At 43.5% G+C, this 69,243-nt stretch overlaps 7 protein-coding genes across 10 annotated transcripts in view; 6 read left to right on the top strand and 1 right to left on the bottom strand.

The window, feature by feature from the left end:
• The window catches only part of LOC147139112 (uncharacterized), a 1,759-nt gene extending 1,026 nt beyond the window's left edge, over window positions 1–733 (top strand). The window contains exon 1 of the mRNA XM_086047974.1: window positions 1–733. This exon is cut by the window's left edge and continues 1,026 nt beyond it. The gene's annotated coding sequence lies outside the window, so the exon portion shown is untranslated.
• A 681-nt stretch (window positions 734–1,414) lies between these two features.
• LOC147139111 (uncharacterized) lies at window positions 1,415–3,485 on the top strand. The gene is made up of 2 exons (XM_086047973.1): window positions 1,415–1,739; window positions 2,130–3,485. The coding sequence occupies exons 1-2, from the start codon at window positions 1,547–1,549 to the stop codon at window positions 3,014–3,016; spliced, it is 1,080 nt and encodes a 359-aa protein (XP_085904099.1). The 5' UTR covers window positions 1,415–1,546; the 3' UTR covers window positions 3,017–3,485.
• A 737-nt stretch (window positions 3,486–4,222) lies between these two features.
• Window positions 4,223–6,757, top strand: LOC147139110 (uncharacterized). The gene is made up of 2 exons (XM_086046991.1): window positions 4,223–4,531; window positions 5,250–6,757. Exons 1-2 carry the CDS (start codon window positions 4,339–4,341, stop codon window positions 6,329–6,331), a joined length of 1,275 nt encoding a protein of 424 aa, XP_085903117.1. The 5' UTR covers window positions 4,223–4,338; the 3' UTR covers window positions 6,332–6,757.
• Window positions 6,758–7,184: 427 nt separating this feature from the next.
• On the top strand, window positions 7,185–12,155 carry LOC147139109 (uncharacterized). Of its 2 annotated transcripts, XR_015088945.1 has the most exons (3): window positions 7,185–7,435; window positions 8,358–11,864; window positions 12,083–12,155. XR_015088945.1 is itself a non-coding variant. In XM_086046989.1 (2 exons), exons 1-2 carry the CDS (start codon window positions 7,243–7,245, stop codon window positions 10,289–10,291), a joined length of 2,127 nt encoding a protein of 708 aa, XP_085903115.1. In that variant the 5' UTR covers window positions 7,185–7,242; the 3' UTR covers window positions 10,292–12,024. The 2 variants fall into 2 exon arrangements, 1 of the variants encoding a protein (XP_085903115.1); XM_086046989.1 differs by lacking the exon at window positions 12,083–12,155 and having other exon boundaries at window positions 8,358–12,024.
• Window positions 12,156–12,672: 517 nt separating this feature from the next.
• Window positions 12,673–15,431, top strand: LOC147139108 (uncharacterized). The gene is made up of 2 exons (XM_086046990.1): window positions 12,673–13,134; window positions 13,601–15,431. Exons 1-2 carry the CDS (start codon window positions 12,942–12,944, stop codon window positions 14,911–14,913), a joined length of 1,506 nt encoding a protein of 501 aa, XP_085903116.1. The 5' UTR covers window positions 12,673–12,941; the 3' UTR covers window positions 14,914–15,431.
• Window positions 15,432–17,729: 2,298 nt separating this feature from the next.
• palld (palladin, cytoskeletal associated protein) lies at window positions 17,730–61,772 on the top strand. 3 transcript variants are annotated; one of them, XM_086047782.1, is made up of 21 exons: window positions 17,730–18,379; window positions 20,654–21,472; window positions 37,364–37,539; window positions 38,198–38,264; window positions 38,506–38,623; window positions 38,708–38,770; window positions 38,952–39,093; window positions 39,297–39,320; window positions 40,123–40,242; window positions 40,876–41,290; window positions 51,635–52,324; window positions 53,599–53,743; window positions 53,896–53,997; window positions 56,398–56,622; window positions 56,758–56,907; window positions 57,212–57,300; window positions 57,693–57,825; window positions 60,073–60,280; window positions 60,546–60,711; window positions 60,809–60,942; window positions 61,069–61,772. In XM_086047782.1, exons 2-21 carry the CDS (start codon window positions 20,655–20,657, stop codon window positions 61,230–61,232), a joined length of 4,149 nt encoding a protein of 1,382 aa, XP_085903908.1. In that variant the 5' UTR covers window positions 17,730–18,379; window position 20,654; the 3' UTR covers window positions 61,233–61,772. The 3 variants fall into 3 exon arrangements, with proteins under 3 accessions (XP_085903908.1, XP_085903907.1, XP_085903911.1); XM_086047781.1 differs by lacking the exon at window positions 17,730–18,379 and having other exon boundaries at window positions 20,567–21,472; XM_086047785.1 differs by lacking the exons at window positions 17,730–18,379; window positions 20,654–21,472 and adding an exon at window positions 33,297–33,432.
• Window positions 61,773–62,942: 1,170 nt separating this feature from the next.
• On the bottom strand, window positions 62,943–67,012 carry LOC147139106 (centrosomal protein of 135 kDa-like). Its single transcript, XM_086047679.1, has 7 exons — window positions 66,819–67,012; window positions 66,310–66,461; window positions 65,877–65,979; window positions 65,155–65,239; window positions 64,824–65,084; window positions 64,266–64,404; window positions 62,943–63,647 (listed from the first exon to the last, which is right to left on the bottom strand). Exons 1-7 carry the CDS (start codon window positions 66,929–66,931, stop codon window positions 63,373–63,375), a joined length of 1,128 nt encoding a protein of 375 aa, XP_085903805.1. The 5' UTR covers window positions 66,932–67,012; the 3' UTR covers window positions 62,943–63,372.
• Between the last annotated feature and the right edge of the window lie 2,231 nt (window positions 67,013–69,243).

Here is a 69,243-nt window from a genome sequence, read left to right as displayed (position 1 = left end):
ACAATGATTAAAACTTGTGTTTGGGGTTGCATTGCCAGATATTCCCCAAAAGAGTTACCGGTACTTGTTTTCTGATTTACGTAAAAACAGGGCTGGACTGGCTATCGGGCATAGCGGGCATCTGCCCGGTGGGCCAGCCTCTTTAGGAGCCGACGTGGTGCAATTAATTAATTGTTTGATCGTTTTTTGGTTTTTTTTTTGCAGTTATTTATTTTAAAATATTTTTCCCTCCATTTTTACCCAAGAGACCAGGCCCACAAAATCAGAGGGAGCAGCTCATTAAGCCATTCACAAAATAAACTGTAAATTGAACCAATCAACATAATTGGTAGAGAGAGACACATGTAAATGCCATTTGTAACAGAATGTCTTTGAAAAATAAAATCACTTGATTCTTACAGTGTTAATCAAATGCATTGTCTTCACACCATAGCAAGCAATCAACATGGCTGAGAAGTCATTAAATATGCAGGATGGAAACTCGGGGACGGAGGGACGATGCCCAGCTCTGCATGAAACTTCAGCCATCTAGTTGCTGGCATAAATAGATCAACAAAGGCACATTATTTGTAGTAAATAAATATCATCAATATGTCATTTTTGGACTAATTGAGGGAAACGGAATAATTCCATAACAGCACTGTGGTTGTAACAGCTGTAGGATATATCTTTTGTCACTTTTTTTTCTGGTTATTTCTATTTGTCATGAATTGAATAAATTTGCCCGAAAAGACTTCTGTACTGTTTTGACTATTATTTCTCCCTGTCTAACAAGGTGCACTCTTCTTGTTAAATAAAAAAATATGAAGCTATTTAATCAACAAAAGTACCATTCATAAGAAATCAATTAATTAATGATGGAAATAAATTAATAGACAATTTAAATTAAACAACTTCGTGAAAAAAAATGAAATAAATGCAACGAATATTTCAGGATAAGCTTGGTATAATTTTAACTCATTCACTGCCAGACATTTTCAGACCCTCTTTTACCCTAAATTTGAAAAAAAAAGAAAAGGAAAAATATATGAATAGGTTCCTGGCTTTGAATATCTGGATTGTGAAAAGACAAATACATTTTTCTTTGGCAGTGAATGTGTTAAAATAGAAATCTAATTTAATATACAGATGCATACCGTAAATGCTTTCTGGGCCGGACTAAAAAACAGAGCCACCCCTGCACTAAATCATAAGGCACATACATGTTATTGTGTATATTAATAAAAGCGTGAACATTTATAATTTTGGGAGGGTGGCGGTTAAAAGTGAAACACGGTGACCGAAATATTTTTAATTACATTAAACCTACCTATTGATTCCATATAACGATCGCAAAATTTTATTTTATCCCAAGAGATGTACCATCGACCTGCTAAAGATGGCGGCCCAATATGCGCATGCGTACTATGGCTTTTTGGGCGGAACTGTCTACGTGGGCGTTTTGGGTCACTACAACCCACACAAAAGCACATTCCAACCCGAAGAAGGAAGTAAAGGCCACATTTTGCAGCCCGCTGCTAAGCAGAGAATTACTGCGAGTGTCAAAATGTGTAGAGTGAAAATTTTGAGAGCGTTGGTGAAAGAGCGACTTAACGTGGCCGTCGAAGAGATTTTCGGATTGTTCGAAAGAACCATCGCGGAGTACGAGGAGGAACTTTGTCGAACAAAAGAGGAGAACGAGCGGCAACGCGAGCTTCTCGATAATGTTTTCAACCATCAAACCGGACTGCACGCAGCAGGTTTGTTTACAAATACACTTCACATAATCATAGTGTGTTGCTTAGATTGCATTTGACTGAGAAGCTCGTTAGTCCGCCATTGCAGTCAAGCGGCCACCATTTTGACTTGCATGTTTATACTAAGCATTACGACAAAAATACATACATTAAAAATACAGCTGAGGAGTGGTTCATTGTCAACATGTCAGTAAGTCACAAGTCAGATTATAACAGTTATACAAACAAATGTGACTTTCTCACTTTAACTTTTCAAGTTTCATGAAAGAATGATATGTAATCAAGTGGACTGCACTTCTGAAGTACTCAACCTATCTAGACACCATATAACTACATAAAAAAAAAAAATCCCCCCTATCTAACATACTGCATTTCTTTCTTTGTGCGGTGCAGACGTGCAGCAGGTATTGGTGGAGCATCAAGATTATCATGAGGAGCCAGCAGAGCCCCCCCACATTAAAGAGGAAGACGAGGACGGGTGGAAGAGTCAAGCGTTGCAGACGGATGACATCACCACTCTCACACTGTCCGGTGTCCGTGTGAAGATCGAAGACGACGACGACGCTCAGTCCTCGCTGTGTCAAAGTGAGGAGAACAGAGGCGGCAGCTCGAGTCAATGCTTGAAAACAGAAGCCGGCGCCGAACACGGTGAAGATCTCCGCTCGCATGCAAACGAGTTGGCGCCGCTCTCTGATATAGAAGACGGGATGTCACACTCCTCCGACACGGACAACACCAAAGAACCTTCCGACTCCAAAGGTCGCAAGAAACTCTTGATCTGCTCCGATTGCGGTAAAACGTTCGTCAACAGAAGCGTTTTGAGAAATCACATGGTCACACACACGGGAGAGAAACCTTTTGCGTGCTCAGTTTGCAATAAGAGATTCTCCTTAAAGCATCACGTGAACAGACACATGAGAATACACACAGGCGAGCATCCCTATTCCTGCTCGGTTTGCGGGAAAGGATTCCGAGATAAGTTTGGCTTGAGAAGTCACATGAGCAAACACACCGGCCAGAAACCGTACTCGTGTCCAATTTGCGCTAAAGGTTTGTCTTGTAACTCGTCACTGCGGATCCACATGAGATTACACACCGAGGAGAAACCCTTCACGTGTCCCGTTTGCGGGAAAGGGTTCTCCGGCAGTTCGTCCTTCAGCGTACACCTGCGACAACACACAGGGGAGAAGCCTTTTGTCTGCCCCATTTGTAGCAAATGTTTCTCCCGTCAGGAAACGCTCACCGTACACATTAAACGTCACACTGACAGCCAACAGTAACTGTGTATATTTTGTAAATTAATCGGAAGATTGATTGGTATTGTTAATCTGTAATTTCAATTCTGACAAAAATCTGCATTGGCCTAAAAAAAAAAAAACAGATCGATCAGGTCCTAATGGTTTGATTTGTACCTGCTGAGAAGACTCACTGTCATGACCCAGGCTAAACTTGTCTCTTTCCCGACATACAAAGCTTGTCTCTCAGTCGAGATGAATCACTTCAACATACTTCGTTGAGATTAATGACTAGTGACCTGCAAATATGCAGGGATTACTGTACACTGTTTAAGGAGAATCACGTTTGACTTTGTGCCGGAGGATTTCTAATTATGTTTGTTATGAAAATGTTTTGCTATAAATTCAACATCTATCTGAAGCTGGAAATTATGTATCAATGTTTTTATAATATCAATTGTAACAAAAAATGTATCCACTGTTGACATATAATAAAAACACTTGTATGAACGTTTACGTTACTCTTTCTCATTTTATGTCCCTTGACTGAATTATTTTTCCTCATACAAAATAAATTTGAGATCACAATCACTGAAAAATAATTACAATTTCTTCATGTTGAATCCAAAAACATGCCATTTAGAGGAAATTAAAGCCATTTTATGTGCACTTCATAAACGTAAATGTGGGGAAGAAAAGCAAATGTAGCTTTGTGACATCACAATGCCCACAGATGTAGATTTCAGCAACTTTTTTTCTGACTTTTTGTCATTACATTTTGAACAGTTGTAATTTTCATTCAAGATGTCTGTCACAATTGTGACTAGTCGAGCAATAATAGAGAGCTATGCTGAGTCAAACAAAATTACAGATATCTCCAACCTCATTTTGCCTGTGACATATAAAGTAATCTTTTCCATTCAGACATCTAATATATTAATCCAATATCCCCCTAGTGAATTCCAGATCTGCAATGAAACTGTGAATATAGCTAACTTTCCTATCTAAAGATTAGGACAGAACAATTTGATTGTGACTAGTCGTAATATCAGTCTACATGTCTACAAATTAATTTCGCTTATTTAAAAATTGGGCTTAGAAGCAAATTGTGAATAGGAAGGATGTTCTTACGGAAATGTTATTTTTGGCTAGGAATGACAGATATCTGCAACACATCCAATCTTTCTGTAAAATGTAAAGATTTGCCACAGGAAATGTAGTCCTTTTCCTGTGTGTCGCCCAGCACGTCATAGGCCAGCGCCGAGTTCCTGCCCTAGTATGTTAGCGCGAGCCAGCCGTTGGCGGACGTTAGCAACACAAACACAAACACAAAATCACCCAACTTGGTTCTGTGATCGTGTACCAAAATGTGTAAAGTCCGAATCCTGAGAACGTTGGTGGCGCAGCGACTGAACGTTGCCGCCGAGGAGATATTTGAACTGTTCGAGAGGACGATAGCGGAGTACGAGGAGGAACTTTGTCGAACCAAAGAAGAGAACGAGCGGCAACGCCAACTACTTGACGTTGTTCTCAAGCCTCATGTTCGACTACACAAAGCAGGTTTGGCGACCTTACTTTTGTATCCCTCATCTTTTCGGTTACATTTCGAACATTCGTGTTTTATGTGAATGCATTTAGCTGTATCAAAACGACAACTACGTGAAGGATTTGGGCACACTGGGCTCAACGTTGCTTATCACATCTGTCAACAAACTCAATGTTAATAACTTGAAGAAGAGAATCTTAAGAAATAAAACTGATTCATACAGTGTATACTACGTACTGTTGTATTCATGTGTAGAATGTGTGCCTTTAAAGGGCGCGGCCTAGTGGGCGCGGCTTAGCGAGTGACGCCAGAAGCAACGTTATTATTATCATTGTTATTATAAAACTGATAAGAATGCCTACATGACAATAGCACAGGCTTGTCCAAACTCGGTCCTCAAGGGCCGCTCTCCTGCCTGTTTTCCATCTCTCTACAGTGGGGCCTAAGTAGTATTTAAAGAAAAAAAGAGGCAGTTTTATTCTTCAAAAAAAATGTATATTCAATATTATTGCAAGCCATTTTAATATTTAATTGCAAAAAGAGGCAGCCTGAGTACCCCACTTTCAGAATCACTTTACTATATGTATTTCAGCACATCTTTTCAGCTGTATGCAAATTCAGAATGTTTTTTTTTTTTGTACTTGTTTGAAATGAAAGGTTCAATGAATCACTCAAGATTTTCTGGAGCTAATGTTTTGTAACATTTGTGTGTCCTTCCCTTGTGTGGTGCAGACATGCAGCAGGTGATGGAGGAGAGTCACAACGAGGTTGCTGGTGTCGAGCATGAGGGGCCAGCAGAGCCCGCCCATATTAAAGAGGAAGAAAAGGACGTGTGGAGCAGCCGGGATGTGAAGCAGCTTGAAAGGCTGGAGGAAGAAGCTGATGTCACCCAGTTCACAATTTCCGGCGTCCATGTGAAGAGCGAGGAAGACAAAGATCAGTCCACACAGCTTCATGGCAGTCAAAGTGAGGAGAACAGAGAAGCCGCTGAGAACGCACGCTCGCCGCACAACAACTTCACTCCGCTATCAGACGCGCCCGACATGATATCACCGCTGTCCGACACGGATCGCGCCGATGATGCCAAAAAACCTTCGAACTCCAAAAGCACCAAAAAGCACTTCATCTGCCCCGAGTGCGGGAGGACGTTCGCCTACAAGAAGACGCTGAAAACGCACATGATCATACACACGGGAGAGAAAGATTTTGCCTGTTCGTTCTGCGCTAAACAATTCTACCGAAAGTGCGACATGAAGAACCACATGGCCACGCACACGAACGAGAAACCTTTCAGCTGCGCGATTTGCGGCAAAGGCTTCACGCTGAGGAAATACATGATGATACACATGAAAACGCACGGCGGTGCGTTACACGCGAGACCGCGCGTGACAACGGAAGGGGACGGAAAGCGCTCGAGCTGCTCGGAACACGGCACGGCGACTTTGGGCAGACGCGCGACGGTCCACGGCGGAGAGAAGATCTTCACCTGCTCGCGTTGCCTGAAAACGTTCAGCCGGGGTGACGATTTGAAGCTGCACATGAGCAAACACGGCAAGGAGAAGACGTTCGGCTGCCACGTGTGCGAGAAAAGGTTCACCTATCAGAAGAATGTGATAATACACATGAGGACGCACACGGGGGAGAAGACGTTTGGTTGCGACGTCTGCGGTCAGAGGTTCTCTTATAAGTATCAGCTGGACAAACACCCGTGCTTCGGCCGTGTCGACGCATTCCGAAGTGACGGACAAGCAGTTTGGTGCGTTGAGAACAATGTGGCCTCACTGCCGGGCGGAATCCTCGCATCTCCGAAATGACTCTTCATTGTTACCGATGACCTTATATTGCTATTAGGGATGGGCGGGTATCGATCCCAGTACCGGGCCGCTCACAGTAAGTTTATATATTTTATATTCAGCTTCCGGGTGAAATTTCAGGCTGAATGCGACTGAACTGTTGCGCAGTGTGTGTGGTTCTGCAACTAGTTTTCATAAAGTGAAGACTATCGGCCACGAGTCGTCCAGCGAGAGTTGGAATTGTTATATTTAGTCTTTGTCATCACAATGTCACTTTTGGGCAAAGTGGGCGGAGCATGGTGTCAGTGTTTGATGATCATTTTGAGGATTCAAGATGAGAAAGCGGGTGAGAGGGGGAGCCTTTCATCACCGCTTGCAGCTTTAATCTTTTAAGATTAAAAAAAAAAGCTTTAAGCGTCATTCTTGCGTGTGCCATTTATTTTTATTAAAAAGGCCCTGTGCCTATTTGCTTGACCAGTTTCCCATTTATGTGGCTTGCCTTTTGTTTCCGTTTTGCTTGCTTGCTTTGAGGAACTTTTAGTTTCCATGAATTTTCTTTCATATGGTTCTCTGTCTAAAGTTGCCCTTGAGCCTTTTTTCCCCCCTACTTTCTTCCCGAAAATGTTCACAATCGTATTGGGCAACTATGTACGGAAGCATATTGCTGCCACACCCCCAAAAACTTGTATCACATTGCGCATGAAACGTATTACGTTTCACGTGTTTACATGATGATTCATGTTTTGATGAAACTGAAACTGCTCTTTTTTTAACATGAAGAGAAGGAAAATGATTCGTTGCAGCCAAGCAAATCCGGAAGGTGGCATCACCGTGCAGCCGTGGATGATAACTACCGAAGAAGAAAAAGGCGGAAGTTAAGTGCCACATCGCTAAGCAAACGACAGCTAGCGGGATCTTGGACGGTGAGGACAATGTGTAAAGTCAGAATGCTCCGCGAGCTGGTCATACAGCGACTAAACGTGGCTATCGAGGAGATATTTCAACTGTTTGACCGAACCCTGGCGGAGTACGAGGAGGAACTTTGTCGAACCAGAGCGGAGAACGTGCGACAACGCGAACTACTCGACGCTGTTATCAAACCTCAAGTTGGAGCACACTCAACAGGTTCGCTTCAATATTTGCATCTCACAGCTTCTGCATCTCTCACATTCTTGCAAAGTAGGCGTAGTAGCCTGTTCGGATTGCTTAAATGGCGGATTGGAACTATTTAGTGATTAGTTCCAGTCGGCCATTGCTCGCCAGCCACCATTTTGACTGGTGCTACCTGCTTTTATAGCATCCGAAGTTATGTGCTCACTTCCGACAGAGACGTGCGAAATCTCACCTTACTGTTAGTGATGTGCGAAAAAAAAATTAAAAACTACATGAAACCATCATGGTCAGGCAGATCTTTTAAAGATCGAAGTATCATTGACAAATATGAAGAAAGTAAGTCGTGAAAATGCACCAATTTCTCGACAACGTTTTAATGCAAATTCAATCCAATTCATCATTCATTCAATTCAATGCAATTCATCCTATCCTGTTTTCAAATGATTGCTATCATTGGAAAGATTGTTAAACCCCCAAAATAGACATACATCAACAATGTTATTATTTTTAATAATTAATTGAGTAATTCCAGTCACTACGAGAAACAATACGTAAATCTCGGGGTAACACAAATCATCAGAATTTGAAAACTACAATGAGAATTGAATTCGAATTTTCAAAAGACAATGACAGAAGCCTCCTTTCAGTAAAGTTTCATAACATACAAATGTTAAGTGATATGAATGTAGTAAAAGCCAAATAATGGCTGCATGAGGCACATCTTATTTTATTAAACGCAGCAAAGAATCGGACCAAGCGATGGCTTGTGCTAGGTAAACCTTATAATTTGATGCCCCCGTAATTCAAGATACCACTGTATTGAAGGTTGGTTTTTTTTCCCATGATGAGACTATTACAGTAGCCGAGATGGGATGTGACGAGAGTGAGAAAACCCTCGAATCTAATCATTTGCCGTGTCTCTTGTTCGGCGCAGACATCCAGCAGGTGTTGGTGGAAAATCAAGAAGAGGCTTCCGCCGCGCGACGCAACTGGCGCTCCACCATTGAGGAGGAGGAGCCTTCAGAGCCTCTTCGCATTAAGGAGGAAGCGTGGAGCAGTCGAGATGGGGAGCAGCTTCAAAGGCCGGAGGAGGCTGAAGTCACCGCCTTCACGCTGACAGGCGGCGTGCTTGTGAAAAGTGAAGACGATGGCGCCGAAGCTCAGCTTCATCGTGCTCAAAGTGAGCAGAACAGAGAAGCTGAAGCTCCACTGTCAGATATGGACGATGTGGTGTCACACTCGTCCGACACGGACCACAGCGAACGCGCCAAAGACACTTTGGCAAAGAACTCCCAAGGCGATACGACACATCACGCAGACAACAAACAATTCAAGTGCTCGGAATGCGGCAAACGGTTCGCGCACAAAGGAAGCTTAAAAATCCACATGATCACGCACACGGGAGAGAAACATTTTGCTTGCTCCTTTTGCGCCAAAACTTTCTATTTGAAGCATCACATGAACCGACACATGCGAATACACACGGGGGAGCATCCCTACTCCTGCTCGGTTTGCGCCAAAGGCTTCCGAGATAAGTACAAACTCATCAACCACATGAGGACGCACGTGACCGAGAAACCTTTTGCTTGCTCGCTTTGTATGAAACGCTTCTCCAGTCAGGAATGTCTCGCGTTGCACGTGACAACACATGCGGAGGAGGATGTAAAAGCCTCTGGCAGCTCCAGTCAGGTTCAGTCACAAGTAGTGAGCAACTTTGCTCCGCTTTCGGATCCGGACGACGACGATGACGCAATGTCTCAGTCTTCTGATGTGGATCACAGCGACGACGACAAAGAAACAGATAAGAAGCCCGACGGCGACGGTGAAAATTGCAACTTCATCTGCTCCGAATGTGGGAAAACCTTTTACCACAAGGGACATTTGAACAGACACATGATAACGCACACTGGGGAGAAACCTTTCGGCTGTTCGTTCTGCGCCAAGTGCTTCACCCGCAAGTCCGATCTGAAAGTGCACGTGCAGGTCAAGCACACGGGCGACAAGCCTTTCAAATGCACCGTCTGTGCCAAAACCTTCCCCGTCAAGAGATATTTAATCACGCACATGAGGAAGCACAACGCCGACTTCCCGTTCTGCTGCTCGGCGTGCGGGAAGGGTTTCTCCACGAAAGAAGAATCGGAAACGCACGCCGCCACGGATGCCGAATGCGGCGGATCGCAAGCGGACGACACGACGCCGCACTCTTCGGAAACGGACCACAAAAAGAACTCCAAACGCGACGCCGCGCAACACACGGGCTTCATCTGCTCCGAATGCGGCAAGTCCTTCGTCCAGAAGGCCACGTTGAACCGACACATGCGAATCCACACCGGGGAGAAACCTTTCGGCTGCGCCGTTTGCGGCAAACGCTTCTCCCGAAACGGCGACTTGACCATCCACATGAGAACTCACTCGTCGGAAAAACCGTTCAACTGCACGCTGTGCAGCGAGTCCTTCTCCCTGAAGCACTACTTGAACGTGCATATGAAGCGCCACTTTGCCGACAAGCCGTTCAGCTGCACCGTGTGCGCCAAGCGCTTCAACACCAAGGCGCACTTGAAGACGCACATGAAGCGACACACGGGGGAGAAACCCTTCAGCTGCGAGGTGTGCGGCCGCTGCTTCTTCTGCAAGCGGGACGTCAGGACGCACATGAGGACGCACACCGGGGAAAAACCCTTTACATGCCCCGTGTGTAATAAAGGCTTCTCCACCAAGACGTACGTCTCCATGCACATGAGGACGCACACCGGCGAGAGACTCTTCAGCTGCGACGCCTGTCATAAAAGATTCACTTTTAAGACACAAGTCTACAGTCACGTTTGTACCGGATACAAAAACAGCAGCAACGACACTGCAGGACTTTAAATGGCGTGGCAGACTGATTGTCAAGCTCTTTAAAGTCCCTTAGTGTTTTTGTATATATTTCATGCTGGTAGAACAGTGACCTACTGACCAATGACCATCCCAGCTGACTTTGGGTGAAAGTTGGAGTACATCCTGGACTAGTTGCCTGCACAGTCAGTCCTTACAAATTTAGCAGAATTTAAACAAAACTGACAAAACGGCGAATAGTCGACGAAAATGTACCAAAAATGAGCTAAGACAAGTTATCAGGTTTTGGGAAAAAAAAACTGAGAAGCAATGGTAATTGGGCTGTCACTTGTACAGCCCTATTCTACCTTTGGTACTCAAAGCGCTTCAACACTGTACCTCTTTTACCTACTGATGACGCAGCATCAGGAGAACTTGGGTTCGGTATCTTGCTCAGGGACACTTTGACAATGGTCACAATGGCCGGGGATTGAACCCACAACCTTTTGGTTGGGAGACGACCATTGGCTAACTGAATAACTATCGTTATTGTTTTAGGAAGGTGATGATATGACAAAAGCATATAAAAAGTTTTCTCTGTACAAGATTTTAAAGGAGCATACAAAAATCTGGTAAAACGATGACGGAAATCGGACTAAATTATGACAAAAGATCTGACGAAAATCAGACAGATAATGACAAATTGATCATTAAAAAAATAGTGACAAAAATCCTGCAAAAAGTTACACTTTTTTTTTTTTTAAACAGACAAAGATGATCAAAAAGCCAGCAAAAAACAGTCAGAGTTATTAAAAATATGGGCAAAAATATTTACAAATTTGACACAAATTGGACAAAAAAGTAGCCAAATTCGATTTTTTTTTAGAAAAAAAATCTTGTCTTACACACCATGGCAAATATGATTAAAAATGTGATCAAATGAAACTAAAATCACATCATTAAAATGACAAACGTATACAAAAATCAACGCAAATCTAAAAAAATAATGCAAATACAAATACAATATGGCTCTAAAAATGACAAACTGAGAAAGAAAATTACAACAAATATTTTGAACAGTAGACAAAATGGATCAAAAAGTAACTACATGAAATAATGTTGAACAAAAACAAAGTGAAACGAAAAAGTTTTATTTATAATTAGCAGATAACAAATACAAACATCTAACAAATACAGCCCAAACTACAACACAAAAACCAACACACTTGTGACAGAAACATTCCTACAATTACAATTTAAAACAAACAGACAAAAACCTGTGACAAAAAAAATGTCACTGTCCCTGACAGAAAATCACTGTTGGCGTGACTACACGTATGTGCCCAGCGACAAGTCCTGGATGTAGCCTGCCTCTCACCTGCCCGCCACCTGTACGAGGACGAGCTCAATTGGAAAATGGTTGAAATGGTCAATGTGCATTTCCGGCCCTCTGTTGTTGTCTTAAGCGTACATCATAATCACGTCGTCATTTGTTCTTTTCGATCCTGGATAGATTTCCACTGCCAGTATAACTTAAGCCTACCGTAACGGATAATGACCCGCATCAAAGCTCATGATATGCTCTTACGCCGCCTGCCGACATACGTCAAGGTGCCGTAAGAAAAAGGTGAGTAGTTTTACCTGGTTTTACTTTGATTTTACACTAACTTCTATTTATACTTGTACGACTGTCAAGAGTATTAGGATGTTACTGAACACATTGCCTGCGCAGCTAATGTTTTATGATGCTCATAGCCTGGAACAAATTAAAGATTTTTTTTAATGTGGTTGCTGTGGTTAATAATGACGTGCATTTTTTTGTGTGCGTATGGTTTCTCTTTTCAGACTTAATTTCAACATTGTTTTCAACTTTTTCAGGATTATGAATGCCACGCAATGATCTTATTTATGAAATGCCGTAAGAGAAAAAGGAAAAATGGGGGGAAGAAATTATAATCTGACAAAGCATGAGATGAATGGATGGAAATTTGACAATCTGAGAATCTGACACTTACATTAAAAGATGACTAAATATAATCCCCCCAAAAACTGGCAAAAAAAAACCCAGGCCAAAACAGAATCATGGTCCAGAAAACAAACCTAACAAAAATCTGAGTTACGATAAAAAAATGACAGAAAGTGACAAAAATTGGATGCAAATTTACATAAACAAAACACTAAAATCAGGCAAAACTTGTGATTGAAAATGACAGAATGGGACCAGAAAATATTATAAAAAAGAATGTCCAAAAAAACAAAAACCTGACAAAAAGTACCAAAATCTGACAATATGGCCAAAAACTGACAAGACAGGACAAAAACTGTTAAAATTATGTCAAATTACAAAAAAAAAGCAAAGAAAGATTTTCAATAACTTGGCAAAAAAGGTTAAAAAAAAATCGCCCCCCAAAAAAACTTTAAAAAGAAATTGGACAGAGAAAACATGACAAATATTATTACAAACTTCACCTCTACTTTATTCAAAAAACACTAAAAAACGACTTCAGCTCAAACAAAATACTGTAGATAAATATAAACCGAACATCCAACTATATTAAAGTTTAGGCCAAAAAACAAGATTAGAGAGTCCTGCTGATGGCAGCAACGCGGTCTACCGTGCAAATGCACCACCGAAGAAGAAAAGACGGAAGTTAAACAAAACGCTGGGTTGGCTTGGCTAGCAAGCGCCTTTGCAGCCGTGAAAATGTGCAAAGTGAGATTGCTGCGGGAGCTGGTCAAGCAGCGACTAAACGTGGCCGTCGAGGAGATATTCCAACTGTTCGAGAGAACCATCGCGGACTACGAGGAGGAACTTTGTCGAACCAAAGAAGAGAACGAACGACAACGCGAACTACTGGACGCTGTTCTCAAGCCACAAGTTGGATTACACGCATCGGGTTTGTTCTCGAGTTAATCTTCTCACGTGGCTGATAATAACTATATACTGCATCGTCTGTTTTTTTTGTTTTTTTTTGACTAATTAGATGCAGTCTGCGTTTGCGGCCAAAATTTTGGCTTGCGTGTCTGCATTACGGTAATTTCATTGTCGTTTTAATTTACGCTATTATACTGGCAATCAAGAAGCTACTGTAGTAAATTTAAAAGTCTTGTGATACAGTTCATTCCGAAATTATTCCCCCACCCTTCCACATTTACCTACGTTTATAATAATGTCTAAATCCTCCCAAAAATGAATAAGTACATTAAGCATAAGTAGCACACCTTTTTTTGCTCTGTATCCTTCACTGTATCCAATACAACAGTCAAACCCAGAGTATGACCAAGGAAGTAGAATTCCAATTTGTTATTTCCAGAAAAAAAAGAACCTGCAAAATGCTAACACGTGTCCCTTGTGTCCTTCAGACATCCAGCAAGTGTTGGTGGAGAGTGAAGAAGAGGTTCCCGCTGAGCAGCAGGAGGAGCCAACAGAGCCTCTTCATGTTAAAGATGAGGATGAGGATGAGTGGGCCAACTCTGACGTCAAGACCGAAGACGACGACGCTTGTCGTGTACGTGCCGATGAGAACCGAAGCGGCACGAGATGGGAAACCGAAGCGATAGCAAACGCGGACGACGCCATCTCCGCCTCTTCCGACACCGAGCTCAGCGACGACGCCAAAGAACCTTCGGACCCTAAAGGTGATAACAACCCGTTAATCTGCACGGAATGTGGTAAAACCTTTGTCCAGAGGGGGAATTTGAACAGACACATGAGAACGCACAGCGGAGAGAAACCGTTTGCGTGTTCGTTTTGCAGCAAGAGCTTCACCAGGAAGTCCGATTTGAAGGTGCATATGCAGGCCAAACACACGGGCGAGAAGCCCTTCAACTGTGACATTTGCGATAAAAAATTCCCCGTGAAGAAATACTTGATGATTCACATGCGGACACACTCTCTGGATAAACCTTTCGCTTGCTCGGTTTGCGCCAAAGCTTTCGCCACCCAAGCCGAACTGGAAGCGCACGACGACGGGGAGCGCTGCGGCGCATCGCAAGCCGCCACCGCCGCGTCGCACTCCTCCGAGACGGACCTGACTCACAAGCCGCCCAAAGACGACTCAACGCAGCCCGCCGACAATGCGCAATTCATCTGCGCAGAATGCGGTAAAACCTTCAGCCTGAAGGGAACTCTCAAGCGACACATGCGCACGCACACCGGAGAGAAACCCTTCAGCTGCGCCGTGTGCGCCAAAAGCTTCTCCACCAAGTCCGACATGAAGACGCACGTGGAGACGCACTCGGGCCAGAAGCCCTTCGGCTGCACTATATGCGGCGACACCTTCTCGCTCAAGCAGTACTTGAAACTCCACATGAAGCGCCACTTTGCCGACAAGCCCTTCAGCTGCACCGTGTGCGCCAAGCGATTCTTCACCAAGGCGCACCTGAAGACGCACATGAGGACGCACACGGGGGAGAAACCCTTCAGCTGCGAGGTGTGCGGCCGCTGCTTCTTCTGCAAGCGGGACGTCAGGACGCACATGAGGACGCACACCGGGGAGAAACCCTTCACCTGCCCCGTGTGCAATAAAGGCTTCTCCACCAAAGCGTACGTCACCATGCACATGAGGACGCACACCGGCGAGAGACTCTTTAGCTGCGACGTCTGTCATAAAAGATTCACCTTTAAGACGCAAGTTAACAGCCACGCGTGTACCGGCCAGAAAAACAGCAGTTAAGACTCTGCCAGGCAAGGAAAGATAAATCGTTGACGTCTATAGCCGTCAATGGCAGTGAATGAGTTAAAAAGGACAACAATAAAGTTCAAAGAGTTCACTTGTGTCTTAAAAAAAGATCTTTGACATTCTCCTGATGAACTCACCAACTCAACGCTCAAGAATTTGCACCTGTTTGTGCATTTTTTATGTGCTTTCTGTAATCGCCACACGATGCCGCCAAAGCCCTGGCTCATAGGACAGTGGGAATTGGTGTCAAAGAAGTTCTGAAGTTATGAGGACAACTCTCTCCAATGGCGCCACTAGCAAACAAACGGGCTGCAACTAATGTTTATTTTAATAATTTATTACTCTGCTTATTACTCTTTTGATTGTAACATGTCAAAAAATAGGCAAAAATGTTGAGCGCTTTCCAAAGTAAAAATAGATGCACTATAAGACAATACTGCTCATCAAATTAACTTTTTTTTTTTTTTATCAGAGAGGCAAGTAAACCTTTCTAGAGATTTTTTTTGCACTGATTCCGAATGTGGCCTTGTTTTCTTTCCTCTACCACATCAGGTTTTCATAATAGTAATAGTAATATGGGCAAAAAAAATCCGAGCTGGGTCTCATTTGCCTCCGGTGTGAACCTAGCATAGGCTAGGCAGGCAAATGCGACGCAGATCGGATTTTTTTGCCCATATGCCACCTGTTATATGCGATATGTTGGACTAAGATAACTCAGGCATATATTCTTAATGCTCTGCAAAGAGCGACTACTATTTCTGCGGCTTACTGAGGAGTTTTATGTATATCCTCATGTTTGTATTATACTGCTGGCTGGCGACCAGCTCGGGGTGTAGTCTGCCTTTCGCCCATTGTCAGCTGGGATAGGCTCCAGCACCTCCCCGCGACCCTGTACAGGATAAGCGGTTTGGAAGATGACACATGTATTATACTGCCCCCAGGTGGCCATGGCACGCATACCAGCAGGGGCAGCAAAAAATGTGGCCAAACGGTTACGTCTTTTCTATCAGTTGTCCTTACTATATATTTTCGTAAAGTACTATGTTACAGAGTGCTGTTTTTTTTTAATGTATGCTGTATTTAGAAACAAATCCCTGAAATCACTTTACATGGTCGCTAAGTTTAGCATTTTAGGTTCCTCCTGAAATTTCACCGGAAAGCCTTTGTGTGTGTATGTGTCATGTAAAGACAATCCGTGATGCGGGAGATCATGCTGTCGATATGCCGTGTAAGAATAGAAATGACTATTCTTACACCCACACAGATAAACTAGGCTATCGGCTATGCAAGTTGCAGTGAAGTCATGTGGCTATTTTAAAACGATAAATATATGACACTATCGTGGCGTGGTGACGAGTACACACGTTTTACGTGTGCGTGTTTATCGGTGTAAATTCCTCCCGTGGCCTATCGCAAGCCCAACCCACTCACTGTGATCAGTAGATTGACGAAGAACCGGGAATAGTTTAGCAAGAGCACCAAACGTGATAGCGTGGCCCCACAAATAGACGAGAAGTGAGGCTCCCGAGCTGCTGTCCTGTCCTCCGCTGTCGCTGGAGACGCTCCAATAGTCGCCTTTCTGAGGCCCGGGATGCTCCTCATATGGGCACAGTTGCCCCGCAGCCAAGCGGAGAAGCCCCTCGGCTGGCACTGTGGCTCATTGTCTAAATTGGTCTCTAAAATGGTCTGTTTTCTCCAGCCAAGCCTGTCGCTCACTAAATGTTTGATACTATTAGTTCTATTATCGACTAATTTACTCTTCATGTGGAACACAGGGGCAGTGAATCAAATAAAAACAGCAGGGGCCCCAAAATTGAACCCTGTGGAACACCATACAACTGTGGAGCAAAGTAGCACTCAGAGCAACCAAGGCTAACACAAAAATCCTGCCTGCCACGTAGGATCCAAACTATTCTAGAGCGCTACCACTTATGCCCACCTGGTGCTGCAAAACGAGCTAACAGAATACGGCGGCCCACCGTATCAAACGTTGCCGTCAGGTCCAACACAACAAGACATACATTGTCTCCAAAGTCATTAGCCAAGGGCATTTCATTAAAAACTCTTAAGAGGGCTGACTCTGTGCTATGCAGCATATTAAAACCTGACCGTAAAACCTCCGTGACATGTTCATCCCCAAAAAGATTTCAGCTGAGAGCACCACTTTTTCCAGATTGTTATTAAATAGAACCATCTTGAAAATGGGTCTAAAATTTGACAGCACACCTTGATCATTCAACACTAAGCGTTATAAACACTCATGCGACGCGAACTGTAAGTAAATTAAACACATGGCTTAGCTTTAGAAGAGTTGTAGGTGTCGAGTGCGAGATGCTGTTGCACGATGGGCCGTCTTCAAGTTCTAATAAGCCCTCAGATGTAGAGTACAAATTTACGCTTCAAGATGTTAAGCATCATAATCTTGCGCTTCAAACATGAGCGGTACGGGTAAATCTTTATCACTCTCCCAAGCAGTTGCTGAATGGAGCTTTTGTTGATGCTACGTTCCAGTGCAGCCGTCTGGATGGAGCAACGCCTGCTCAAGGAGTCCGTTTTTTTTTTTCCATCACTGGCGGTAATAGCAGGCCTTTGTCGAGAGCAGATTCTGTTTCAAGAAACTGGCCGTGGGTATCATAAATGATACTTTTACAATTGGGGAATTTAATTATATGCTGACAAAAACTGCAAAACGCAGACCGTCAAACTCTAGGCCTCACGTCTGTCTGAATGATGAAAAAAAGTGCGTCGTTACTTCTGCGACACTCTGAGCATCGTGACCACGATTCATTATTACTAATGTTTTTTTTTTTTTTTGCCATTTCAGTAGTTTAAATAGCACAGTGACGCTCTAAAAATCGTTAAAAGGGAAAGTGGCATGTCTATCTGGACTTGACCTTGACCGCACAAGAGTGCTGAGTGCCCGTTTCTAAAGTCCCCCCACCATGCCCATTTACAGATGAAACACAGTGGAGCGTGCTTGTGGCTAGACACTCAGCAGAGTATCAGACAACCCGTAACCACTGCACTAAATTTGGGGCATCACGGATTGTGTCGTCACTTCAATTGTGGACTCACTTGCCCGCTGATGCAAGCTCACCAGTTTTGTTTGTTTGTTTGTGTGATACGTTGCAATCATCTGTCAGGTGCAATACCTTAACGCCGCTCTCCCTCCTTGCCAGTAGCCCGGCTGTGAAACCTGAGTCGGGGGGGAGCCAAATTTAGCCCCCCTACTACACACACGCACACACACACACACACGCATACACACAGTCAGCGAGCAGCCCCAGCCGGGGACCGCAGAGGCACATCGGACCCGAACCCGAGAGGTGGTCCGGCTAAGCTCCCGTACGTACCATTAAGGACAGGGACGATTCTTTCTTTTTGGGCTCATGCTCGAGGTGAAACTGGAAGGACAAAGCACAAGAAAAAAAGCAAGTTTGGACAAGAAGCTCTCTTGAAGGTGAGTGTGTGTTTTATTGGAGTTATTAATATTTAATATTTTGATCAGCTATTTAGGATTAATGGAAACAATGGCTACTCATGATATAGTATTGATGCAGATGTGGATACTATAGTGTTTTTTTAAAACAAGCTGTAGTACTGCAGTTTACTACGATTATTTTAATAAGAGATTAATCTATCGATTTATTTTGTCGATTAATCAATGAACTGGATAAAAAAAATACATCGTTTTTTTGTTGATCATTGTTTTGCAGAGTACAAGCGTATGTGTTATTTTGATTCAACACAAATAATCAGTCTGCTTTCATGGAGGATTACAAACATGATATTTACTGCTGAGAAGTTGAACTTCAGAGCATTTGGAGAAATGTTATTTTTAAAAAGTATGTAAATGATTAATCTCTTAAATTTGTTTTGATCATTTGTTCATCGATTAGTTGTCAATTGTTGTATGTCTTATTTAATCCCTCTAACTGTTCCCCAGGCTAAATGTTGAAGAATACACATTTTTTTCCCTATTATATCACATAATTGTGCCCTGATTAGGGTTGCAAAACTCCTGGAATTTTCAAAGCTGGATGCTTTCCATAGGATTTTATGGGACTAAGTCAGGAATATAAAAAAATGAAAGTTGGCTCTTCAAGCTAGTGTAATGCCCTCGTGTGTGAGCAATTAAGACTTATTTTGAATGGATGTCTGCTTATGACAAAACTAAATATTTAGATTTATCTTTGTATATACTTTCCCAATAAATTGTGACAAATACCCACAGAAAATTTGAAATATTTTCAAAGTGTCTGGCTTAATTTCCTATAGAAATTGACCAGTATTTCCATCCCATTTAAAATACCCTAAATGGGATAGATAGATAGATGGATAAATTAAAGCTAGCTATCTATCTTGCTAGCTAGCTTTAATCTATCTATCTATCTATCTATCTAGCTAGCCAGGCAGATAGCTAGCTAGCTAGATAGCTAGATAGATAGATAGATACTTCACCGGCGACCCAGCAGGCTTCATGTGGTGTCGTGTGAAAGTTTCCACATTCATATTTAATACTGTCCTCCATCTTGGCATGCTGCATTTAAGGGCTATTGCATTCTGGCTTCATAAACATGAAACACTCTTCACTTTTCACGGGATGTTCAAGGACCACCCCGCCCCCTTCCCTCGGCTTGGCCCATCATCCTGCGCGGGCGTCATGGTGCCTGCAGCACGGCCCCGGCGTGTTTAAAAATAACAGCAGCTGCTCCTCGGGACGCCATGAGGCACCCGAGCACATAGCGATACGTACACGGTTGTTTCGTAACACCCGACGTGTTCAAACAGTTGACAGAAAGCTCCAAGAAATATATATAGGCCATGTTTTAAGTAACATCTTTGTGTATAAATAAGATGCTATATGTGTTGGAGCGGTAAAATCCTTTCAGACAGGTCAGGGTCAGCAAGGTCTAAACACAATCAGAAGCGCTGACCTACTGTACATTTACAACCTACATTTTAATATTTGTTCCATGAAATTGGATAAAATGATTCCCACTCTACTTCAGAATTGGGAGCACTGTCTGGCCCATTTAACTTCAACATCAAGTACATTCGCAATGTGACTGCTTCTTTTACCGATTCGATTTCAACTTTGGAGCATCTTTTGTATGCCTACACATTCCTAAATGTTTGAGCCACAAAAAATATCTGCTTAATATCTGCTCCGGCGTCTTGAATAAATCCCACTGGGTTGCCATGGGGCTTTCCACGCTGCGATGAGAGGCACTAGCCAGTAGCTAGCTAACAAACATCTGAGGCTACTTTGAGCCGGCGGACAGGCGGCGGGCTCATCTGCGTCGTCACCTCCTCGCTTGGGAATCTAAATAACGGCACCGAGCTGCTCTGTAAATTGTGGCAACAAGGGAAGATGTATTTTTGGGATGTAGGCATAGCTAGCTAGCTAACTCCATGCGGTAGTGGTAGAATCTTCAGAATGCCAATGTTGGCTATCGTGACTTTGCAGATGACCAAACCAAAACTGGGGTCATTGTTTTTGGCAATAAAGAAAAGAGGGCTGCAGTTAATAAACACTTGGAGTCATTGTTTCTAAAAAACCAAAGACCAAGTCAAGATCTGACTTTCAGTAGTCATATCAAATCAAGGGTTACATGCGCCAAGCAGACCGGGAGATGCTCATCCATGCTTTTATCTCCTTGATTATCGCAACGATCTTCTTACTGGATTGAGTCAGAAGAGCATCAATTCTAACAGGTTTGATGTTTTGCAGGATGCAGGACGGGAGTTGGAACCAGCCACTCCCCCCAATCTCTGTGCTGCTCAAGGACTCTGCGGAAGGTATTGCCGCCGCTGCCCTAGAGGGGGATGCCGCACTCCGCGCTGAGCTGGACACTGGCGACGGGGACTTCGCCGACCTCACCGCCTTCCTGAGCGCCGAGGAGATCAACCGCAGCCTGGACCTGGCCTGGGAGGCTTTCGAGGAAACGGCGGAGAATCAGTGTCGGGAGCCCCAAGAACCCCCCAGTGAAGTTGTCCAGGAAAGCAAAGCCTCCAGCACGGATGACACCGCCCCCAGTCTTAGTCAGACCGATGCGTCCTCACCTCAGAAGGCGGGCCGCCTCAAGCCGGTCCCGCCGGTCTACAAGCAGGATAAACCTCGACTGCTCCACGAGGGCTTGGAGCTAAACGACCGCGCGTCTTCGGCCTCGGAGTTCTGCAGCCGCGCCGCTACCTTCATCGAGGAGCTGTCATCCATCTTTAAAGGTTCCTCTCACTTGGAGCAAGGGGGAGAGGGGGAGTCGTCCTCCCCGGACAGCGGATATCTGTCACCCGGGAACCAGCGGCCGGGACCTCGGGGGGCCCCGGCCGCGCCCGTCGCCTCCTGCCAGACGGAGCAGACGCATCAAGCGGGACCTCCGGAGGGGGCGCCGGCCGCTCCCGAGCGCCAACACGCTGTGGGGGCGCCGGCCGCATCGGGCCCCCCGTCGCCGCCGTGCTTCGTACAGAAGCTGAAGAGTCAGGAGGTGGCGGAGGGCAGCCCCATTCGTCTGGAATGCAGAGTCAGTGGAAACCCACTGCCACTCGTCAGGTAGACCAGTTCATCACCTTTTTTTTTGCTGAGATTTGTGATACAGGGGTTAACTGTGAGTTCACTATTTGGCAAGCGGTTCAATGTAGATTCACCATTTGGCAACTAGCAAATTGTTCGGTTCAAGGTGGGTTCACTATTTGGCAATTAGTAAAGACGTTCAGTTAAATGTGAGTTTAGTTCAATGTGAGTTCATTATTTGGCAAGGGCTAGTTTGATTTTGTGTGTGAGTGTTCGGGCGTGAGCTGTAGCCAACATCAACCTTGTGTTTTTATGTTTTACGGTTCCCTTGGTGTTGAGTGAATGCCTAAAAAGGCAACAAAGAAAAAAGTGCAATGGCACTAAATTAAGTTAAATGTGGGTTTGGCAGGTAACTGACTGCACTATTTGGCAAGCAATTAATTTGGTTTCACTGTTTGGCGTGAAGCAAAGCAATACTCTTAATTGCAGGTTCATTATTTAGCAGAAAGCAAAGCAGTACATGCAATTGTGCATTCACTGTTTTGCAAGCAGTTGAATGCGGATTCATTTTTTGAGAAGAAGCAATGCTTGTTTTTTGTTATTATTAATGTTTACTGTGGGTTCCGTATTTGTCACGCAATAAAATGTGGCTTCACTATTTGGCTCGAGGCAATGTGGTATAGTTAAATGTGTGCTTCACTATTTGTCAAGCAGATGACCGTGGGTCCACTATTTGGCAAGAACCAAAGAAGTACAGTTAAATGCGTGCTTCACTATTTGGCAAGCAGTCCGATGTGAGTTTACTGTTTGGCAAGAGGCAAAGCAGTACAGTTGACTGTGGGTTCCCTATTTGGCAAAAAATAAAGCAATAAAAGTAAATGTGTGTTCACTACTTGCCAAAAAAAAAAAATCCAACTTGTACAGTGGAATGTGGATTCATTATTTGGCAAGCAGTTTAATGTGTATTCACCTTTTTGGCAAGTGGCAACGCAGTACAGTTCAATGTGGGTTCACTATTTAGCAAGAAACAAGTACACTTAAACGTGACTATTAAGGTGCACCTAATGTTATGGTACGTAAGTCACAATTTAGTGACATCAGAATGTGTTTGCAGACGCTCTTCAGACCGGCCAAAGGAGTGTTCAGATATCAGTGACACAGTCCAGACTGAACGCTGCGCTGTCCAATCAGCGATAAGGCCGAGCCAGAAAGTGCTCGTGTCCACGGGCTCGCTCAACTTTCACTTTCTCTATGAACACGGTACAGTACTGTCAGTACCGGATCCAGTTGATGCAGGGACTCGACTAATTTATGTCTGGATGTTATTCCATTTGAGAGGACACACACACACTCACCTACACATACATATCCCCCCCCCAACCAGCACCCCACCACCCTGCCTTAGTTATTCACAGCATGCTAAAAATACACTGCGCTCTTGTTTCCAGACATGTCAGCACTACCACACACACACACACACACACACCCACATTCACACACACACAGACACACACACACACATTAAAATTGCGCAATCCTTTTCCATGTTCCTCACACTTTGAGTGTTCTTGAATGCAACCTGCGGCTGGTGGGCCTTATATGGCATCCCCATAGGAAGTAGCGTGCAAAAAAATCTGATAACAAAACTTGGAAGATTTTGTTTTAGTTTTAACCCATTTTTTCCCCCCATATGATCAGAAGTATCGGACATGAAATATGTGACCTGATTTTGTAGTATTTTGATTTTCTTTAGCCTCATGCTAGAAAACTATACATCTATCCAACTATAGAAAAGAACAGCTCGTGATCCAATGCATACCACATCATGTCCATCAGCTATCTCTCTATCTGGAAAGGAACGCAAAGCATATCACATCATACAGTATGCCCAATATCCATCTATATATGGAAAGGTACATCTCATGATCCAAAGCATACCACATCTTATGCCCAACTGCTATCTATGGAAATGAAAACGTCACGGTAGCTGCTCCCCAAGATGTTTTATCTCTCCCCTAATTCTTCTCAGACAATCATGTGGAATACATTTGTGACTAAAGCTTCATGACTTGGAAAACATGTCTTTTACAGTCGTGGTCCAAAGCATACGACATCATATGTCCTACTATCCATGGAAAGGAAATGCTCCTATCTATCTATCTATCTATCTATCTATCTATCTATCTATCTATCTATCTATCTATCTATCTATCTATCTATCTATCTATCTATCTATCTATCTATCTATCTATCTATCTATCTATCTATCTATCTATCTATCTATCTATCTATCTATCTATCTATCTATCTATCTATCTATCTATCTATCTATCTATCTATCTTTGGAAAGGAAGAACTCATCTGTCAATCCATCTATTGAACTGCACGTCTATATAATGACCGCTAGGGGGCAACAAAGTACTGTGAGCCATCTACTAGCATGTGCAGAGTTTTCTTGGGATAAAAGACATCTTCAGAGTGGTTTTATCTCACTTTTCTTCTTTGAGAGGACACAGAACTAATATATAATCATTATATATTTGCATCGGCTCATTTCCTCATGACCTGAGCGAGATGTTACTTCAATTAGTAGTATTTACCAAATGATAGTAATGATGTTGCCTGTATTGCTGCGTGTTCCGCCCAAATGAACGAGTGGATCGCAGCTTTGAAAGAGACACTTCGGACTCCCGGGTGTGGCCTTCAATCCTGTCGGCCACAGTTTGTCTCCCTATGTTAGAGTCAAATTAAATGCCTTCAATAAAATGTAGGAGAGCTGAATAAGCTCAAGGGCGATCTATTTTCTTGTGAGGGGGAACAACCACCAAACAGCAAAAGCAGCGTTAACGGCGGCTTTTCAAAGGAACAAGAAATAGTCCCCCAACCGCAATCCATACCAAATGACTTTTCAGTCATTAGTCAGTCACAAAATGAAGTCAGGCATTGATGTAATAATGTACAGAAATCAGTCTATGATTGGATACATTTTCCGCCCTCCTCCGAGAATCCTGCGTTGTTACAGCTGAGCTAGGTGAAATGCTTTCCTATTGTGTAATGACATCTACATCATTGGCGTTCATATGAGGAATTGGCGTCCCTTTGTCATTTTCTATTGATTGTGAAATGCAAGATTTGTGTTTTTGAAGTTTCCCCTTTGCCTCCTTAATTCGGTAACGTTTACACAACATGGCCAAAACCGCTCCTCATTCATTCAAATGTATTTTATTTCCAACCGCAGCGAACAAACTCGCGTTCCGCTCGGCAACGCCATTGGTGTGAACTTTTCTGTGAAGGCAGGCCTTCAAAATAAAAACCGCAGCGCTGCGCACGTCTTCAAATCAATTAAGGTGACTGAAGTCACTAATTTCATTGTTGAACCGTACATTCGACTAGTTGACTAGTCTGTTCAGTGTGTGTCGTCTTCTCTCCGGTTGTTTGATGACTCATTTGCCAGCTCTTGAATGCGCTGCCGAGCAGACAGAAAATCCAGTTTGCTCAATTATAGTGCACTCGGGTTGCTATTTTCCTCGCGTCTGATGCTCTTCCGCGCCCTCATTACGCCAAATGAAAATGCAAACACAACACAGGAGAAGAGGCGAGGGGCGAAAGGGGGGGGGGGGGCATTGTCATCTCCGCCTTGTGTCCACTGACTCCCATTGAAGCGAGGATGACCTTTTGAACGCGCGCTTCCGTCAAATGCCACTAGCGTTAGATCCCAAAACGATGCTGCGCTTCAGTGGCTTTAATTAGGTCAGAAAAAAAACATTTATTCACCGGCAGTGTATGGATGACTCGGTTTTTTTTTTTTCTTCTCGTACCCACATTTGCTTTCACGCAGACGAGAGCCATGTGTTGTTACTGTACGAGCAGATGGCCTCAAGCACTGAGAAGTGGAGCAGCCGAATGAAGTCATAGCAGGTGACCGACTGCTGACTCATGACGCATCCCCTTTGTAATGCTGACTCTTTTAACGACCCCCCCCCGCCCCCCCCAGCACCCTGGCTTCACTTGAACTCCTCCTCATGTCTACAAGAGGAAACACAAAGAATTTGTTGCTTTCAAAAAAAGGAAATCAGAGCAAACCCTGATGTCATTTTCCCTTTGGTGTCCAAGTGGGTGAGTGCTTCCATGCTTCACTCCAAATCTAAGACGGTTATGGATTTTTTTTTTTTTTTTTTTTTACGCCGATGCTGATTCAGATATTTGGCAGAAAACAATTCAGATAATTGATTAATTGACCGATTATTCCACAAATATATATAATGAGTAAAATAACTCTTTTTTTGGTCCCTTATCGCATACAACAACAAACAATTACAGGCAGAACGTTCGATCGCTTTTTTTTTTGTTATTGTATCATTATTTAGAACTTTTCTAACTAAGGAATAACACATTCGCAGAACAAGGAACACCGTTTGATTGTTTTACAATAGTTTGTCCTTTAGTATTTGTTTAACTTTACAACAGAGAGGACTTTTCAAGTACAAATGTATAGGCCATACATATATGCAGTACATAAGCAACACAATGACAGAAGTTACATGATTTTACACATGACATCCTTTCACATTTCTTAATAATCCACACTATGAATATAAACCTTAATAAGACGTATATACTTTTAGATTTTGCGTCGTAATGGGCATATGAGAGGATGGAGAAGGATGCAATTCACACAGGCAGATTCTTTTCCTTCCTGCTCATACCTACTGACCAGCGTTTACTGTTGCATGAGAAAGTAAGATTATATCTGCGTTTAATCAGCACACTCTGTCTGACTACTCTTATTTTGAAAAGGCCTAATATGGCTTTATGTTAGGAATTGCAGTCATTTGAATGTACAGTGAGTTTTAATTTCTTCCGAGACCACACTCGCAACTCAGAAGAGTCCCCGTTGAGATGAATGGAAATGCCATTAATCCGTTAATCCAGTCTGCAGAGATTGAGGACTGGGAGTCATGTGACTTGGACTCCAGTCGACTCAAGTTGCTGATTTTATGACTTGGCAAAAATGACAAGATTGAGCTGACTTTGATTTGGCATTTATGATGCTTTTCTCAGAAAAGTTATTTGTGTGTGTGTGTGTGTGTGTGTGTGTGTGTGTGTGTATTGCACACTGTAACCCACTCGGCTATACTACGAGACAAGAACTGAGGCCGCCATATTTGATGTGGCACACAAATCGTTTGGGGAAACAGATTGGCACCAAAAACAACATTATTATGTAGTTCCTATTAATACGACGATTACGGTAGACATTTACTCCCATATATAGGATCACATGTCAGTATTTATCGCCACAGTGTCTGTTTTAAATACACCTGTAGCTGTAAACCGACGCGTTCTCGAGGACCACTTGAGTAGCCTGCAGTAATTGCCTGACTTTTGTCAGTTCGCACAAGTGGAGAATCTGCCGAGATTTGGCGAGTGGACGCGAGCCTGCCGCTTTGACGTATTGTTTGCGTCTCACCGTCGCGGTAACTGATGTGCGTAAAGATATCGGCAGTCCAAAAAAACTTCGGATGCTCACCCGTCGCTATTTCTCGCCGGCATGTTAACAGCAGTCGTGACGGTGGAATCCGTTCCGTCTTATAGACTCGAGTGGCGTCTCACCCAAGGTCGCCTGGAGACAGGGTGTGAAGTTTCACCCAACAAGGTGAGACTTCTCCTAACCCCCCCACCACTTGAGGTTCTTATTGCATACGTTCCCAGAATACCCACTAATCCGTTGCTTGATTCTCGCCTATGTTAGGGTTCGCCTCTGTAAGGGCAACCGGCCTGGACGGCATGAGGCAAACGTTGTTGTTTCTTGTGATTTCTGCCAATCAATTGCGTTGTTTTGGTGTTGTTTGAAGCGATTGATTTCGGAAAGGATTCACATTTCTAGAAGGAATTTAACACCCATCTCTTGAAACACAGCAATATAGTTCAATTCAGTCCACCTGGATGCAACATCAGTGACAGAAATAGCATGACATCATAGCAGCGTGACAACCAAGTTATTCTTAATGTTTACAATTATACATAAAAAAAAAAAAAACAAATCTCACGGCACACAGCCAAACTAAAGTGTCACTCAAAATATTGATGTGTTCCAGACCCAAATAGGTGAAAATCTGCAATGTAACGAGACCACGTAAAAAAAACCATTCCTTTTTTAAAGTTTTACCCCATTCTCACATTTCCAAGAAAATGAGAGCTTTTTATTTTTCACCCCCAGTGGAAGACACATAAAACAAGAGAATTAAACATTTTTTTTATTTTAAAAAAACCTGCATGTTTAATCAAAGCATATTCTAACTAAAGTCCACTATCTTAATGCTAACATGTAATGCGAAACGCCTCAGATGGGCTAACGGAAATTAGCATGGGTCAGGGGTGTCAAACTAATTCTGTGATTTATCTCGCCGGGTTGTTATGATTGTGAAAATAATCATATACAGTAAATATATAATCACTTAATCATAACATGTACAGTCTACTGTGCACAATTATATATAGCAGCCAAATATTTCATTATACAGTGCAAATTTTGTTCGATTTATGTTAAGAATATCGATATATTGTATAAATGAGTTATTTTACGCATATTTACGCCACACTTGCTTGGTAGAATTTTGTGAAGTTTTATTTTGGAGTAAGCCTAACCTATAAGACCAAAACCTTTCTGTATAATACATCCGTTATTGTTTATTTTGACTTCAGATTCATTTATTTATTGCGTTTGTTAAAAAAAATACATGGGATGAGGACCTAGAAATCGCAATCACAATATGAAGGGGGAAAAAAAATCGTAATTAGATTATGGTCCAAATGGTTCAGATCTAGTTTAAAAAGTAGGGAGGGGTAGAACTGTGGGAAAAAAGATTAAAAAAAAAAACGTTCTAAAAAAGCTGCATAACAATCCGATTGTGGCCATCACAGTGACACGAAACGCTTTGAGGCCGAGCCTCGTAAACTTGAAAGCAGCCTTTGCCGTGTGAGCGCTAATTGTGACTGCGTGACGACAAAATATAATGAGAAGCAAGTCTGAGCCTATAAAGTGTCCACCAACCACTTGCTGGGTGGAACAACAATGGAAGCCACATGACAGCTGACGGTCGAGGCGGAGGAGGTCGAGGAAATCTGGGGAACGTGGCCAACGCGACATCTTCGCTTTTGTACTTTTGAGTCATCGCGGACTCGTCTTGGCTCCACATCTGCTCGCCCTCACCTGTTCCGTGTCTTTACGTCCATTCGGCTTACAGTAATGGGCCCTTTGATGGCTTATTTGTTTCTTTTCCTGGATACGCCGGGAGGCAGCGTTTGATGTGGAGCTGCATTCACTTTGTCTTTTGTGTCTCAACATCTTTAGAACAGCAGTAAAAAATGAAAATAAAAATGCTGCGCCTGAGCATGTTTTATGAGCGGGATGAGACAGGAGTGCAGTTGTGTGAGCGCTCTACATTGACAATTCAAGTTGTGTTAAATGCGGAAAAAAAAAAAAGTGTAATACAATTTTTATTGAAATAGTCTTTCCAGGAAAGAACCAGAAAATGTCTTTTTTCTTTAAAACAGCCAAGTCTGAAATTTTCACTTTCCTAAAATGAAGACAAATATTGATTTGCCACTTCCCAATAAAGACTCGGTTGATGTTGCACCTTCCTAAAAAGAAGACAAGCTATTGATGATGCGCTTTCTCAAAACAAGAGGTTATACTAAATATTGTATATATTCTAAATAGTAAATATTCTTATAATATACATGGTTACTTTTTAAAGGGGAAGTCAACCCAAACATGGTTTTTTTTTCAAGAATATGTTCTATGCAAGCCCACTAGTTGAAACAAGGCATTCTGATGAATCTCCGGGGGCGGCCATTTTTTGTCACTTCTGTCGACTGAAAATGACATCACGACTGCTCGGGGCTCAGTTAACGACCAATCACGGCTCAGCTTCAGTAAACAGGCCAGCCGTGATTGGTCGATACCTGAGCCCTGAGCAGTGGTGATGTCATCTTCTTGAAAAAAATAAAGAGCCTTTCTTTTACTGGAGAATTTGTTTATTTATTATTATCCATTTGATGCTTCACATTTGGCTCTGGGACTGTCCCCAATGCGAACCGAACCGTGACATTAAAAACCAAGGTACAGTGCATTTTAGTGTTGTACTCACGACAAGAATTGCACCGCTCGCAGTGGGAACCAAACGTGACTGTCGCAACCACCCGGTTAAGATGGAAAACACAAGTTGAGACGTTTGTAACAAGTTGGCGCTTCCTCCAAACGATCGTCTGTAAAGAACTCCCATCATCACTGTGACCGCAATCCAATCCCCCCGCGGTCCCTTTAATGACGCTTTCCCAGGACGTTTAGCATGCGGACGCTTCCAGCCAGCTGCAGCCGCTCAGTGTCAAGAAGATCGACGAGCGCGGTCACGCAAACCGTCCGAAAGTCGTACAAATTGATTGCGTTCGCCGGAGCGGAGTGGCAAGTTTGAGCATTCCTGCTGCTTCGCGGAAGCCCGCCGTGGCCAACTGTTGATCCCGGGAATCGGGAACCGCTCCTAAAACATTTCTAAAATGGACTCCGAGACAGCGGGCCTATCGGGCGTCATCTGGTTGCCTAGTTACTTGGGACGGTTTAGTCCTTCAAATACGGACAAGTTGTAAAAAGCAGAATACACAAAATAAAGTCCTGAGTGTGAGTGTGTGTATTCAAACAATACAATGACCTTCACCGCACGTCTTATTTTTAGCACCTTAAACTACGACGCCGATGAAATGTGGGTCCTCCCAGTAACAAGTTCCACAAATAATCCCGCTCTGGGGGGTCTCCCCTTGAGCGAAATAGAAGTCCCCACACTTGGGTGTGAATGGATGTAATCCTCTGCAGACAGAACGAGAGCGAGAGAGCAGCACGCTAACCACCACAAGAATTTTCTGTGTGCTGACTGAGGAGAATTCACTTTTAGATCACTTTTGGGATCGCTCCCTGGTCTCGTGTTGGTTGAGAAAGTACGTTTGAGAGTGTGTGTTGGGGTGAGTCGGAGTGTGTGTGTGTAAGCCTACGTGAAGGCCCCTGCGAGTGTGTGTGTGTGTGTGTGTGTGGGTGTGTGCGCAGAAGCAGCAAGGCCGCCGCCATCTGTCCGGCGGGTGCCAGGTGCCGCCCTGCCAAAGTGGTCTTTTTAGATTGTGCCTGATCCTGGGAGCTATTTCCGTGGCGTCCTTAAGAGGACTGCCTTCTTGTGGCCTGTGGGATTTGACAAATTTGCAGGACAGGCGCTGGGTGTGTTTATGTCATCTCGTACCTTTCACATTCAATTGTCTTGCTCTATCAAAGCTCTAGACAAACGTTTTGCACTGGTGCGCCCGACTTTTTTTTTCTTTGGCGCGCCCAAATTTTTTTTACAGAGTCACCAATGACTTCCTTCAGCACCCCTCGAAAGGCTGGTTGCATTCGTGCAACCTCTTCTTTTTATTTTTGCTGTACCATTCAGAAATTAGGTCGCCTGGACACCCAAATTGGTCATAGTCTATAGCTGCGTTTAAGTATTGCGTAATTTAACTCGATCACTGCCATTGACGTATTTATTAGTCTTTTCACAGTCCGGTGTCTCAGTGACCCTTGGAGTTTAGTTGTCTGGTGCTGTATGCCCCTCACAGGGTCCCCCCAGGTGAGGGACCAGATAAAGAAAGACCCTGATGATGAATGGTACCAGTCCTTTCGAGAGGGGTTGGACGTCCTTCTACTCTGGAGTTGCTCACAGAGAGGTGCCAAGCAGGTGTGGCTCAGTGACTGTACTTTGGGGTTCACCCTGGTGGATGGGATGGTAGCCTCCCTCCACCTTCGGGAGGGAGGGGGGAGAGGGGGTGGGGGGGTGACGTGCCCTGACTGTCCCACTCCCGCCCTACTCACCCAGGCAGTCCGGGCATGTGTCACTCTCATTGTGTTTGTGATTGTGTGTGCGGTTGCAAGGCTGTAAATTTGACTAAAAGTAGAAGGAGCAGCACTGCGCCTCAGGTAAGGCTCATTTCAGCAGAAGACTTGACATTTATGAGTATTTAGTTTGACATATTGATCATGTAGCGGTAGCTTTAATTCAATGTAGTCATCAAGTGAAGGAATGATTGAGTAGCTATGTTGGAGTTTTGGAGGTAAACAGGAAGGCCCGTTTCCAAGTTTAAATGCAGAGATTTGTGGGTTCACTTGTTGAATGTCAGGGTAATTTTTGTGTGTGTCGGGGTGTTTGTTTGTGTGTGTGTGTGTGTGTGTGCGCGATGGTGCCTGGTGACATGAGTGTGCGCATATGTAGTTCAGCTGCTGCATATGTCTGTCACTATTTTAGTGGTGTGTGCATCTCACGCTCACAAGTACGCGCATGCAGACACATACAGTTTGATACACACACACACACACTGTCTAATACTGTATTTTTGTAGATTTCTTTTTCTCTAAAATGATGGTATTTTTGTCTTATGTTTTAATATTTTTTCCAATGCATTTGTCCTATATTTTTGTCATCTATTTATCAGTTTTGTATTGTTTTCAAATTATTTTTATATTTTTCCTTTAATGTGTTTATTTTCTAATAGTTTTGTCTGTTATGTTTATATATTGCTTTCCATTTTTGTCTGTTTTTGTAAATTTTCACATGCATATTTTTACATAATTTAGTATTTTTTTCAAATGTATAATTCTAATTAATATTTTTTTTTCATATTTTTCATCTAATGTGTTTATATCTTCTAATAATTCAATATATATTTTTTCTATTATATTAATATTTTGGTCTAATATTGTTTCATTTTTTTTGAAAACATAATGAACTTTTTTTTTCTCTTTTTTTGGTGTTTTTGCTAAATAATTTAGCACTATTATTTTTATATAATTTCCCAGTGTTTTTGTCCAACATTTGTGTATATTTTTCTTTCTAAAATTTGTGTAGCTTTCAGCTTATATTTTTGTTATTTTTGTTATTTTTTTGTCAATTATTTTTTGTATTTTTCTGTTTGTTTGTTTTTTTGTTTTTTTCAACTGTTTTGTCTTGTTAAATTGTAGCCAAGTGTACCTGATATTTTGACGTTTGACATTTAATTTTCAGCCTAGTTATCCGTATTCATTCATTTTGCCAGATTGCGAGCATTCATTGTTCAGTCCTTGAATTTCTCCCATGAATAATGCTTGAATCTTTAGGCGTTAGCCGCCAATTCCGATTTAGCGCCCTTCTATCCGCTGCATACGCAACCCAGCTCGTCATCCCGCAGCTGTCCGCCGAGTCCGGAATATTCCGCCTGACCTCCGAAACCCTCGCTGCATGCGTCCCGTCTGTCATGAAACATCCTCCTCTGTTTTACTGCGCTGCATTCCTGCATTTATCATCTCCGCGTTTGTCTCACTGACGCACAAGTTGTGATTGTCCCTATTGGAATAATTACAGACAGTGCTGAAAAATCTGTGAAGTTACTTTCAAGTTGATGATCTTAGCATGTTAGCTGAAGATCAGAAACACAAATGTTGCTTTCTTTGTTGGTATTTCACCAGCTTTCGGAAAACAAATGACAGTTTGGTTTGATCTGTTGTGACAGGATTGCTTCATTTGAGTCCATCTGTTTGGGCCGTTTGATGAAGACAATTACTGAATGAAGACGTTAGCTTATCACGTTAGCTGCCATTTGCTTGTTCCATGTGACCAAAAGGCGCCAGAGCTGGATTTGACCAGCTTTTTGTATACAAAGGACTTTGATCTAGATGATCACTTTGTGCTGTTTGACAAAAAGAAGCACAGAGTAGACGACGACCAGTCGGCCTATGTTAGTTTCTTGTACTAGCGTAGGCTAGTCATTTGTGAGCAAAGGCTTTTACCAGACATTAGATGTTGTCACTTTGTTGTGATCAAAACTGAGTATATGTGTGTGTTTTAAGGTTTTGAGTCTTAATTTTCACTAGTAGTTCATTTTCAACTGGAGCCAGCTATGTTAGCTTCTCACACTAGCAGCGGCTTGTCACTTGTGGGCAAATGGTAACGGTGTTAAAAGTATTTGTTGTTGCGTTTCACTGAAAATTAGTACTAGTCATTGCTTGATTTTATTGTATACAGTGGGACATGGCTTTTCGTGATTAATCATTTCCAGAGTCTGACAAAAGCCGAATCGCACAACATCAACAATATTTCCAATAGGGACTAATGTAAATCCAAGTAATCCATTCCCGACACCCAAAAGTACTTACACATTTTTTTTTTTTTTATAAAATAGATGTAAAGTGTTACATACAAAAACAATGTGAAATAAATATAAATGACTAATATAAATGACTAATGCAGTGGATGAATGAATTTTTAACCTCACTTTTACCTTCTTTTGATGGCGTATGGCGGAGGGGAGTAAGGACAGACATGTTCTTTCTTGGCACGCAGAATTTTTGGTCATATTGTGTCAGACGGATTAACCAGAAGGCAAAGCGTATTGCGCAATGAAAGCCTTTATTAACAAACCGAGGACAAAAAGCCTCCCGGTCTACGTGGTAAACTGAGGACAAGTTGGGGCAACATCGGTGTGACATCCTTTCAAAAATCAGGCCTTCAAAATACGAGAAACTGTTACTTTCCTATGTGCTTTTATTCTAAAAGTCAAACTCTGATTCTGCGATTCTGGGATTCTTCCATTGTTTTGTACGAAAACCAAACAGATAAAACTCAGTAGTGTACTTGGTGAGAATCGTCTCATTTACAGACCGTTGGTTGTTGTGTTAGTGTGTTGGAAAGTAGAAACGTCATCTGCCTTCTGTCTGAGGAGTCTCTCTCTCTCTCTCTCTGGACGTCTCTATTGTAGTTTGTAATTAAGTCTAAAGACGAGCTCTGCGGGTCCAGATGCACTCTGCTTGAACTCCTGCGGTTAGCTGAGCTTCACAATGTTGGAGCAACAACAGACAAATACGCATAACGACGTCCTGTCGGCCCAGATTTTTGTATTTATTTATTTTCTTTCGTCCTGCGTTGATTATGTGAAGTGTATTTGCTTGTGAGCGTTCTCCCACGCTTCCTGTCCAGATCGCGTCTCCGCCATCTGGCACGGGATGCGTTTAAGGTTTGCGGTGAAACGAAAGAGCCGCTACGGCGGATTTTCCGTCAGCGGCGGCAAAAATAAAAACAGGGCGAGCGCAGGCCAAGGTGGTTCTTTGCACGCACTCGGAAGGCCAGCGCACAAAAGTTGTTTTATTTAAACCTTTGGAAAAAGGGCGTTTTTGGTTGGTTTTGGTTTTGATGGTGGAAGTCAGCAGCGGTTCAAATCGTCCATCCATCCATTATTCAAATCGCTTGTCCTCATGAGAGAATAGATCATGTATTCTATTCCTGACTTTAAAAATGAATCGTCTCCGATTTCCGATCACATGATCAGATCGGGACAACTCTAGTTATTACGCCACACATTTTTACATATTTTACATTCGCATCTTAGCATTTGTCTTTAATAGAGCTCATCTATGAATATCCACGTGTGTGTGTTAGAAATCCAATGTGGCCCTTGAGCTCAGAAGTTTGGTTTAAACTGTTGCTTGTGTGCGAGCATGTTGACAGGATGGGGGAAGATGAGAAAGATGGCATGCATTTTGGCTTTGTGTTTCACCAATGTGGTGGTGAAAGGCCCTTCACTCACCAGGTCTTGAATAATAGCTTTCAGAATGGCATTTGTGTGCAGAGGAAATGGGTGGTAAGGCTACACCGGGGCCAAGAAAAGAATCTGCACCTTTACTTTCATGCACCCTCCTTTCCTCTTTGAATGGTTTTTTTTTTATTGTTTTTTTTTTGTGTGAGATGGTTTGTTACTGCCGCACGGAAATAAATGCTAACATCTGTTCTCGCTGACTATGGCTGAGTAATTATGTGTGATGATGCCGGGCCATTAAAGTTGATTAATCCGGGACGTTATTGTTGGCTGCATTGCCACAGTTCAGCTGTCGACTCTTCTGCCTTGCGTCAGATCGGTCTTGCTGTCTCGCCAGTCGCGTTCAAAGAGTTGCACACAGTTAGCCTTTTGTGAACTTAAGACTTGAATTTGGATTTACCGTGACCGGTGTGGTTTGTTTGAGTCCATCCTGTAGCTTCTTGAGCTAGCATACACTTGTAGCCAAAAGCTAATACAGTCGAGTGTTACAGTATGTGTTAGTAGCCTTCTACCTACCTGCTGCTCTTCACAAAACCGAGTGTCATACGCGGCTGTTCTATTTCCATGTTTTACATGACATTAGCAAGGCAACATTTATTTATATAGAGCATTTCATCCACAACTCAATGTGCTTCGCACAACCAAACGCAGATCTGCCAAAGACATTCAAAGGCAAAGCAAAGAAAACAAAAGCCTAACATTTAAATACATTTACAAACAAATTATTTAAATACATTTAAAAGCGATGGAAATCAAAAAAGGAGCTTTCTGAAATTACTAACAGACCGTACAAGTGAAAATGATTTTAAAAATGCTTAAAAGATCTTAATCAAAGGAAGGTTGTAGTCTGTAAATTAGATTTGAAAACATTTATTCTTGGGACTGTTTTAACATCTGTCGGCAACGTATTCCATTTGCTTGCAGCATAAGATATAAATGCAACTTTGCTTTGAAACCTGGGATCCACTTAAGTCTGCAGACCTCAGAATACAAAAACGACACCAGAAAGTGAGAGAAAGTCGTGCAATTTTCCTTGGTATGTCGCCCGTCGAAGTGGTTTTCATCCCTCCTGTTTTTTCCATTCATATATAAAAAAAAAAAAAACCCACAAAAAAAAAACTTGGAAGTCTGCTCCCTATTGTGTTAACACGCAGCCTGACGTGTTAAAACGAGACCGTCGGCCAAGTCTAAGCACTTCCTGTTGCGATAAGACAGCGCAACACGCCCAGCCGGGTTCTGCTCCACCTGTCATCATCGTTTCCACATTTTTCCTCTCTCGCCCGCCGCCGCCTGACTAATTCACCACGGGCACTTTCTCCCACCCACGCTGTCAGGTGCCAATTCTCCAGCACGTGACGTGTCGTCGGATGCGACGCCCTCTCTCAAAAGGGTGATGATCTTACAATGATGGGCAATGAACCTATAATGTACATACAACTTTGGATTTGATTTCATATCTTACTTTTACAACCAAAAATACATACGAGTAAAGCATTTTTTTTTTTTTGCATAGTTCAACATGTTTGAATTTTTTCATCCAGCTGTCTGACATTGCTTTTAGCTGTTTTATGCGCAATTTTCTGGAATTCCCGTTGACAAGGTGAACGAGGCCCGTGTACTGTCTCTTTAAATAGCCTACGTTGATCAAAGTGATTTACATGAATGCCTCTCACTGGAGCATAACTCAACTTTTGCTAACGTTGGAGTGAACGGGGGGAAAGGGCGTATCTGCTTCCCGTAAAATACGCTTCCGCTTCGGGCTTGGCTGGCGTTTGCCACTCGACTCTCAGACGGGCGTGGGCAGGTGTGTGTGCGTGCGTTTATGTGAAGGGTGTGAATTAGTTATTAGACCGGCAGGCCTCTGTCATGTGTTTGGCAAATGTGTATTTAAGTTTTCATGAACACAAGCATCTGGTGTACAAGGCTCCAAATCACTTCTTTTGCTTTGCGTGGCACTTTTGCTAATCAATGACTTCGTTTGAGGAGCAATTTTCTGATTTTGAGGAGCATTTTTTTGCAGGTTAATCCCGCAATAAAAATATGACAATATAATCAATTAACAATTATTTATTTATTTTTTTTTACATAATCAACAGTTTGTATTCCCCAATTCACATTGTGCATTGCAGAAATGCAATTTTCAGTGGGGCAATTTGGCAAACCAACGCTAATTGTGCACTTCATATCTCCTGCTCTAAGATGCGTGTGAGTGTGCTCGGTGCAAAAAAAAAAAAAACCTCAAGTCCACTAAACGCAACAAGTGAGTGTTTTGATGATGTCGCGCAGGTGGTTCTGCGAGGGACGCGAGCTGCACAAGTCCCCCGACATCAACATCTGGCGAGATGGTGAGCTTCACACCCTGGTGATTGCCGAAGCCTTTGAGGACGACACGGGACGCTACACCTGCGTGGCCTCCAACAGCCTCGGGGCGGACAACACCTCGGCCGAGGTTTACATTGAAGGTCACCCGCTGCCTTATTTTGCGTGTAGCCACTGCACTCCTGTCGTCATCCGTCTCTTTAACTAAAAATCTGCTTTTTGAGAAGTTGAATAATTGAATTGATTTATGGAGAAATATGGATGATCAACACAAAAATAAGTCATTCCACTTCTTGAGTAAGTTTAAAGCGGAAGTCAACCCAAACATTTTTTTTTTAAGAATATGTTCCCACTAGTTGAAACGGCATTTTGAGTATTGTGTTTGTATGAGTTTAGCAACAAAATCCACTCGTTTTTAGCCATCTCCAGGGGCGGCCGTTTTGTCACTTCTGTCGGCTGAAAATGACATCACACACCCTCAGGGCTCGGATAACGACCAATCATAGCTCAGCTTCAGAAAAAAGGAGATCCGTGATTGGTCGTTACCTGAGCCCTGTGGGTGTGTGAAGTGACAAAATGGCCGCCCCCTCTGAGCTAGCTAAAAATGGGAGGATTTCTCATATTCCACAAATGCAATATTAATCAGAATGTCTTGTTTCAACTAGTGAGCTTGCATAGAACATATTCTTGAAAAAAAAATGTTTGGGTTGACTTCCACTTTAAGCATATTTGTGCATGAACAACTTGCTTGAATAATGATATTAAAAACAGAAATCTAACTTTGTTCTGGTCTCATTTCAGGAGCGTCATCATCAGACTCAGACGGAGAAGGCTCGCCGTCAAAGTCCAGATCGGCAAGCATGCCCGTGTATGTCTTTTTCTGCCTCCTCACCTGCTGACCACTTAAGAGTAAACAAGGTTGACGTCACCCTGCAGCAGATAATCGTGCCGCTATCAATCACGACCCTCAAAACTCAAACACTGTTTGGGTCCAATTTTCAGCTGTAAAAACATAACCTGCAGCGCGGCGGTGTTTGACAGAAGGCGCTTTATCCAAAAACAAGTGACATAAAACAAAAATCCCGATTAAGCGAACCCTTTTCTTTTAGGCTGCAGAAGAAAACGACTTCCATGTCCTTGACGATACGCTCGTCGTCCCCTAAAACTCCGGAGGTGCTGCCTCATCGCTCCACGCTGGTCCAGTCCCTGTCGCAGCCTCCGCAGCGGGTGAAGATCCAATATTTACAAAATGCAGATTCGGGGGCCACGTCTTCTGATATTTTATGCGTCTGTTTTGTTTGGTTCCTCTAGACGCAGAGCCCGGTGTCGTCACTGTATGGCGGCGATGGCTCGGGTCCGCCTATGTTCACAAAAGTAAATACACAAAAGTTTTGAAGTAACCCAAATTCTTACACACATATTTTTCCTTTTTTTTTTTTTTTTTTTTTTTTTTGACAAATTTTGTGACTGACTCAACTTGTCAAAATGGATCTACAATGTGACGACTTTGAAGTAACGCATTTTGTTGTTGTTTTTCTCATTTGTTTTCATTCAGCTGCTGCAGGACGCACAGGCATCCGAAGGTCAGGTGGTGGTTCTGGAGTGCAGGGTCCGCGGGGGCCCCCCTCTGCAGGTCAGGTGGCACCGCCAAGGCGAGGAGATCCTGGACTCCCCGGATTTTCGGATCCTCCAGAAAAGTATGTGACCTTTTACCTTTTGAACGCTAGCACATATTCATTTGACGTGAATCTTTCATCATATTAGATCATCAAGAACGTGATAGCATCACGTAGCATTTATTACATAAATTCCTTGCATGTTTTGACATACTTGGCTAATAAAAATGACTGATTCTTTTTCTTTTTTCTTTCTTTTTTTTTTTTTTTGGTATGTGCATCAGAGCCTCGATCTGCGGCGGAGTCAGGTGCGTCCGATGATCGTCTGTCTGACTTTACAATGTCCCACAGCGTAGTCAGACGACGTAAACACTCTGAATCACAACAAAGGCACACACTTCAACGTTCAGGTGTTTTCTCTTCAGACTGTGACTCACCCGCCTGGACACTTGTTTTGACTCACCGGCGTGCAAACGACATGGGAGCTGGCGTCCTCCACTTGCAACGTCTCATGTGTCTGTCATGTCTCATTTGCAAATGGATAGCGTGTCAGCGCTGCAGTCGGTGTCTCGTTTCCACTTTACTGCTTTCGCCCTGGGGCGACGTTTACACTCCGCACGTTCAAGTGGTGCAGCCAATCAAAAGGGAGTCGCAGTGAAAGATTTGCAGTTTAGAAAAAGGGAGATGAAGGATGGTCAACCTAAAATGACTTCATGGGCTAGCTCAGTAAGCACAAATTCAGCACAAAATACATCACAGAAACACATACATTGTAAGAGAATGTAAAGAAATAAATGGACATAGTTTAAGAGAAGGTAAGGAAATAAATTGCTTTTTCATTTTGCAGTGTGTGATTTGCAAAATATTTTGCATCAAAAGCAAATAAAGTAGCTTCTAGAGCAGTATTGGGTGGATACCGAAGATAGGATGGAAGGAAGGAAGGAATACAGAAAAACATAATTACATTGAATGTAAATCGAGAATACCAGATGACCTAACAATGATCCCTGTGGGACCCCGCAGCACATATCATCTACTTGGATCTACAGGACATTTCTTCCAGTTGTTTAATATTCTTAATATGATTCTACTTTTTTTTATTTTCCTCAGATGAGATCTGCACCCTGGTAATCGCCGAGGCCTTTCCGGAAGACGGAGGCCTGTTCTGCTGCACCGCCTCCAACCCGTATGGTTCAATGAACAGCTCCGCCCAACTCACTGTAACAGCGGGTGCGTCCAACGTCTTTGCGTTTGCCACCATTGTGGCAGTTTGAATGAGGCCTTGTTTGGGAGGATTCTGAGAGTTGACCAATAGGTCTGGGTCTTGTGACAGGATCAAGACTGACACTCAAATTAGAATCAGAACCAGAGTTAAAACAGACATCAGAATCTGGATCAGATTGACAGCAGTATTAGGGACAGGGTGAGGATTCAAATCAGTATTAGAATCAGAATCAAGTTTAAAACTAACTAAATTAGTACCAGGACCATGATTCAGAACAGAATTAAGATCAGAATGAGGATTGAGATTGACATCAGAATATGGATCAGGATCCAGATTGATATTGGGATCATGACCTGGATCATGACTGAAATCAGAAAGAATTAGGATCGAAAAACTGCAGAACTTTTAAGGGAAATTTTCCACCCCTTTGAACCTTACCTGATGTTGGGGTCATTTTGTGCCAAAGTGAGTGCATCATCGGGAGGGAGGGAGGCTTGAGTAAACAGGAAGTGCCTGAATTTGAGTGGGGGCTGCTTCAGATGAGATGATACACAGACACTGAGTTAGATAAAAGCCAGAGTGAGACGGGGGAAATAAATGAAATATTCCCATTCTCCCTGATGTTTATTTCCCCTCAGGAGCCGAGGACTCCTCCTCCAGTAACGGCGTGTCTGGAGATAGTTGTGCACTAGAGGATGGGGCGTCCTTCCCTCCGCCTCCCCCGCCCCCGCCCACCGAGATCAGCCTGCTGGAACTGCCACCCAAGATGCCTCTTCAGGAAGTGGAGCTGTGGCCTCCGGAGGCCGAGGAGAGGCACGATGAGATGAGCTGCGTGCCCAATGGCCAACCCGCCTCTCCGCCATCTCCACCTGCAGAACCCGCACCTCCGCCGCCGCCGCCTCCTCCTCCACCACCTCCTCCGCCGCCCCCGCCACCGCGATCTGACCACACTCCAATCCAGGTCCCATCAGACTCACCTCCCACCCCTGGAAAGTTGTCTCCATCCCTCGGGAGGGAGGCCCCGCCACTTCCTACCAAGCCCAAACCAAAGCTGTGAGTACCTGCCCCCCCCCCCCCCCCCCCCCGCCACTTGTCTGCACCCTGGGGGTGGGCGGAGAGAGGGTGGCGAGCTGGGGAGTGGGATGGGATCATACCCGCCGCCAGGGAGGCGCCGCTGGGAGACCTGATAGCGTTGTGAAAGGGTTAAAAAAAAAAAGGGAAAAGAGGGGAATCCCGGAAACAAAAGCATTCCGCTGCCATGACAATGTTTCCGTGTGCCAGGATAGTCTGCCAGATGCCGCCCGTATGCGTGTCGACAGTGAAACCCCGCAAAGTCGTGGTTCAGCATTAGCAATAGCGATACCAAGGGGAACACTGTGTATTCATGACTTTTTTCCCCATTTTCAATTGGCAATACAAAATCCCCCTCCCCAAAAAAGATTACATTTCCATAATTGCTTTTAACCTAATACAGAAATGATGAATAGTTGAGGTTCAGATCAAAAATACAAATTTGAAAACTAGCCACAGGTTGGAGTTTAAGATTAAAAAGATTAAATTGGTTGTGTTTCCGTGACCTGGAACCTAGCTACCAAAAATGAACAGCAAGGCTAAAACTGGAATAGAAAAAAATGAACCCGATTCTGTTGCCTTTTTTTAAAATCTGGTTTGAATACTAGTTCTGATTCCGATCTTCAATCTTGAGCTTATTGAATTCAATGATGATTCTGAACTCAATCTTGATTTTATGACTTCCTTATGCTGCTTCTGATCTCACTTTTAATCCTCATCCTTATTCTACTCACAATCTTAATCCTGATTCTGGTCCTGATTTTGGTCTCGGCATCGACGCTAGTACTTGCTGTCATTCTCATCTTTAGTTGTATTTTTGATCAGGTCTTTATTCTTTTCCCTCTCTTCTTCCTCATCCCGATCCAATCCTGATCCTGATCTCAATCTTGATCCTGTGTTCTGATTCTAATGATTCTCTTCTTAATCTTGATTCTGATTCTGGTTTTAATCCAGATCCGTATTCTCCTCTTCATTTAAAGATTCATTTCAAACACGCCAATGAAATACGGTGCGGATTAATTTGTCTCTTTGCCTATAGCAAACATTTGAAAACAATAACATCAAATTCTCTCCTGTTTGTGTCGTGTTGCTGATCAAGGCTTCGGCTGCCAGGCATCGGTGGAATAGCTGCGCCGTGACTCACGGCGTGTTTGTGGAAGTGGAAGTAATCAACTCCCTAATGAAGTCTTAACAATGGCTCCCTCGTTGAGGTGTTGTTTGTGGTTTTGTTAGTAAAATCAGCATGTGTGCTTCGGATGTGGTTTCACCAGCAAGCGAAAGCGAGAGTGGCTCACTTTCCCAAAGGAAGACAACAGAAAGAGGCCCGAGATGGGCCGGGGGGGGAGGGGGGGAGCTGAACGAGAGTCAAGAAAAATCATATAATTTCCCATCGGCCTCCTGTGTTGAGAGATGGGCAGTCCTTAAATGGACATGCCAGGCTTGGGATTGGCTGAGACTCCAGGCCAACGCGCCACGCAATTGGCCAGTCAGGCTAGAATGACCTGCATGGAATGGAGAAAGTTTCCAAAAAAGGAAGGGAGCTGTCGGAGTTGACCTTCCTTGCAGGACGGGGAAGGGGTGGGGGGGGGGGGGGGGTGGGGGGAAAAAAAGGGGGCTGGTGCACAGAACCATGGAAGAGCGGGTCACAGAAGACCTGAGTGGACTCATATGTTTGCGAGTTGACAGCATGGAAACTAAACGGTCCGCTCCGAGAGAGCGGACGCCGTGGTCCCCCGGAAAGAATGTTCCGGTATGCTAAACACGGACCACCGCACACACATAAGTGCAGGGGATCTCATTTTATCCAAATGAGGGCTATCCGTCATTTCATCACGTTTGTAAACAGCACATTAATCCCAGCGAGAGAATCGTCAATTAGCCACACCCCCAATTATCATATTAACTTTATTTGAGTTCCCACCACATCTATTTTTGTACCAATTTATTGGTTGAAAAATAAATTACGTGCGGCGTGTCAGCATGTTTGTGGTGCCACCCGCAATGTGTGTGGCGTCGTCACGCTGAAATGGTCTACAGGATCAATTATTCGATTTGGCCCTTCATCTGGATCCTGATTCTGTTGTCAATCTAAATTAAGATGTGGTTCCTCGTTTTGGTTTTAGTCTCCATCCTGGTTCTAAACACAATCTAAATCTTAATCTTGATTTGGATGGTGATCGCAAGTTTTGATCCTGAACCCGAACCTGATGTCATTATTAATAATGGTTTCGAACCTGGTTCTGGTTTTAGTCCTGACACTGGTTCTGATCATGATCTCAAACTTCATCCTGATAATGGAACTACATCTGATCACAATCTTTATCCTGATCCTGCTCACAATCTGGATTTGATCCTTGTCCCAATTCTGATGTCAATCTAGTTGAAATCCTAATTCTGACATTAATGTTGATCTCAACCTGGATCTGGATTCAGAATCCAATCCCAGCTATGATTTTAGTCTGGATTCTGATTCTGATCATAATCTGAAAGTTTATCATGATAGCTGTCCTAAATTTGATCTCAGTCTTGATCCTGGCCTTGATCATAATCCCAATCTGTATCCATTCCTGCTTTTATTTTGAATATCAGTCTTAATCCTGATTCTGATCCTAATCCTGATCGCAATCTTGATACTTATTGTCAATACTGCATCTAATTTTTCCTGCATTACTTTTGAGCATGCTCAGTAGTGTGATTCTGATCCAAATCTTAAACTTGACCTTTATGTTTTTAATAATAACATGATTTCAGAATCTTGGTTGTAATTCTGATCCAAATCTGACTCTACTCCTGATCATAATCTCAATCTAATTCCCGCTCTTGATCCTAATTCAAATCTCTTTGTTAATCCTTCTCCTGATCGCCATCTTGATTGTGATTCTTGTCTTGTTTATGATCTCAATTTGGGCCCTGAATTTTTTTAGCGGTTCTACAATGCCGCTCCTGATCCAGATCTGAAACTGTATTGCGTCATGACTGTTTGCAGCCGCTCGTCTGCTAAATGATGTTTTACACTTTGACTGGCCTCTATCTTACTGTAGTGAGTCAACAATAGCAATGACTCAGAGACCCTGGCCTCATGTTACTTTGGCATATTGACCCCGGCCCCCCGCATCCCCCGCCCTCCCATACACACTCACACAGACATCCACTTGGACCCCCCTCTCCCATCGACATCCATCAACACTGATTCATCAACAGACTGGAAAAGACTAAAAGCGTGGGGGATTACACACAAAAATAGAAATGAGTCATTCCCAAAGGTATTGTTGTTTAAAAATGTCCAGAAACTGAATACTGGACACATGAAGTACTTTGGACTTTGAGAAGTAATCGTCCCAGTTCATGCTTTATGTACATCATGTACAGTATTTCCTTTTGAATGCACATCAAAGGTCACTGGCTTTCACTCAGCATTGATTGGTTATCACCCGGGAATGTTCCATAGTATTGTGTTTTGGTGCGTTCCTTACTCCAGACAATTGTTGGCCATGTGATGTGGTATGCGTTGGATCATGACATCATTTTGACATCTTGAGTCCTCCAGGCAAGTGAATCTCTTTGAGCTCACCGTTTCCTGGGAAGACCAGAGTGAGGTAGCCCACCAACGGAAGAAGGCGATGTACTCAGAGCTTGTTGAGTCCTGTCGGGAGAACTGAAGTGGGCTGTCGGGGATTCCCTGCGCAGTCCCTGCGTCAAACTATCAGGCTCTCTTGGTATCAGAGGTGTGTTGGAATGGAAAGCCGCCAAGAACATCAGTGGTTGCGGATCTGGAGTGGGGGTCGGGCGGTCCTGGTGTAGCGCATTGCTTGGTCACGAACCAAGGTCTGACCACCCCCGTTTCTGTCGCCCAGGTGAGTCTGTCTGAAGATCCGAGACCTGAAATGGGTTCTTCACTAACAATGTGTCCGAGCTGCACCATTCAAGCAAATGGTGTTTCTTCAAAGTGATGTGGTATGCTTTGGATCATGAGGTCTCCCTTTTCTACAGGCAGATAGATGTTGGGCCTATGATGCGGTAAGCTTTGGATTGCCAGCATTTCCTTTCTGTGGATGTGTAAATGTTTGGCATATGTGACGTATGCGCTGGATTATGGGATGTCCATTTTCACAAATGTTAGACGCATGCGGTATGCTTTGGACCACTAGTTTCTTTTTTATTTAGTCTTCAGACAATTGACAGACAATTGTGTAGAGGTTGGATTTATGATGTGGAATGCCTTGGATCATCACAATTTTCCTCTCCATGGATGGATGCATGTCGGACAAATGATGCGGTGTGCTTTGGATCATGAGCTCTTATCATTGGAAGCAATATAGATTCTTTAGTTACCTTTTTGGAACATTTAATTGACTTTGGGTGCTCGAGCTTTGTCGCAACGAAAGCGACACTCGCATGGCTCAAACTGCGGCATGGGTCACATAAAACCAGTGTGTTTCGCACACAATCACCCTCAGAAGGGCCAAAGGACGACTCGCGTGTCGCTGCATTTGTCCTCCGCGTCACATGATACTTTTGAGAACGGCACCTTGAATCCATCTTCCATTATGACGCTGCCACACGTCAAAACCGTCGCGCATTTCAGCTCCGTTTTAAAGACAAAGACAGTGGAGTGATTTGAGACACCACAGGGGAGAGTCTTTACTCTTAACGTGCTTTGTTGTGATAGGGGAGGATGTGATGTGGTATGCTTTGGATCATGAGCATTTCCTTTTCAGTGTATAAATAGTTGGACATATGATGTGGTATGCTTTGGGTAATGACTGATTATTTTTGCATTGATGGATACTGTAGCTGTTGGACAGATAATACGGTATGCTTTAGACAAGGAATTGTTCCCTTTCAAGAAACAATTAGATAGCTTTTGACATATGATGTGGTATGCTTTGGATTATTATGATGTTCCTTTCCATATGCAGATACATGGTGTATGTGTGATGTGGAATGTTTTGGATCATGACCATTTTCTTTCCAGATATAGAGAATTATGACGCGGTATGCTTTGGATCATGGGCGTTGTCTTCCCATAGGTAGATGTTGAACCATATGCGCTCTTTTTGCAGGAAAAAAGACAGCCGAGCGACTGGAGACATGGCAGCGAAGATATTTTACTCTGAAAGTTCTTTTATTGTGAAGACTGAGGGAGGAGGAGGCCCTGTCTGGCAGACAGCCTGACTCATGCGGAGGGCGGGAGGGCGAGAGAGCGAGTGAGAGAGAGAGAGAGAGAGAGAGAGGGAGGGAGGGAGTCAGAGCGTGTCTGTCAGCGTCTGGGCCGCCGAGTGTGCGAGCGAGCGAGCGCTCTCTATATAGGTCGCTCCTACCTGGCAGGGCCGCAGACGTCTGCACGCCCCTGCGCGGAAAGGACACCAAACGCTCGAAGGTAAAACCGTCCCGATCGTTTGCTTTGGGCTGAAAGTTGCGGGTCAAGTTGTGTGACCGGCGCTGCGCCGCGATTTCAACTTTGATGAAGTTTGAATAGTTTCCTGTATTTGTGTGTTTTGCATTAGACTAAAATAGCGTCCTGCTTTGTTTGCTTTCATTCTCATTCTAAACTCTTGGAAGGGCTTCCTCCACCTCCACCTCCTCCTCCTCCTCCTCCTCCTCCTCCTCCTCTCGCTGCCGCTGCTGCTAATCTCATTTGATGGAGATGCTGTCCCGTTGCGATCCAGGGAAGAATGCGTCCTAGCATTCCTCGTGTGATTGAGGGAGAAAGAGGAGGAGGAGGAGGATGGATGAAGGTGCAGAACGATGGTGGTGGACGTGAAATGTGAGACGCAAAAGGAAGAAAAAGCCTCTCTGTGCTGCCTTTGAAAGGAAAACAGTCTGGTTCCATTTTGTGCGTGCGTGCGCGTTTGTGTGCGTGCGTGCGTGCGTGTGCAATTAGAGGCCACGGAGAGCCAGGAGGCGGGTTTGAAGGGAATGGGGGGGGGGTTGCTTTGGGAATGGGCCTCGGTGGAGAAAGTCTTTTCCAAGTCAGCTGACAAGACAGGCAAGTGAGGGATACAAGTTTTCTTTCAATCGTGCGACATCTTGAGCGTCCCGTGTTTTGGAGGGCAACGGTCAGCCAAGATTGTCCCGGAACATTCCTATCAGCATAGTTCTTGCCAAAGCTGTCGGTGAGGATTTAAACTCCCTCTTTCAACTGAGTTATGACTTAATTGCGTAAGCGCTCCTAAAAGTTATATAATTATCATTGTTGTATAAATAAAAGTTGCAGCAGTTATTTTCAGGATCAAATTTGTCATTAAATGAGCAAGGAACCATATTTGGGAACTTAAGCAGGGCTGGCCATGGCGGGGGCGGGGTTGGGTGGCTTAGTGAAACCATGTGCCCTTCATTATAAGTCTTAGAATTTATTTTATATTGTGCATGTGGATACTGTATTCTTATGCATACAGGTCATTTCATTCTCATGGCGTGGAAATGATTGCAACTATTTTATTATAGATTCCCCCCCCCCATAGTTGTTCCTTTCTATTGTATTGCTTTTGGTACTGTATTACTAATTTTTTTAAATTATTGTTATATTATATCTATATTTTTTGTGACAGTTTATTTTTTCATCTTTCTTTTATTATTATTATTATTATTATTATTGTTTTATATTTATTGTTTTATATTATTTATTATGTTTTTATATTTTGATTTTACTACTGTATTTTAATATGTTGATTGTTTTATATTTTTGAAGTAAACATTTTAAATATTTTTAATACAACTCAGTGCTTTTATTTTTATTATTTTATTATTATTTGTTTTATTTCTATTTTTTAAGCATTTTTTTCTTTAATTTTATTCTGTAGTATCTTGTTTTCCCCTTTTCTTGTTTATTTTTTTCCAAATGAAAGCTTTTTATTTGATTAACTCATCAATTTTATTTGTTTGTTTATTATTTATTTATGATTTTAGTATTTCATTTTCCATGATATTCAACCACAACTTTTTTTTTTTCTGATTGGCTGGCAGGAGTCACATGACTCTGCATAATCATGAGGCGTCATAACAGGACGCGCGTAAAAGTGACGGATGTGATGAGTGTCAAGCCGCCGTTGGGAAATGATGACAAGTTTCCTGTCCGAGGCCCGAATCAGCTGGTGCAGCATTTTCGCGTTGCCTGACTCATATTCGGGAATCTGTTGTTATTGAACCCTCCGATTTCCTACGGCCCCTGAATGTAGCACTTGCCTCGTGCCTCTGGCCTGGCTGACCTTGTTTGCAAACATCCAGCATGGCCTCATTAGCATCCGTGCACACTTATCAATTTCCTCTCCCCTCCTCCCCAACATTTCCTGCCATCAGCTGGCGCAGTAAAATGAAGCGGCCAGCTGCGGTGATTCGGCGGCGGCGGCGGCTATTTATACCCAAAACTGAGCGAGACCGAAATGCGGTGTCACAGCTGGAACGAGGAGCAGGCAGAGGGCAGCGCCTTCAAAGCCACTTGCGGGCCGCTCGCTCTCCTCGGCCCGAGAGCGCAAACACAGCTGCGTCGTCATAGCGACGGCGGAACACCTCCCTCTTTAGTTGAGCCTCGGGACGTGTGAGCAGCGGCGGCCCTTATAATCAATCACACACGGCGGCCTTGTTGTGAGCCATTTTTTGTTTTTTTCTAACCCTAACCCTTTTCATTTTGGAATGCGTACAATGACCCCGTTTCTTGTTTTACTTTGATACTTTTGACACGTGATGCGGTACGCTGTGGATCATACGCGGTGCTTTTCCATATGCATATATACAGACAGATGTTGGACAGATGATAAGATGCGGTATGCTTTGGATCATAAGCTGTGTTTTTTTTTCCACAGAGAGTTGTTTGCCATATGATGTGGTATGCTTTGGATCATGAGACATCCCTTTCTACAGCTACAATATGTAGATGGTTGACATGATGTGGTATGATTTGGGTCCCGAGCTTTTCCTTTTTAGAGGTAGATCAGTGTTTCATATACGATGTGGTATTCTTTGGATCAAGAGCTTTCTCTCTTTACACACGGGCGTTTGACACGTGATGTGATCCCTTTGGATCGTAAGGGTTTTCCTTGTCTTAAATGACGGACATGATGCGGTATGGATGGATAGTTTGTCTAACGTGTTTGCGGTGTTGCGTCTGGAGTGTCGTGAGAGGAGTGCGAGACGGGGCCGCGGTGAAAAAGTTTCCTCTCTGCTGGTGCTCGAGTCTTACTCGAGCACAGCCAAAAAAGGAAATCAAGCTGCTGAAGAACGCCCGCCAGCTGCCAAAGTATTCCAGTAAAAGCGCTCTTTGGCTCTTTGGGGAATGTAAGGACCAAACGTATATACATGCTGGACAGACGCAATATATATGGATATAGATATATATAGATATAGATATAGATATATATTGGTGGAAAAATAATTTTCAGGGTTTGTGATTGTTGGACATCTGGAAACGATTGAGGGGGGGCACGTGAACTCAATCCCGATTATCTTTACCTCTGGGATGTGCCTTGTGCTGGAGAGGCACTTAGTTTGGTTTCAAAGTTCCAACTTTAAACTGACCTAAATTCATGTTTATTGTCGTACATTTTTGGTGTTGAGTGACAACTGAAGCGGTTGCTTGGCCCACTGTTTGTTTTCATGCTAAACGGCACATAAAGTATGTTTTGAGATTAATATGATGGCTCCTTCCACCAGTTTTTTCTTGGATAATTCGCGGATAGTACAAATAAACAAAAACTAGGAATAATCCGGAGAGTCGAAACAAAATGCTTGAGACATAAATGACTCCATTCACGACGATTTCCAAATACCAGCCGACGTCAAAGACAGGAACCACATAGCTTTGCGGAACGAAAGCTTCATGCTAACATATACCGGGAAACGCTGGTCGTGCTAACGAATATCATCGGTGTTGCGATGTTGTGACCCTTTAAGCAATGCATATTTGAGCATAGTGGAGAAACATATACAACATGACTCACGTGGTATATTCCTTATCCCCTGTGAAGAGTGACCAATAAAACTGCGGCTCCATGTACAGAATATCTTATGTCAGTATCACACTGCCCCCTGTTGGCCGTGATGCACAACGTCAATTGAATTGAAGCAAAAAGCGTGACCAAAAAGGTTTCATTTCTTTACATTCCATTTGATGATGTCATTACTGAAAGTGAAATACTGTAGAGTGCTATTTTTTTTTTTTATTTAAAAAAAAAAACAAAAAATATTTGTTTGATCTGTGGAGGCTGGAACCACGTCCGGTTTTAATGTCCTAGTCTGTGTGTGTGTGACACTTGTGGGGAGGAAAGGGCAGCGCAGCGCTGATATCTTATCGTCCGGCCGCCGTCCACAAAGAGCGGCTAAAAACGCCTTGACAGTGCACGGAGGAGATAAGTGTCACACCAGCGCTTCCTCTTGTTTGCCACTCGTGTGTCACTGCTGGCGTTTTGTTTGTAATTCTTCGGCCGTGTGTGTGCGCGTTTTGCGGCCACTTGCCGAAGCTTTGCGCGGTTCCTCCCCAGGCGCGGTCGTCGGCGTGGTTGACTCGTTGCGTCATGATGAGAGGGAGCCGCGGGATTGGATTGCAATCGAAGCGAGCGCTTGCGTGACAACAACTCGGAAGTGTCAAAACGATCCCTTGTCATGAGGATCAAATGGCAGGCCGGCGTCGCTTTGCGAACGGGCAAAAGCCAAGCGTCTTTGTGGAAGAAGAACGACGGCACGAATGCTCGACAGAATGGCGCGCTGGCGCGTTGTTGTTTCCGCTGAGATGTGCTCGCATGGTGGGTGCACACTATGATGTGGTATGCATTGGACCATTAGCTGTTGCTTTTCGGAGATAGATGATGGACATTTGGTGTGGTGTGCTTTGGTTCGGTTGATGAGTGTTTTTATTTTCATGGATGGTTGGATGGATGGCTAGAAAGGAAAGCTCCCGTCCGCAGCTTGTTATGGAAAAGGAGGCGCAGTGTGAGATGTGGAAACATTTTGCTAACGGTGTCAACACTCAGGGCAAGCCGAATGATACGCTTTTGAATAACGCTGTATGACTTGACTATGTTATAATACCGACGAGAGGATATGATGTGTTTTTTTTTTTTTTTTGTTTGAATCTGGATTATTTCTTCTCAGAATGGATAAGAGGAGCCTTGGTAATGTGCGCCAGTTTACTGAGTTTTTTTTCCCGAATCCAAACTGTGCTTTTTGTATCCCCGCTTTTGGTCATTGAATTTCTATGTCTCTTGTGTGAAGGTTGAAGTTCGTCGCACTTTGTGGTATAATGACATTAAAGCGACTCTGATGATTCTGACGTGAAAGGAAAAAAAACAACAACCTGATGAATGTGTGTTTTGCGCTTGTTTTTGAATGCAGGAACGCATCGCAGCTGAAGCAGCTTCAGGAAGCGATTCTATTGGAGCAGCAGGAAGCCGCCATCTGGCAACAGCACGGCCAAGAAGTCCCGCCTCCGCCGCAGGAAGCGCTCCGGTCCGACTCGCCGTCTCCGCCCCTCCCTCCTCCCCCCTCCTTCCAGGAGCTGGAGAGCAGCGCCGGCATGCAGGCCAGCACCTTCAACTACGCGCGGCCCAAGCAGTTCATCGCCGCCCAGAACCCCGGCGGGGTCGGCGGCGGCGGCGGCTGCGCCGCCCACTCCTCGGGCTCCTCGGGCTCCAGCCTGTCGTCCCCCCTGTCGCCGCCCACCTCGCATAAAGCCTTGGGCAAGATGGCGGCGCCGCCGCCATTCCCCAAGGGCGTGGACTCGCCCGGCTCGCCCTCCTTCCCGCCCCCGCCGCCGCCCTTCTTCGTGTCGGCCAACCCGCCTTCGCCGTCGGGCGGCGCCCAGGACTTCCCTCCTCCGCCGCCTCCTCCTCCCCCTCCACCGCCTCCCCTCCCTCCCCCGCCCGCATGCGTGTCGCCCGCCCTCTCGGACGCGTCGTCGCCATTCTCCTCCATCCCGCCGTCTCCGGCTTCCAGCTTCCTGTCCTCTGTGTTGCCGGCCACGCCCACCACGCCGGGCAGCCCCGCAGTCAACGCGCTGGGCCTCCCCAAAGGAAACGGCACTGTGTGAGTTCCCGAATCCATTTTTGGGGCGATGCAGTCACAACTGGGGATTGCTCTGACTGATTATTTCGAGTTGATTTCTGCTGTGCAAAGTGGCGGATGGAATTACGAGGAGAAATCGCATTCATCATGACATGTACATTTGCGTATGTTAAATTTATGCCTGTGTGTGCTGTGGACTATTTTTTTTTCTCCCCCCTCCAACACTTTGTCAGTAAATATTCATCAGCTCACTTCCCTCCCTTCATCCCAGCATTCCTGCTTTCGCCGGCCAGAGATAAGACGATCCGCTGAGGAATGTCTGAGCTGGACAAGCGCTGATAAAAGCAAGCTAGGGGCCGGATAGAAATGGGCCTAATTGCGCGGATTAAGAAAAGTAAAACGACTCATCCTTCGTTTAAGCATGATTTAAACACGATCATGAATTTAACATTTTTACTGTTGTATTTTCCACGTTTAATCGAAGTGAGCTGTAATCATATTTTACGGGCATGATTTTAAATAAAAAGTAGTGATAATATTGTATAAGACATTCTAGTAATGCAAATAATAACTGCAATTAAATAAAAATAATCTGTATGTCTATATTTTTATGTATTTAGCTGAGTTAAACTAAAAGGCTTCTTGATTCTTTCAACTTTTTAAAAAAAAGTTTACTTACTGCAATCTTACGACAAAGATTTGAAGTAATAAAATAGTTGAAAAAAGTACAAAAATACAAACAAATGAAAATAACAACAGTTTAATACTTTTCTTAAATGACTTTACGGTATGTCTGATCACTTACTAAATTGAAAGTAAGTTTACTAACAAGATTAAAAACACATACGATAATTATAGTTATGATTTGCAAATAATACATTTCGCAAAAACACTTGTTGGCCTTTTTTTAATTGAGGTTAATGCAATAATACATTCACCAAAATGATTTTCAAATTCAGCAAATGTGGAAAAAACGAGGGAAATTACAGTATATAAAAAAATGGGGGGGGGGATTTTTTTTTTTTTTTTTTAATTTGCAAAAAAAAAGTTTTGTCTACAAAAATGAGCTCGGCTTGCCTCTTAACTGGAACACGTAAGAGGGAGCATATCACTCGTATCCTGCCCTCCCTCTAAAATTAAAATACGATTCAAAATTTCAAATGTACCTGTTTTGTCTGTCGTAGCCAAAGTACATTGAAGTGTTTCCAACCAAAAACGGCATTTAGCGGCCGTCATTTCCTCAGTTGCATTTTAAAAAGAGCCCTTAAGCACAATTGTCTGTGTTGTCCATGCAGCAAAGCCTTCCCCAAGAAGTCGCCGGCCACTCGCACGCCTCGCATGGCCTCCGACTCGGACATCCAAGGCTCCAAAGACGCCGTCATCCAGGACCTGGAGAGGAAGCTGCGCTTTAAAGAGGAGCGCGTCAGCAACGGCCAACAGGTGTGTGCGTGTGTGTGTGTGCGCCCCCCCCCCCCCCCGCATCCCCGCCCGCCCTTTAACATACGGCTACTAACAGTGTGAAACTCAGTGTGTGTGTGTGTGCGTGCGCGGCGCTACTGACACACTAACCGGCGCTGCATCCATGCTTGCAGAGGCTAACGTACGAGGAGAAGATGGCTCGCAGGCTGCTGGGCGCCGACAACGCCGCCACCGTCTTAAAGGCGCAGGACGCCGAGGAGGAGCCCGTCACGCAGGTACTCATACACGCTAGCCCAGTCAAGCGCCGGCGATGGACCTGGCGGGGGGGCTTCCAAGGACCCTCCCGCCCCACATAGTTTCCCTTCCTATTCTCGTCCCAATACGTGTGCACCATTCCCAACTGTAAAAAAAAAACATTTGTGTGGCTGTTTTCGAGAGTCCGTTTCCGTCTTTTCTTCCAGTTTGACTTCCTGTTGGTGTCCCAATACTTTTGCACAGAACATATTGTTGTGTTTGGCTGGTGTAACCGCAATCCTCCCAAATCGTCACTTTTCAACAGCCCCCCCCCCACACACACACAAAATGTGACATTGTCAAGAACATCAAGATTTTGACACATTTGGACTGAAAATATGAAATTGCCCAAATTGTGTCATAGGACGTTTCGGTCCAACGGCAGCGTTATCTTCTTCCATTTTTCACTTGCTGTAGGTGTCCCGATACTTTTTGCAAAGTACATACCGCATGTGATTCTTGTTGGCGTCCCAATACTTTTGTTTAATAGCACCCCAAGTGCGCGTTGTTTTTGTTTTCTTCTACTGTCACTTGTGGTTGATGTGCTAATACTTTTGCTCAGCACACTTGGTGTATTTGAAGTGGTTTTTTTTGGGGGTTCCACCTTCACGTTTTCTCCCAGTACTTTGCGCAACATACGTCTGTATTTCAAAGTGACCATTGATGAGGTGTACAACGTGTGTGTGTAAAGTATCAACATGGTACAGTGGAGCGGCTTGTCCCTCAAGTGACATGTTGCTGCAAAGTGTGCGTGGGCTCCACCCTTTGCGGCTCGTGAATTCCGACAGCCTCCATTTTGTGGATTGGCGACAACACTGTTGAATGGAAGCATTCATCCTGTGCCGGACGGAATTCCTCCTCGCGCGTCCCTTTCGACCGATTTGATCTGATTGATTTTTAGCATTCGTAACTGTCGCCCTCGTTCGTGTTGTAAGAGGAGTTTGCGGCTGCCTGACGAAAGCAAAATAGAGCAAAACTACTTTGAAGGTTCAAAGGGTCAAAGCGGAGTTTCAAAGGAGGGTTTCTAGGTTCCATTTTTCGGCTTTTAGCTTGCCTTGGTCTGGGTTTGTGCGTGTGTTGACCTGGTCAAGACCCCAAAAGTGCCATTGAACCCCTGCCTTCCTTCCTTCCTTCCTTCCTTCCTTCCTTCCTTCTATTCTTTCCTTCTTTCCATCAACCTTCCGTGCTTCTTTCCTTTCTTCCGACCTGTCTTTCATTCCGTCTCTCATCTCTCCTTGTTCCGTCCTTCCCTCCTTTCTCATTTCTTCTTTCTTTCTATCCTTCCTTGACCCATCCTTCCTGTCTTCCTTCCTTCCATACACCCTTAATTCCTTCCCTCATTCATCCTTGCTCCACTGCGCCCTTCCTTCCTCCTGTCTTTTTTCCCTTTACCTTCTTCCTTTTGCTTCTTTTTATACATCTTTCCTTCCTCCCATCAACCTTCCATGCTTCTTTCCTTTCTTCCTTCCTACATCTTTGATTCCTACCCTGATCTGTCCTTGTTCCCTCCTTCTCTCCTTCTTTTCCCTTCCTTCCTTCCTCCCTTCCTTGCATCCTTCTGTCCCTCTTTCCTTTCTAGCATCCTTCCGTCCCTCATTCCATCCCTCCTGTCCGTCCTTCTGTCCGTTCTTTCGTCCTTCCTTCCTTCCTTTCTTCCTTCCTTCCTTCCTTCCTTCCTTCCTTCCTTCCTTCCTTTCTTTCTTTCTTCCTTCCTTCCTTCCTTCCTTCCTCCCTTAATTCCATCCTTCCTCCCCTCATTTTTTCCTTTCCTTGTTTTTATGCTTCTTTCACCTTCTTTCACTCCTTCTTGCTTCCTTTCTTCCTTCCTTCCGTCCTTCCTTCCCTCTTTCCTTCCTTGCATCCTTCCGTCCCTCATTCCATCCTCCTGTCCGTCCTTCCGTCGGTCCTTCCTTCCTTCCTTCCTTCCTTCCCTCTTTCCTTCCTTGCATCCTTCCGTCCCTCATTCCATCCTCCTGTCCGTCCTTCCGTCGGTCCTTTTTTCCTTTCTTCCTTCCCTCCAATCCTATCTTCCTTCCTTCCTCCCTTAATTCCATCCTTCCTTCCCTCCTTTCATTTCTTACTTTCCCTGTTTTTATGCTTCTTTCACCTTCTTTCACTCCTCCTTGCTTCCTTTCTTCCTTCCTTCCTTCCGTCCTAAAAGTATAAGTAAACCCACGTACTTCAATACTAAAACTAAATAAAAGTCTTGCAAGACGTGCCAGGTGTACCTAATGAAGTGAGCACTCTCCCTGCTTCCCCGCCATCGAGCATGCCCGCCGCTTTGCTTGGCGGGAATTTGCGATGGGGCGCTTTTTGAGTTCCACGCCTGCGGCTACGTTAGCGCGGAGCTAATGAGTCATCGCTCTCACTTTGCGTGTCAGGAGTACAAGGTGTCCAGCTTCGAGCAGCGCCTGATCAGCGAGATCGAGTTCCGTCTGGAGCGCTCGCCCGTGGAGGAGTCGGACGACGACGTGCAGCACGACGCCGAGCACGCGGCCGGCCGCGGGGCGCCGCCCTCCTTCCGCAACAAGCTCAAACACTACAAAGTCTTTGAGGGCATGCCCGTCACCTTCAGTTGCAGTGTGCACGGAGACCCCAAACCAAAGGTGAGCACGGCGTGCCTTTTGGACCTTCGGGCAAAAATGAAATGTCAACTGACTCCAATTGGAGGTTCACACTGCGAATGGAAGAGAAACTCCTCGTGTATTTACTCGAAGTACGTGACGCGACGTGTGTTGCAGGTGTACTGGTTCAAAGACGGCAAGCAGATCTCCAAGCGCAGCGAGCACTATCGCATCGGCCGCGCCGCCGACGGCACCTGCACGCTGCACACGGCCGCCGCCTCGCTCGACGACGACGGCAACTACACCATCATGGCGGGAAATCCCGAGGTGGGAGGACGAAAATACACTTTCTTAGAATTTCACCTAAGAAGTACACCTCTCACTCACTTTTCTCTTTTGGGGGGATGATCAATGATACGTCAGGCACTCCACAAAGCAAAAACATTGTTTTTTTTTTTTTTATAAACCAACCAAATTCTTAAGAAAATGCTGCATGTTCCTTAAAAAAGACAACCCATCGATTAAATGATGCGGTGTCCCTCTGTCACAGATTTTTGGGTCACCCACGATAAACTGGGCGGCTGTTTGTTTACTAGCGCCCCCCGGTGACTGCTGCTTGTATTACACACAGGGCCGGGTGAGCTGCACGGGCAGGATGATGGTGCAGGCCGTCAACCAGCGAGGTCGTAGCCAGCGCTCGGCGCCGGGACACATGCGCAGGTGAGAGACAACATTACGCACGCACGCACACACGCACACACACACACACACACACACACGTACTCGTGTCAGGGCCTGCAGCGGCTTGTGTCACACTTCATTTGTGGACCTGTTGTGCTAATGAGAGGGCACGTTTGTTTTGCTTTCCTCTCTCGTGACTGAGGTGGTTGTTGACAGAATGATGATGATGATGATGATGAAGAAATTTGTTCAAATGTGAAAGAAGTTGACTCAGTAGTAATAAGATGTTAAATGAAATAAATTGGTTGTACAAATTAACTAAAAACTGCCATTGCAATATAATTATCAAAATAAAATAATAGTTGGATAATAACACGACACGAATAAAGTCATCATTCATTGATTTAATCATTCTACTCATCGACCTCCAGGCCGAGGTCGCGGTCCCGAGACAGCGGCGACGAGAATGACAACATCCAAGAGCGCCACTTCCGCCCGCACTTCCTGCAGGCGCCCGGCGACCTCATCGTGCAGGAGGGACGACTTTGTCGCATGGACTGCAAGGTGATACCCCCACACCTCCCCCCTCGAAAAAAAAAAAAAGACAATTTAACCACTAAACATAAAAAAGTACAGCCTTTATTTCCAGAAAAACAGTGCAACTTTCTAAGACTCCATCCTTGAGGAAATTGGACTGAATTTCCACGTGAAAAAAGTTATTGCAAACAAATTACCACAATAATAAGATCATTAAATAATATTAATTAATACAAAAATATGATAACCTGCCAGAAAAAAATCCCCAATATTTATACAAAAAATAACAAAACAAAACAAAGTGAAATGTTTCTAAATTAATATGAATAAATAATAATACTAAATTCCAAAATGAAAATCAACATAAAAAAAATCACATTATCAAAATAACTCTATGATTGAATAATAATACTTCATCAATTTTTGTAAAGTGTACAAAAAACAGCATGTTTTTTTAATAATCAATAATTACAAAAAAATGATAAAATTTACAATGACAAAATAACAAAACAATTTAAAAAATCATAATAAATGCCAATATTAGCATTACATTATTTAAAATAGCTGACCCTAACAAATTAATAAAGTAATATGATTACCTTAAAATATATGAAATCGGTAATGCATTTTTTAAAAATAATGAAAAGAATTAAAATGGCACTCTGAAATTAATCAGAGAAAATTGCAAAAGACACAACAATGATGATATAATAAATAGAAATACAATACAATCTATTAAAAAATACTGTGAAAAAAATATTAATAAATAATCTATAAAACTAAATGGGGGGAAGTCATAAAAATACAAAAATGATAATCAAAAGAATAAGAAGAATTGGAGGAGGACCTTCATTTGAGAAAAACACTTGTATTGGATCTCGTTTGAGTCTTAACTCTTAACTCTGCGTTGGGACTATTTTATGAAATCTTTTTCCATTTGTTGTTTTTCTCCTTTGTTTCCCGCTCGCTTGTCGTCGCCTTTTCGGGAATTATTCTCACAAATGTCAAAAGGTAATAAAACACAACGTCTTCCTGCTGTGATTCGAGCCCAGCGTCTGAATGTCAGCGCTATTTATAGCACACAATTTTTGTTTATTTCCACGCCGCATGGAGGCCGCCAAAACTTTCCAGAGAAAATTCCAGAAGGCAGAGTCACGCACATACACACACACACACACGCACACACGCACACACACTAGCACACACAGATTTTAGGCGATTGTTTGTATTTGAAGTTCTGTGCCATCAGTGTAGTACCATTTTGTGCCAACATATTGGGCAGCACTGAGCAAAGAATAGATGCAGGGTAATTAAGAGCAAGAAGAAGAAGAGGCAGAGAAGGTCCCCTACTAAAGTGCAGTAACAGTTGTTGTTCAATTTGTATGAGTTGCTGCTCCGCGTGTTCAAGTAGCAGTTGTTTGAATGTTTATAATGCTAATTTCATGAGCCCGTCTATGGTGTTTGACATTATATCTTAGCATTAAGCTAGTGGGCTTTTTTTAATAATATGGTTGGGTGAACATTTTGGTGTTTAAATATGCCTTAAATTCTCTTTTGATTGATGTGCCCGTTTGGGAGCAACAAACACTGGTTTTTATTTGGTTTTGACTTGTTTGTTTTTTCAAATTTATTTAGTTTGACATCTTTTTTTTTTTTTGTAGTATCTTTGCTAGTTTGTTTTTATTTTGGGAAAAAGCTTATTGTTGTAAATGTTTTAATTTAGTTTGTATTCGTTTTACTTATTTATTTTTCTTGTAATGCCGTGCTTATAGCTGTCAGGTAGGAAGGTCCCGCAGTTTTGATACCAAAAAAAAAAAAAACGTGGCAAGATTTCTGCAAACAAAAATCTGCCGAAACTGAATCATATGAAAACTGAGATTCCAGTCTTATTTTTGTCAAACTATTTTTTTAATGGTTGCCCCAGACTGTGACTTTTCGTGTATGATGGATGCACTGGTGGTTTCTGGCATGTGCAATATGTGTGGCCACACATGGCAGCATTTCTGCCAACATTTCACCGCCCGCCCCCGCCCATGAAATACTCCGTGAAATGCTTCTCTATTGGCATTATGATATGTAAATCAATGCCGTTAGTATACGGAATTTGAAGTATTTTTTTTCTAGTAAGGAAACATTGAAGTGATATTTTATCGATGTCAAATCACCAAAGCGGGGTCAGTCTCATTCAAGCTAGGTCTGGAACATATCCCCCCCCCGCATTAAATACTGGTTCACTGCTTAGACGTCCGCTCAAATGTGGTGTCCCGATTGCAGGTGAGTGGCCTGCCCACCCCGGATCTGGTGTGGCAGCTCAACGGTCAGACCATCCGGCCCGACTCGGCCCACAAGATGCTGGTGCGCGAGAACGGCGTTCACTCGCTGGTCATCGAGCCCGTGGGCGCCCGTGACGCCGGCATCTACACGTGCATCGCCAGCAACCGCGCCGGTCAGAACTCCTTCAACCTCGAGCTTATCGTCGCAGGTAAGCGCACGCTTGCGCAAAAACGCACCATCGGTGACCAACAACATTTCTGGGAAAGATAGGCTTAAAAAATAGCTGAAATATTTCCTGTTTTCCGTCTTATTTAGTCAAACTGACAGTGTCAAACTAATAATGTGCTGCCATCAAGTGGTCAGCAGTGGAATTACACCCACGAAATAAACATGAGACAGAGCAAAATATTTACAAACTGAGCATTAGTGTGATTTTTTTTTTTTTTTTTTTTTTTTGCACGTCCCCCATGCAGCCAAAGAGCTGCACAAAGCTCCGTCGTTCTCAGAGAAGCTCCAGAACACGAGCGTGGCCGAGGGGCACCCCGTGCGTCTGGAGTGTCGCGTCAGCGGCGTCCCGTACCCGCAGATCTTCTGGAAACGCGAGAACGAGTCGCTCACGCACAACACAGACAGAATTAGGTGGGCAGGCGCCTCAGAAAGAAACACAAACATTTTTTTTTTTTTTTTTTTTTTTTTTTTTGCGCTGCTCCTCTCACTGTGTCATTTTTTGACCTAGCATGCACCAGGACAACTGCGGCTACCTGTGCATGATCATCCAGCCGGCCTGCAAGGAGGACGCTGGTTGGTACACGGTGTCGGCCAAGAACGAGGCGGGCATCGTCTCCAGCACCGCCCGCCTCGACGTGCACGGTAAGAAAAAAAACATGGGACACACGAGAGTGAAGATCAGGTCCTGTTTTTTGCAAGCAAAGTTGACTTGTGTCCTGTGACGTGCTGAGTTTGTCTTGTATCCTCGTCTGTGGTGGGCGTGGCCAGGCCAGTGGCAGCATCCGGCCAGCGCGCGAAAGGCCAAACCCTTGCGCCCATCCAGCAGCCGCTACGCCGCTCTGACGGAGCGCGGCCTGGACGTTAAGGCGGCCTTCTTCCCCGACTGCAGCCCTCTGCCGCCCGGATCCCTCGTGGAGAGCGACGACCTGTAGGGGGCGCCCCTACACACCTTCCTGCTTCTTCTATTTTTTTTTTCCCCCTCAAAGTGACTGGCAAGTGCAAGATGGAGAAGGCGAGCGAGCGAGCGAGCAAGCGAGGCCGGGCCTTACAGGATCAGTACGAGAAAGTGTCGGTTTTGGTTGTGGCAAGACGGGAGGTTGTTGTTTGGGTTCGACGCGAACGCTTTTCAGTGTCAGAAATTCTCCAGTTTATTTTTGTATTTAAAAAAAAAAAAAAAAAGACTATTTCCATAGCCAACATTTTAAATTATATCATCCGTCTATATCACAGCAACACGTGTTTCTTTGTTTTGTTTTTGCATGTGATGGTGGACACGCGTGTGTTTGTGCACAGTGCCAAAAACAACATCAGTTACCACTTTCCTGTCCTAAGCGCATTATGATTATTAGCGATTCATCCATCATCAAGCGTGTGCGTGTTTTCCATGCCAAGCCGTGCCTGTATATGGTTTTATCTCCGCCGCCGATGTTATTTTAGTTCATGAACCTTGCAAATAAAGATTCTTACGACAACATCTCTCGCTGTGTAGAACACACACACACAATATTAATGAGTTGTAACAGTTGTATCGGTGTATAAAAAAAATGCTGTCAGGAAAGCGTCTTAGTATGCAAAAAGTTGTGATTTTTCAAGAAAAAAAGTTATTTCAAGATTTAAAACAAAAAGCTTAAGAGAAATAGTACTTTTGCAACATTTTTTTTCAAACATTTTTCAAGAAAAAGTCAACAAAATGTAGTTTGTTTTTTTGCGGGATAGCAAATTTTTCATAAAAAGTCCTGTAAGTTTACATTTTTCTAGAAAAATGTAAGAAAAGTCATTATCAAGAAAAATCGTATTTTTTCAAGATATTAGTCAATTTTCAGTGACTTTTTTCAGGACACAAAGGACTTTAATATTTTTCAAAAAGTCTAAATCTGCTCGAAAAAAATTCGTTTTTCAGTAGTCAATTTTTCGCTGATAACTGACAGAACCGCAGTGACTATGTATGGAAACGCTTTGCACTTCCTGTACAGTAGGTGGCGGTGTTCAGCAAAGAGCTGAAATAACCCTAACCCTGCAACGAATGGAAGAAACAGCATTGATAGTCATGGCAACTTGGGTTTCCGTTTCCACAAGGATTTACAAAACACATGAATCCCCCAGGATTGATCCTTTGGCTTCGAAGCAGTGCGGGATTATGGTTAAGGTGAGCCACTTTAAACTTTTTGGCATTTTGGGACATCAAACAGCAACAGGCAGCCACCAGCGTGCTCTCATGATGAGTTCAATATAGTTGAAGTTGGGAAATAAGTGAAGTTGGACTGTGTTTTGTTAATTTTTTTTTTTTTGGGGGGGGGGACAGACTGACGATTGATGGACTGGCGGAGCAGTGAAATTCACTTACGGACGCGAGGTGGACTGACGATTACAGTTCAGAACAGAAATAATGACGGACGTTGACGGAAGGGTGCCCAGGCCGCTGACGAATGAGGGATCGGAAAAATTGACTGAAAACCTCTGAAAAGTGGTAATTTGTCAAGTCATAATTTATCAAGGATGAAAATCATACTTTTTCAAGAATAAAAAATCATATATAGCGTGAAAAAACGTTTTTTCAGGCCTAGGCAAAATATTGTAATTTTTGAAGGTTTACTGGAAATAGAACTGGAAAGAAAACCCATATTGTGCGATGTGGTTGTCATTTTTCAGGAAAAGTAAAAATATTCTATCAATCCCCCCCAAAAATTGGGAAAAATCTGGCAAAAAAAAAAAAAAGACAAAAATCCAGAAAAATAAACAAAAATCAAAAAAGACCAAAATTGATTAAAAAAAATGTCAATATTGACACAAAAAAATATTAAAAATATAACGTGTGTGTAATATCTGAGAAACATCTAGCAATCTGACCAGAAAAGTGTTATTTGAATGATTGTGCATCCCAGCATGTTTATTTTGTGACGATCAAGAAGACAATTGATGTGATGATGATGATGATGATGATGATGATATTGCGACTAGCGTGGTTTGGAGGTTGGTCCTTAGTTAGCGTAAAGTGCTTTTGCTTGAGGTCAGTAACGTTGTCAGCGTAGGACGAAAACGCTCAAAGGTTGTGAACGCCAACGTCCTCTTGCTTCACCCGGCGTTGCCTTGGAAGGTGGCGGCCAGTTGGAACTTGTTCCTCCTGGCCTGTGTGGGACTGCACGTTGTGGCTGCTGTGGGTGGCGTGGCTCTGAGGAGGGTTTGGTAGCGCTGGGCCTCACGGCGATAGCGATCACGTTCCTCCTCCAGGCTCTTGATGACGCCGGCTAGGCAGCGCGTGGACGCGCCGCCGGCGTCGCCACGGCCGGCGTCGCCACCGCCGCCAACGGTGGCCCGCGGCAAATCCAAGCCCACCACCAGGTCTCGGTCTGAAACACAGACCATCAATTGACTAGATGACATTAAAGTTTACAGTACTCGCGGTTTGGCACCGGCGGATTCAACAATAAAAAAAAAACAAATCTGTATTTTAAAATCTCTTTTTAAATTTTTGTTTTTGGGACTTTGGGTTCCCTCATTTCCCCCATTTTTTTGTGGAAAACACATATTGAATGTTTATCAACGTTTTTGGAGGATTTTTTTTAAAATTAATTTTAATTACTTAAATATCCATGTATCCATTCTCCAAACAGCTTCTCCTCTGTTATTAATAATGATTTTTTTAAAAATGACAGTTATAATTGAGAAAAATGGCATTTATGGTGATGGAGCCTTTGCAACGACGACAATGACGTCAATAACGACAAAAAAACAGCAATGAAAAATATAATAATAATGAGAATTATAACAACAATAATAATAATAACATTAATACTATCAGGAATAATAATAAAATTACAAAATAAAGATAATGAAAATTACAATGCAACATTATAACAATCCATCCACCCATTTTCCAAACTGCTTATCCTCACAAGGATGACGGTAATAATGAAAATTCTGATGATCATCCTTCTCATGATTACGATGCTGATGTAAAGATTTACCGTTGGCAATCATCTTGTCCACTTTGTCCTGCAGCGCGCTCTTCTCAGAATCCAAGAAGGCGACCAGTTCCTCCAGCTTGTCGTTGCGTCCTCTCTCCTCCGCCAGCTGCTCCCGAAGATGACTTTGCTCGCAAACCTCCTGACCAGTAAATGATGCAACACAGCACAGGAAGAAAAAAAGGCAGGTTGACATACACCCCGCAAAAGCAATTTTGCTGCCCAGTGAAACCTTTACGTCAACTGGCGTATGTGTGTGTGTACGTGTGTGTGTGTGTGTGTCCCGCCTCAGGTGGATGTTGGCTCAACATGAGATCGTCTTGCATTCCGTTATGCGGCACTGAATTTAAAGTGAACGAGGGGAACTGTTTCCATTGACCGGGAATTACGTTGGCTGTGTTCACTCCCACGCCGGCGCAGACGGCAATGTTTAACTGTAAAAACGCCACCCACGCGCACAGTTGGACTGCACGAGAATAGGGTCTTGGGTGTACACTGGACCACATGTACTAACACACTTTGGCACAGACCAACACGTAGAATGCCAAAAAGATGACCTACCGCTTTTATTTTGCTAAGGTTCCCCTCCAAGTCTTGGATGACTTCCTGTTGACCCAGGATGACCTCCTTGGAGGCGGACAGCTTCCTGTAGGCCATGTTGAGCACGCGCTCCTTCACTGCCACCATATGAGCCACGGCGCCGTCCTTGCGCGTCAGCTCCTCGTTGCAGGAGGCCAGCTCGGCCGCTTCGTCGCTCCGCGACCGCCGCAGCTCCTCCAGCGTCCGCTCCAGCGTCCGCTGGGCCTCCCGCGCCTCCGCCAACTGCGTCACACGCGACGGTTTTAGAGGCGGCGCCGCGACGACGCCCCGTGTATGCCGACCATCCGCTTACTTGGCCGGTGACGGCTTTCGTGCACCCGTAAGAGAAATCCAGCTCCGATTTGAGTGTCACCAGCTCTTCGTGAAGTTCAACCAGCCTGCCAATGATCAACGTGACATGTTATGTGCATCGAAAAACAGTAAGTCTGACACTAATATGACAAAATATGCATTCAAATTGGGTTTAAAAAAAAAAAAAAGACATCTCACCACAAAACTTTTTTTTTCTTTTTAATATATGGACAAAAAACAAATGGGCAAAGAAACAGACAAAATCTGAAAAAAAGAACAATAAAAAATATAGTAATAGGTCAAAATTTGAACCAAAAAAAAGGGCTGAATCTGACCCCAAAATTTCTTTTGCTTGTATAATGGACCAAAACAAAAACATGGATATGGACAAAACTGTGAAAAGAGCGGTAAATTCTGACCCAGCATAGAAAAAAACTGACAAAAAATGACAAAAATTGCAGACGAAAGGGGAAAAATAATGGACAAAATTTGACAAACAACAGACTAATCATGTGACAAAATGTATGATTGTTACCCCAAAAACCTTTATTTTTAAATAAGTGGACAAAACAAAAACAGAAAAAGTGCAAGAAAAGAGAAAATAGCTGTCAGAAACTGACATTATGCCAAAATGTGGCAAAAATGATGGAATAAGTAGCAACCCTGAAAAAGATCTGACAAAAAATGAGGATGACCTGATTTTTGTTGATGAAACCAACCAACCTTCCATACAAATCGTCGTCATCAGCACGAGGAGGAGGAAGCGGTCTTATGTCAATCGTCTGTGTAGACTGGTGGAGCAAAGCGATGCTGATCTTTTTCCCGCCTGAGATTACACAACAGTTCTGGAAATCATATTTTGCAGAGGATAACGAATATACACCTGGACATTGTTATATTGTATGTCTACATGTGTTGCGTCACTGCATGTGTTCAAATGTCCATTGCTCAAACCTCAATGCTAGTTTTATTAGCCAGTCTGTGGTGTTTTGTATCGTGAGTTAGCATTCAGCTAGTGGGCTTCCCTAACACGGTCGTTGCCACCATCCGGTGCTTCTAATATTTCATAGTAACAGTTGTAGCAAAGAAAGCAAGCTAACAGGAGGGTTAGCCGGTTTTGTTTGTTTCTGATGGCAAATGGTAACTAACACCTGACCTGTGCTGATGAAATGGTCGCCGCCGCCCAGCTGACGAGCCAGCACGGTCATGTACGGTAGCTCATGTGAGACGGCCGCATGACGGTGTCGCTCAGGCTTCGCGGCTGACAGTTTAGCATCACGAAGGCTAACCGTGGTGTGCACCAGATCGCTGCAAGCCAAACACAAAGTCAAGTGATGACGTTGGCATGGGCCATTAATTGAAGTTTATTGCTCAGGGTCCGTTTTTTTTCCACACCCGGCAGTATTTTAAATGCCTCTGATTAATCCCAAATAAAATGCAGATGTTCTAGGAGGCTTTTCCTGCCATTTTTCTTCCAGCTCCAAAGCATGATGCTGCCTCAAAAAAAAAATCCCATATGGATTTTTGTGTAACGAAAATCGGTTAAAATCAGAAATGGGATTTTTGTGTTTAAAAAAAAATCACTTAAAATGGGAAATCATATTTTTGTGATAAAATTCAGAGATTTAACTTTGACAGTGATGAAGACCAACCCGCATGTCATACCTGAAGAGTTTCGCAACCAGCGGCACTGAGTCCATCCCAAAATGGAGTCGGTAGCCAAGCTGGTCCAGACGCTTCCTGAGGCGGCTCCTGGTCTTGTCTATGCTGCTGTCCATGGTTCTGATCCAAAAACCATACTACTGCTGCTGAAAAACCACGTCCGAATTCCGCCAAGCTGTTTTTGAAACTGTCCTGTAAACGGCTATCCAAAGAATGTCACTCACAAACACACAGGCATGACGTCACACCTCTTTATGACCAACATCAAAGCTTCAAACACTGAAGTCATCATAGTTCACATGAAGCGTCCTGGTCATGTGGTTAACCTTACAGTGAGTTAGGCTGAAGTAGGGTTTCAAACTAGGGTTTGGTTTAGAGGTAGGGTTTCAAATTAGGGTTCGGGTTGAGCAGTAGGGTTTCAAACTAGGGTTAGGGTTTAGGGGTAGGGTGTCAAACTAGGGTTAGCATTTAGGTGTAGGGTGTCAAACCCGGGTCAGCGATTCGGTGTAGAGTGTCAAATAGGGTTAGGGTTTAGAAGTAGAGTTTCAAACTAGGGTTAGGGTTTATAAATAGGGTTTCAAACTTGAGTTAGGGTTTATAAGTAGGGTTTCAAACTAGGGTTAGGGTTTATAAGTAGGGTTAGGGTTTAGCAGTAAGGTTTCAAACTAGGGTTAGGGTTTAGGAGTAGCGTGTCAAACTAGGGTTGGGGTTTAGAGATAGGGTTTCAAATTAGGGTTAGGGTTTAGCAGTAGGGTTTCAAACTAGGGTTAGGGTTTAGGAGTAGTGTGTCAAACGGGGTTTAGGAGTAGGGTGTCAAACTAGGGTTAGCATTTAGGTGTAGGGTTTCAAACTAGGGTTAGGGTTTATAAGTAGGGTTTCAAATTAGGGTTAGGGTTTAGCAGTAGGGTTTCAAACTAGGGTTAGGCTTTATAAGTAGGGTTTCAAACTAGGGTTAGGGTTTATAAATAGGGTTTCAAATTAGGGTTAGGGTTTAGCAGTAGGGTTTCAAAGTAGGGTTAGGGTTTAGGAGTAGCGTGTCAAACTAGGGTTGTGGTTTAGGGAAAGGGTTTCAAATTAGGGTTAGGGTTTAGCAGTAGGGTTTCAAACTAGGGTTAGGGTTTACGAGTAGCGTGTCAAACTAGGGTTGGGGTTTAGAGATAGGGTTTCAAATTAGGGTTAGGGTTTAGCAGTAGGGTTTCAAACTAGGGTTAGGGTTTATAAGTAGGGTTTCAAACTAGGGTTAGGGTTTATAAGTAGGGTTTCAAATTAGGGTTAGGGTTTAGCAGTAGCGTGTCAAACTAGGGTTGTGGTTTAGGGATAGGGTTTCAAATTAGGGTTAGGGTTTAGCATTAGGGTTTCAAACTAGGGTTAGGGTTTACGAGTAGCGTGTCAAACTAGGGTTGGGGTTTAGAGATAGGGTTTCAAATTAGGGTTAGGGTTTAGCAGTAGGGTTTCAAAACGGGAAAAAAAACGACCATATATAGTAAGGTGTTTTGCCGGCAGAAAAACAACCATGTATAGTAAGGCGTTTTCTGGCAAAAAACCCCCCGACCATGTATATAGTAAGGTGTTTTTTTGGGGAAAAAAAACGACCATGTATAGTAAGGCGTTTGCCGGCAAAAAAACGACCATGTATAGTAAGGCGTTTTTGGGGAAAAGGCGTTTTTTTTTTTATTTATAAAACGACCATGTATAGTAAGGCGTTTTGGGGAAAAAACGACCATGTATATACCTTCTATCTATCTATCTATCTATCTATCTATCTATCTATCTATCTATCTATCTATCTATCTATCTATCTATCTATCTATCTATCTATCTATCTATCTATCATCTGTCTGTCTGTGCACGCGTTATTTTTCTCGTCTTCATTTTTCCACAGAAGTGTGCATTCTAACAAAAGTCTATTCAGAAAATAAAACCATCATACTATTATATATCTTATAAATGCCTGTTTTGTTGCAAGTCTCTTGAATGTCTTACATTTTCCATTTCTCTCATGTAAACCCAAAACTATTGGCGACACCTTATACATCTGCATCTATGAATACATTGTTTTTCAATTTTAATCAAAGTGTTGTTCATCTCATGTTTTAATGTACTGTACTCCAGTTGGGGTGACTTATAATCCTTCTCAGAGATCTACTTCTGAAATGGCTCCCAAATTTATTTAGTGTATATACAGTAAAAAAAAAAAAAAGGTCAATTTTCTCAATGCTATACATTAAACCTCTCCTTAAGGATAGTTATCATTTAACATCTTAAAATGTGTTTCTCTACCTAACTCTGATTTCTTTAGTGTACCATTGTAATATAATTACATTTTTAAAGATAATGAACATATATTAACCAGGAGGGCGCGTCATAAGAATCTAGTCGTACATGTATTTATATGTATCTATATATGTACATTTTTTACGAAATGGCA

The sequence above is a fragment of the Filicampus tigris genome, chromosome 12 (genome assembly GCF_054856515.1).
Source record: "Filicampus tigris isolate MCC_2025a chromosome 12, RoL_Ftig_1.0, whole genome shotgun sequence".
NCBI classification, from domain to species: Eukaryota; Metazoa; Chordata; class Actinopteri; order Syngnathiformes; family Syngnathidae; genus Filicampus; species Filicampus tigris.
The sequence above is the reverse complement of the archived record's forward strand: the minus strand, read 5'-3'. Positions and strand labels throughout refer to the sequence as shown.

What these genes read in the sequence shown, in the direction of transcription:
- LOC147139111 (XM_086047973.1), top strand. Translation starts at nt 1,547, where the DNA reads ATGTGTAGAGTGAAAATTTTGAGAGCGTTGGTGAAAGAGCGACTTAAC. An exon ending in AACCGGACTGCACGCAGCAG is followed by an intron (nt 1,740 to 2,129) that starts GTTTGTTTACAA and finishes TGTGCGGTGCAG; the next exon opens with ACGTGCAGCAGGTATTGGTG.
- LOC147139110 (XM_086046991.1), top strand. Translation starts at nt 4,339, where the DNA reads ATGTGTAAAGTCCGAATCCTGAGAACGTTGGTGGCGCAGCGACTGAAC. An exon ending in TGTTCGACTACACAAAGCAG is followed by an intron (nt 4,532 to 5,249) that starts GTTTGGCGACCT and finishes TGTGTGGTGCAG; the next exon opens with ACATGCAGCAGGTGATGGAG.
- LOC147139109 (XM_086046989.1), top strand. Translation starts at nt 7,243, where the DNA reads ATGTGTAAAGTCAGAATGCTCCGCGAGCTGGTCATACAGCGACTAAAC. An exon ending in AGTTGGAGCACACTCAACAG is followed by an intron (nt 7,436 to 8,357) that starts GTTCGCTTCAAT and finishes TGTTCGGCGCAG; the next exon opens with ACATCCAGCAGGTGTTGGTG.
- LOC147139108 (XM_086046990.1), top strand. Translation starts at nt 12,942, where the DNA reads ATGTGCAAAGTGAGATTGCTGCGGGAGCTGGTCAAGCAGCGACTAAAC. An exon ending in AGTTGGATTACACGCATCGG is followed by an intron (nt 13,135 to 13,600) that starts GTTTGTTCTCGA and finishes TGTGTCCTTCAG; the next exon opens with ACATCCAGCAAGTGTTGGTG.
- palld (XM_086047781.1), top strand. Translation starts at nt 20,643, where the DNA reads ATGTTTTGCAGGATGCAGGACGGGAGTTGGAACCAGCCACTCCCCCCA. An exon ending in GCGCCGGGACACATGCGCAG is followed by an intron (nt 57,301 to 57,692) that starts GTGAGAGACAAC and finishes ATCGACCTCCAG; the next exon opens with GCCGAGGTCGCGGTCCCGAG. An exon ending in TTTGTCGCATGGACTGCAAG is followed by an intron (nt 57,826 to 60,072) that starts GTGATACCCCCA and finishes TCCCGATTGCAG; the next exon opens with GTGAGTGGCCTGCCCACCCC.
- LOC147139106 (XM_086047679.1), bottom strand. Translation starts at nt 66,931, where the DNA reads ATGGACAGCAGCATAGACAAGACCAGGAGCCGCCTCAGGAAGCGTCTG. An exon ending in CTGGTTGCGAAACTCTTCAG is followed by an intron (nt 66,462 to 66,818) that starts GTATGACATGCG and finishes TTTGGCTTGCAG; the next exon opens with CGATCTGGTGCACACCACGG. An exon ending in GACGACGATTTGTATGGAAG is followed by an intron (nt 65,240 to 65,876) that starts GTTGGTTGGTTT and finishes GATCATTGGCAG; the next exon opens with GCTGGTTGAACTTCACGAAG.